This window comes from Bos indicus x Bos taurus, chromosome 16 (assembly GCF_003369695.1).
Source record: "Bos indicus x Bos taurus breed Angus x Brahman F1 hybrid chromosome 16, Bos_hybrid_MaternalHap_v2.0, whole genome shotgun sequence".
NCBI lineage: Eukaryota > Metazoa > Chordata > Mammalia > Artiodactyla > Bovidae > Bos > Bos indicus x Bos taurus.
Genome location: NC_040091.1, coordinates 53,427,102 through 53,499,190, shown reverse-complemented (window position 1 = coordinate 53,499,190; position 72,089 = coordinate 53,427,102). Strand labels below are relative to the sequence as shown.

Below are 72,089 nucleotides of genomic sequence, written 5' to 3'. Positions count from 1 at the left end.
TCTCCTTTTGCCAAAGGACTCAACTGCTCTTTTGGGAGGAAAGTGTACACCTTTCTAGCAGGGATGGTGAATTAGAACTAGCATTTACTCCAACTCCTGCAATTGGAGCCACATTCTAGCAAGAGGCTCTGCCATCTGGTGAGAGCAGAGAGGCGGGGAAGGATGGCCCTGCGGGTGCTGGATGGTTTCCTTGCTGCTGGCCCTGAGGCCTGCTCTTCTGGAAACAATCCACTCCACCCTGTTGGGTCAGAGCAGGTGTTCTGAGCGCTTTTCTTTCTTTCCACTTTCAGGGTGCTGACCTCCCTTTGAGAGTATGGACTCTGCTCCCAAAGTCAGGTGTGACAGTGAGGACAGAAATGCTGCAGTTGATAGGGACAGAATAAAGGAACAAAGTAGGTGATTAAATAGTTAATCTCACTGTGTGTGTGTGTGTGTGAGAGAGAGAGAGAGAGAGAGCTCAGTCGATCAGTTGTATCTGACTCCTTTGTTATCCCAGAAAATATAACCCACCACGATCCTCTGTCTATGGAATTTTCCAGGCAAGAATACTGGAGTAGGTTGCCACTTCCTTCTCCAGAGATCTTTCCAACCCAGTGATTCTTAACCACTGAGACACTTGGGAAGCCAGCTGGTGATAGGTACAGGTCATTAAACAGTTAATCCCTATAGGGGATTATAAGTAGGAAAAAAATATATAAGAGACCCTTGTAAGTTAATGATTACTTAAAAAAGCAAGTTTGCTTAACCACAAAACTAAGCAGGCTTAATCAGCAGCAAAACCATGCAGCTGAAGCACAAGACACGCCCCCAAACAATAAAACAATGGTAGCATGAGACCCACATCCTGCCCAGTGAGCTCAGTAAGTTAATGATTCCTATGACATGCTCTCAGCAAACTTAAAAAACAATGATTTGTGGACCTAGATTGGCCATGTAGGGACAAGAAGACTCCCCTCTCAACCTGGAGGAGGAGTTGAAGGTGGAAGTATAACGTCTACTCTAGAAAGACAAGGAAATACTTCTCCCCCGCCCCCACTGTTCTTTTGATTGCAAATCTGTAGTCCAGTAAATTCTCACAGCTTAGCACTTCTCACTGGCCTGCTTGTAAACCTCACAAGCATCTTATTCTAATAAATCACTTTTTATCTATCACTTTGCTCTCCCTGAATTCTGCTCTGCCTGAGACATAAGGAGCTATAATACACGAGCTTTTCAGAGCTCCTGAGATAAAGCCAGTTTCACTGGGAGATTCCCTAGTTGAACCTCATCAAGCATATTTTCTGGAAAAGAACCCAGGCTCCCAGCCTCACTCGAGGGATGGGGGCCACTCTGGGCTTTTTGACCCTGTGAAGGGTTTCCTCCAAGGTGACACAGAAAAGGGCAGGTTTACATCTGAGTCCTTGAGTTTGAAGCATTCTTACCTACCCCTGAGGGTTCCTTACCAGCCCCAGGAGGAACTAGAAGCGTGTTGGGTGCCACTCTGCAGGCAAAGCCAGAGTGAAGGAGGATGAGTGAAATGACAGACAAGAAGTCATGAGCCACTTCACACCCTGGAGAAGGACTCTAATTAAAAAGACAGACACATGGATGTAACTAGAGGTTATCATACTAAGTGAAGTAGGTCAGAGAAAGACAAATGCCAGATGAACCTATCTCTGAAGCAGAAATAGACTCACAGACATAGAGAACAGACTTGTGGTTGCCAAGGGGGAGGGCAGAGGAGGGAAAGACTGGGAGTTTGGGGTTAGCAAATGTAAACTATTAAATATAGGATGGATTAACAACAAGGTCCTACTGTATAGCCCGGGGGACTATATTCAATATCCTGTGATCAAGCATAATGGAAAAGAAAATAAAAAAGAATGTATAACTGAGTCACTTTGCTATACAGCAGAGACTGGCACAACACCATAAATCAACTATATTTCAAAAAAAAAAAAAAGACAGACAATAGCAGGTGTTGCTGAAGGTATGGAGCAGTTAGAACACTTGCCCATTGACTGTAGGGTGGAAAATGGTGTGGTTGCTTTGGAAAACAGTCTGGCAGTTCCTCGAAAAGTTAAGCTGAGTTACCAGGTGATCTAGCAATTCTACTTCCGTATCTATACCCCAAAGAATCGAAAATATATGTCCATAAAAAGCCATGGGTTTTCCGGGTGGCACTAATGGTAAAGAATCCACCTGCCAATCCAGGAGATAAGAAACTCAGGTTTGATCCCTGGGTTGTGAAGGTTCCCCGGAGGAGGGCATGGCACCCACTCCAGTATTCCTGCCTGGAGAATACCAAGGACAGAGGAGCCTAGTGGACTACGGTCCAAAGACCCTGGTGGATTAGGGTCACAAAGAGTTGAACACTAAAGCAACTTAGCACACATGCACATAAGAAGCCATACATATGTGAATGTTCATAGCAGCATTACTCACAGTAGCTACAAAGCAGAAACAGCCCAGATGTCCATCAACAGATGAATAGATAAACAAAATTTGGTATGCCCACACAATGGAATATTAGCCGTGAACAGGAAATACTGAAACTGATCCATGACACCACATGAATCAGGGCTCCCCAATCCCACACTGGTCCATGGCCTGTTAGGAACAAAACTGCACAGCAGGAGATGAGCAGTGGGTGAAACCAAAACCACCTCCCAATTCCAGTCCATGGAAAATGGTCTTCCATTAAACTGGCCCCAGGTGCCAGAAAATGTTGGAGACCAACAATACAGATGAAACTTGAAAGCATTTTGCTAAGCAAAAGAAGCCAGACACCAAAGGCCACATGTTGTATGATTTCACATATATGAAGTGTCAGACAAGGCAATTCCTCAGACCCAGAAAGCAGATTAAAGTTGCAGGGGCCGGGGGAAGGGGAAATGAGAAGTGATTGCTGACAGGTGTGGGGTTTCTCTTCCTGATGATGAAATGTTCTGCAGTTAGACAGTAGTGATGGTTGTGCGTCCATGCGCAGTCGCTTCAGTGGTGTCTGACTCTTTGCGACCCTGTGGACTGTAGCCCGCCAGGCTCCTAAGTCCATGGAGATTCTCCAGGCAAGAATACTGGAGTAGGTTGCCATGCCCTTCTCAAGGGGATCTTCCCAACCCAGGGATTGAACCTGAGTCTCTTGAATCTTCTGCATTGCAGGTGGATTCTTTACCGCTGAACCACCAGGGAAACCCCAGCTATGGTTGTACCATCTTGTAAATATACTAAAATCACTGTGCACTTTATAAAGCTAGACTTCATGATATGTGAATTATATCTTGATTTTTTTCGAAGTTTTTTTTTTTTTTTTTTTCAATATTTATTTGGCTGCACTGGGTCTTAGTTGCACTTGAGATCTTCTATCGTTCTGTGCCATGCAGCATCTTTTACCACAGTTGGGGCATGCGAACTCTGAGTTGCAACATGTGGGATTAAGTTCCCTGACCAGGGATCCAATGCGAGCCCCTGCTTTGGGAGCTGGAGTCTTAGCCACTGGACCACAAGAGAAGGCTCTCTTGATCTTTTTAATGGGGCGAGGGGGAAGAAGCCAGGAGGCAGCAGCATCCTCTTGGTCCCCAGAGAGGGCTGGGCAGCCCTGAACCAGCCCATCGGGGATTTGACAGAGCAGGCTGAGCACCACCTGGGAAGAGCTGGCTGGGCAGAGGAAGAAAGCTGGATGGATGTAGAAGGAACTTCAGCCAGTGTCTGAGTGTCTCACCATGGATGGATGGCTAGGGTGTGCCCACAAAGGGCTTGGGTGGCTGTGTGCTGGCAAGAACCAAAGACCTCATGTTGCTTTCCACCTCCAGTCTCTCAATGATCTTTTGGCTTCTCCCTTATTCTCTGCTTTATCCCTCCCCTACCCACTACCTACCTCCTGGTCCCAGACCCGCACACTTAGCCTGGCTAACTACTGCTCAACTTTCCGGCTTCAGATAAAATGTCCCTCCAACAGTGTCAGTGATAAACACATTGGCACTGGAAGTGGAAGTGAGTGAAAGTGGTGAAAACAGATTTTATTCAGTCACTACCAATAGTGAACAAAGGGAAGAGCTCCATTTCCATTGTGCAGAGGTGGTGGGGCATGTTACAAGTGAATTGAAGGAGCAGCTGGGGTGGGGTGGGTGGTGCAGTGGCTCAGTACAGTCAGAGAAGCCAAGAGTTGCAATGGGTCAGTGAGTTGGTCAGTGCCCATGCAGTTAGGGCAGCATGTGGAGGTCAGGGTTTCATCCTCCCACAGAGACTGGGAGAGAAGAGAAGGGAGAGCAGCCCTATCTTCCTGATGATGACTTCTCAAGGGGATGGTCCTCAGGCCCAAAGAAGGCACCTCTGAGATGTGGGAGATTTGTATATATCTCAAGGGGACGAGGAAGGATTCACAATGCTAAGTACTTTTTAATAGATCACTAAGAAACAGAAGTTTGGGTCAATGTCAGGTGTTGGCTAGAACAGCAGTGAATTCTCTTGGCAGCCTGGAGGTGTCCAGGCAGGCATTTGATGGGGATTGGAATCTTCCTAAGGACAAAGCCTTAAGCTCCTAGAAACCCTGCTAGGGTTTGGTCCTCTCCCAGTTGTAGGGGTTTGGACAGTCTTTAGTTCTCACTAGGGGCCTGTTGACTTCAAAAAAAAGTACAATGTGAAAGTTGCAAGATCAGCTTTATTTGGGGCAAAATGAGGACTGCAGCCCAGGAGACAACACCTCAGATAGCTCTGAGAAACTGCTCCAAAAGAGGTGCGGGGAGGTCAGTATATATGTGATTTTGATGAAAGGAGAATACATTAACTTGAGCACATACATATTTTTTGCAGAAGGTTTTTGCTAGTCACAAGAAGGAGTCATCACCATGAAGGATTTTAGTGCTTTTCTAGATATGAGGAGATACAAGAATTGGGCTCATAAAGTCAGCTCCTGAAAATATCTAACTATCTGAAGACCCAGTCAGACCCAACCAGCACAGAATTTCTGTTCTCCACTCTGAACTCCTTTCAGAGAGGTTGTGAGTCAGAAGCTGCAGCAGCACAAGATTTGATCTTTGCGAAGGCAGATAAAAAGTAAAAGTCATGTCTGACTCTTTGCAGACCCAGTCCATGGAATTCTCCAGGCCAGAACACTGGAGTGGGTAGCCATTCCCTTCTCCAGGGGATCTTCCCAACCCAGGGATCGAACCCGGGTCTCCCGCATTGTGGGCAGATTCTTTACCAGCTGAGCCACCAGGGAAGTCCATGGCAAGTGCCAGTTTGTGGCTGGCAGGACCTTTTCCTGACTGCTCACCCTGAACTGGCCCTGCTCTGGGGCTCCCAGGCACCAGCATTCCCCAGCATAAATCATCACATTATTGTCCATCACTTGTTTGACTTGTTTTCTCTGATGGAAAACTGCTGGTGATGAGAACCTGTTTGTCCTGTGTTATTATATGTCGAGTGCCTGGCCCAGGGAATATATTCAACAAATGTTGAATAAATGAATGAGTGAGTGAATCTTAAGTAAGAAGCATCTAAGACAAGGAGGATTTGAGCAGAACAAATGGAGGCAAATGAGGGGAAAGTACAAAGCCAGGCAACCTGGGAGCTTGTTACACTCTCCCTAGAACTAGAGAGGAGTGGGGGTTGACAATGAGTCAGATGGTGGCTTGAGGGGCTTGGAAGCTGCAGGCTTTTAATGCCCCACTTGGACTTCTGTCCCAACCTGGCCTTTCCTGGACATGGAAGCAAGAATGGGGACCAGAAATCACTGAGCCAGTTAATTGCACATTGCATCAGCTCTCCCCTCCCTTCACACTTGTTTCCCTTCAACAAGCAATCAAGCACTTTAGAAGATGCAGGATTAGTGAGAGAAAAAGCTCTTAGAGGGAACTCTGATCAGAGTGACAGACTGACCTCCATTGAGAGCAAATCTCCAGAAAATTAAATAACCTGAATGCCACATAGCCCTCTCCCTCCAGAGGCAGGTGGTGGACAAGGACAGGTGAAGAGCATCCCCTTCCCCCTCCACCCCTGGGTTTAAGGCTTTTTTGCAGGGGAATCTGTCCAAGTAATTAATGGAAGTAATTAGGGTCAGATGGTCATGAAAGGAAATCTTTCAATACCAAGCTGCCGATGCCAAGGCTAGCTATGCCAAGGAGAGGAGAACACGAGGGAGGAGGACCCAAAGTGAAAAAGAGTCAGTTGCTGCCCCCACCCACAGGACATGGTGATCCAAGGAGGGCTTGTTCTTCTGGCTCTCAGATGAAAGGCAGGGTGCAAGGTCTGGGGGTTTGCATCTGTAATCAGCAGCCCACAAAGAGCAGAGGGGAAGGCTCCAAGCTGCAACAAAGATGGGCAACTGCTAAAGAAGGAAACACCACAGGTGGCTCCTGACATTACTGCAGCCCAAGGCTCAGAACTGTGCCCTCTGCAAGGTGAAGAAACACTTTCTGTTAATGTAGTCAGTATATCTTATGAATCCTTCTTTGATTATATTCCTCACACGTTGTGTGGCTTTCAAGTCTTTGAAAGGGTGGAAATTTTTCCATCCACTCATCTATCCATCCATCCATTCATCAATCCATCCACTCCTCCATCCATCTGCTCACTTACTCACCCATCCATTCACCCACCCATTTATCTATCCATCCACCCACCCATCTTATGCATCTACTTCACAGATATTTATCAGATTTCTGCCAAGCCCTGGATCTACAAGGCAAGCAAGGACCTTGCTCTTGCCATTAACAATTCAGGGAGGAGGAAAGGGTACACAAGCAAGCAAACAAAACCCAAGGAGCCCACACATGATTGCTGTGAAGAGAATCAAACAGGGTGTAGCCTTAAAAAAATTCACAACCTCAAAGTTGAGAATTGTGTTTTATTTATGGGGATTGTTAGGACTTCCAGCCTGGGAAGCAGTCCATGTCCTATATGTAAAAAGTACTAAATTCCTTAACTTGAGATATCTGGTTTTCATTTACTTTTTACCTAGAACTAGAGAGGAGTGGGGGTTGACAATGAGTCAGATGGTGGCTTGAGGGGCTTGAAAGCTCTGCTATTTCAGTGCTCCAACAATACTTCTTCCAAATACTCTGTTAGGACCATAATCTTTTGATATTCAGACTACAGTTGTTGCAAAGCTTCTGTAGAGCCTGGCTGCTCCCCTTGCCTCTTTGGAGCAATTCTCTCAGGGTTACTTGAGATGCAGCTTCCCAGGCTGGAAGTCCTAAAAATCCCCATCAAATAAAACATAATTCTCAACTTTGAGGTTGTGAATATTTTTAAGGCTACACCCTGTTTCATTCTCTTCACAGCAGTCATGTGTGGGCTTCTCGGTTCTGTTTGTTTGCTTGTGTACCCTTTCCTCCTCCCTGAATTGTTAATGGCAAGAGCAAGGTCCTTGCTTGCCTTGTAGGCCCAGGGCTTGGCAGAAATCTGATAAATATCTGTGAAGAAGATGGATAAGAAGGATGGGTGCGAAGAACTGACTCATTGGAAAAGGCCCTGGTGCTGGGAAAGACTGAAGGCAGGAGGAGAAGGGGATGACAGAGAATGAGATAATTGGTTAGCATCACTGACTCGATGGACATGAGTTTGAGTAAGCTCTGGGAGTTGGTGATGAACAGGGAAGCCTGGCCTGCTGCAGTCCATGGGGTCGCAGAGAGTCGGACATGACTGAGCAACTGAACTGAACTATGTATAGGAAGATGCAAGAGTCTAAACTCACCGACTAACTGTTCCTTTGATACACCCCACAGTTATCTGGGACCAGTATCCTGCATTTTCACATCACAAGTTTCCTCAGGGCTCACCTTAGGCTGCAGGGAATGGCTGCAAGACACCAAGTATTCTTTTCCTCCCTGAGTGCCCTCAGGGCTCACTGGTTCAACTGATGATGATTTTGACATCCTTTATTTACTGATATGGCAGGAAATATTGCTTTTCTCAAGGGTGACAAGGCATTAGAGGGTGACAGATGAGGTTTTCTTCAGCTGGGATAGGCAGAAAGACCTTTGTGAGACAGTGACCTTTGAGATGAGGCTTAAATGCTAAGGAGAAGCAGAGGTCTAGAGGAAGAGCATTTTGGGCTGAGGGGAGAGCCCTTGATTGAAGGGGTGCCCAAGGGCTGAAAGGAGTGAGTGATGAGGACAGTGCTGGGTAGGGGAGCAGTCAGCAAACTCCAGGACCACTCACTGCAGCATCATACAATTTGAGGGCCTGGTTACCCTCCCAGAACTCGGGCGAAGTGTGAACACCCTGATACTCATAAACCAGTAAGTTTTATTACTCTGCTATTTCAATGCTCCAACAATACTTCTTCCAAATACTCTGTTAGGACCATATCAGTGGTTGTAGGTCAAGTGCAATAAGCTGGCATGAACCCCAGCCTGCTCCTGCCTACTCCCTCTCTTGGACTCCCTTAAGGTAGACTACATGGTGTGAACCTCTTCAGATGGGAGAGTGTGCGTTTTCCCCTGTTCGTGCTACAATTGAGGTCTCCCGTCTGCCAAACTGGTCAAAGATCGGTGCTTAGTGAAGGTGACCCACTGGCTCTGACTTTGTATGGAGCATCTCTGGGGACAGAGAATTCCATAGTGCCAACTCAGAGTCCCCTGGTAGGGATATCTTGTCTCTGCATTTCTTGCCTTCCCAAGTGGCTCTCAGGGTATGGAGAGTCCAGGGCTCCCCCTAGTCTCAGCAGAACCTGCAGCCTCCCCCATAAATTAGGAAGGATGTCTGTATCCATGTCCCACCCTAGCTACCTCTGGCTCAGAAGCTAGCTAATGGCCATGGCTGCAGGTAGGGGCAGCCCTGCCCAGGGAATCTATTTGTTCTTGTTGATAAACTGGAGTGAAAACCTGAGGGAGGAAGCCAGAGAGGTGGGGAAATTGGGAAGTTCTTAGGGGGTCTGGTTCTAAGCCTGGCCTAGGGTCTAATCTAACCTAATCCTATGGAGGGGGGTTGTCCCCACATCTGTGGGAAACACCCCACAGATGTAAATGAGGGAATGGCAGTCTGAGATCATACACCTGGACAGGGCAGAGATGGTGTGGGGAGGTGAAAAGTGAAGTATTTCCTGTGATATCAGTAAACAAAGGATGTCATAGTCACCATCAGCTATCGCAGCCCTTCGGTGTGAACCAGTGAGCCCTAGGGGCACTCAGAAAGGAGAATACCTGCACCCTAGCAGACATCAGATTACAGCCATTCCCTACTCTGAGCCCCAAGGAGCTAAGAATGTGAAAAACCAGGATACTGTCCCCTTAGCTGAGATGGATATGAAGGGAATGATTTCAGTGGGCCCAGACTCTTGCATCTTCCCATGCATAGAAACGCCCTAAATTCCTTAACTTGAGATATTTGGTTTTCTTTAATTAATAATCACCTTTTGACCTTCAACAGGTTTCCCTGATAGCTCAGTTGGTAAAGAATCTGCTTGCAATGCAGAAGACCCCAGTTCAATTCCTGGGTTGGGAAGATCCTCTGGAGAAGGAATAGGCTACCCACTCCAGTATCCTGGCCTGGAGAATTTCATAGACTGTGTAGTCCATGGGATCACAAAGAATCGGGCATGACTGAATGACTTTCCCTTTGATGTTCAGACTACCTCCCCTTTGTTGCGAAATTTCTATATAACCTGACTCCTCCCCTTGCATCTTTGGAGTAGTTCTCTCAGAGCTACTTGAGATGTTGCCTCCCAGACAAGAAGTCCTAAAATTCCTACCAAATAAAACATAACTCTCAAACTTTTAGATTGTGACTATTTTTTAAGTTGACAGAGGGGTCCCCAAGGAGCCACGGTATGGCTGGTGGAGGCCATGCTACCCAGGGCAAGCGTGAACCCTCAGCAGAAATGACGGATGCTTGCTGGAAGCAAGTTCATGCTGGATTTCAAGCCTGAGAGAGACTCCCCATTCCCATAAATATGTAGTGTCTATAGAGCGGGGGTGGGGTATCATTGCTGCCATCAGGCAGGCAGGATCTACCAGAACAACATAGTCTGAGTATTGATGTGGCCTCATTTGTATTCCTGATGAGTGGACCCCAGAGATATGCATGCAAAACTGGCCTCTGACATTTATGCAGACTCGAGCCCCAGATGCAGCTGGGTTTGATAGGCCACTGGCAGTGGGGCTGGGCACTGATTACAACATGTAGAAATGAGAACTGAGCTCCTATGATTACCCGCTGGGGTTGTCAGACTGCTGGCTCTTGGGGCCTGTTATCTGATGCTGGGATTCAAGCTCTGGTCTTGATCTCTGGTCTTGATCTCTTGAAATGGCACCCTTTTCTACGGATGCCCAAGGATTCTGGAGAAGGAGGGAAGGGACCAATCTTTGGTCGGGGTGGGGCATCCCTCCCATTGTTTCATTGTGTTCTTTCTCATCAATTCTGCCAACAAGTCAGTGTTTCTCTAGGACTTGAGGCTCCCAAAGGGTCCCTGGCACAGCCCAAGGCATGAGCTATGGGCACAGGCCTTCGCTCCACTGAAGGCTGACCCCCCACCCCTAAGGGCTCCTTTTGAGGCTGACTGATATCTGATTGCTTCATTCCAATTATGAATACATAATCAAAGGCTTGGATAGGGATGGTGGGTCTGTACTGGGAAAAACACTCCCAACTCAGGCACCAAAGGCTCCAGAGAACAGCTGAGCTCATAACTAACCGCCCTGTGCATGGGAGTGAGGTTTCACCAGAAAAGCACATTGTATTTTTCCCAAGGCCAAAATATAATGACTCATTTACTCCCTGGAAAGGTATGTTTTCAGAAAACAGATCACGTTTGCAAACAGCAGAGAACCCTGTTTATTTTTATTTCTAAAAATTATTTGATATGGAAAACAATGTAAAGTTTGGATGTGTGTTTATTAGCTTGGAGTCTTAAAGAATAAGGCTACCTTGTTGGTTGCCAAAAGATAAAGTGCACAGATGTCTGCTTTGGGGCAGTTTCAGTGAGAACAGACCATTTGCAAATAATAAATCACTAATCTTCAAGGCCACTAGAGATCACTTAAAAAAATTTAATGGCAGAGGCCCAAGGCTCAGGGTCTGAGGTTGGCCAGTTGGTGGTGGTGGGATGTTAAGGTAAGAGTCTTGATGTGTTCTGGGGTCCAGTTAAATGTAATAAAGGTGGAAAAACCATCTACCTCCAGCCACTGACATACCTAAAGTTTAGGCCTATAACACTGGTGTGGAGAAGAGAAAGAAGAGGAGGAGGGGAAGCAGAGGGGGAGGTTCAGGATGAAGAGGAAGAGGGGAAGCAATGGAGAAGGGAAGGGAAAACATGAATATTCAACGCAAACCTCTCCATCACTGGTGATAGCAATCAGTGTGTGTGCCCTTTTTAGCCTTTCTGTATAAAGGCTCCTGTGGACCAGCCGAATAAGGAAGAAACAGCATGTGTGCTCAGTCGCTCAGTTGTGTCCAACTCTTTGTGACCCCATGGACTCTAGCCTGCCAGGCTCCACTGTCCATGGAATTTTCCAGGCAAGAATACTGGTGTGGGTTGCCATTTCCTACTCCAGGGGATCTTCCCGACTCAGGGATAGAACCCACATCTCTTGCGTCTCCTGCATCGGCAGGCAGATTCTTTACCACTAATGCCACCTGGGAAGCCCTTGGGAAGAAGCAGTGTCCAGTCCTAGGGCCATGGCCAGGGTGAGTGTCTGCCCTTCTGTCTCTGCTGTGGTACCCAGGCTTACCTGTAACATCTGTGAAGCCTGGACAAGAATACAAATATGCTCCACACACCCATACCTACACATTCATAAGTCATAAAGAAAGATAAACTGCTAAGGCAACATTCCACCCAGCTATCTTGACAAAAATACCTTCTTAATGACTTGGAAGGTGTTTAAATGATGATTCTTGAATTCTTGGAAATTTGGTCAGAGCTGCTGCTGCTGCTGCTAAGTCGCTTCAGTCGTGTCTGACTCTGTGCGACCCCATAGACGGCAGCCCACTAGGCTCCTCTGTCCCTGGGATTCCCCAGGCAAGAGTGCTAGAGTGGGTTGCCATTGCCTTCTCTGTTGATCAGAGCACCTGCTGCCAAATCCTACTCCATCCGAATATGCGAATGTGGGGAGAGCTGAGCCATCTAAGACCTCTCCCTTTTTCTTCCCAGCCCCTGCTCCATCTTGACCTCCTAGGTCTTGTATACCTATACTGGATGCCCCAGCCTGAACATCCAGCCTCTGTTCATATGCCCTGCCAACATTCACTGCCTGGCCTTCAGTCCACCCTGTAGGAGGAATGCTTGGAAGGATCCACTGGCCCCCTTCCCCCCACCCCTGCCCTCAAGCTCAGAGTCATTTGTCCAGGGAATTTTGGTGTCTTGAGAATATGCTAGATGAGGGCACTGGTTCTGGGTGGATGTATGTATGCCCTGGCTCCTCTGTCCATGGAATTTACCAGGCAAGAATACTGGAGTGGTTGTCATTTCCTTCTCCAGGGAATCTTCCCAATGCAGGGATTGAAACTGCCTCTCCTGCATTGGCAGGTGGATTCTTTACTGCTGAGTCAGCAGGGAAGTCCTATACTTGTGGTATCCACTATCTTTACAATAAGATGAAATCATTTGTGATGTTGATGGAATCCTCTGGTCATTAGATCTTAAGGACAGCAAGGTGGTAAGACAAGATATTTTGGTGGTTTTGACTCTCACAAATGGGTCTGCGATGTTGAATTTGAAGCTCAAAATAAACTCATCCTGGGTGCACCCAGAAAATGCAGGCTGCTTTTCCTGAAGTACAGCATACAGCCTCTAGAAATGTGCCACTCTGTGCTGTCCCTGCCAGGCCAGCTCCTGCTGACCTGAGACAAGAATGCAGTTGGGTGTAGAGAGGGTACGCAGTGATCACAGCATCCTTTGACAAATCCTACTCCATCACTTATCAACTATGTCCAACCAGCTAATTTATTCACAGGACCAAATCCGATCTCTCAATGACCACATGGAGGCAATGAATCCACAAAGGAGAAATGACAATGGTACCTAACTATGATGATTTATTTTATGTGTCAAGTTGGCTGGGCCCTGGTTCCCAGATGTGAGGTCAAACATTATTCTGGATGTTTCTATGAGAGTGTTTTTAGATGAAATTAACATTTCAATCAGTGGACTTTGAGGAAAGCAGATTGCCCACCATAATGTGGGTGGGCCTCGTCATATAAGTTGAAGGCCTTAATAGAACAAAAGACTAACCACCCCCAAGGAAGAGGGGATGTGCAGCAGATGACACCAAACTTGAACTGATACACTAGCTCTTCCCTGGATCTCCAGCCTTCTGCAGATGTGAACTTCTTAGCCTCCACAATCACACAAGCCAATTCCTTAAAATAAATCTGTTCATATATATGTGTGTCTGTGTATGTGTGTATATATATATGTGTGTGTGTGTATATATATATATATATATATATATATATATATATATGCATTCTATTGATTCTGTTTCTTTGGAGAACCCTGATGAATATACTGCCTTACAGGGGTGACTTGCACAAAGGTCTTAGTCCAGCATCTAGCCCAGAGAATGCTCTCAATACACATAAACTTTTAACCAAGAGCATAGCTTTGGAGTCCAATAGCCACAAATCTGTCCTGGCTCTGTTGTGTCCTATAATCTACCACCTTCCCTGAGCCTCGGTTTCCTCATCTATGAAATTGAGAAATGGAATATTTCCTGCCGTATCAGTAAACAAAGGACATCACAGTCATCACTGATTGCAGCCACAGCCAATGGTGAGCTGGTGAACCCCAAGAGAACTCATATCAAAGGAATTATTTCAGTGAGCCCAGACTCTTGTATCTTCCCATAGATAGAACAGCGCTAAACTCCTTGAGATACCTGGCTTTCTTTAATTAAAATAATCATTTAACATTCAGACTACTTGCTCTTTGTTACAAAACTCACATATAATCTGGATCACCCCCTCGCTTCCTTGGAGCAGTTCTCAGGGTTACTTGAGATGCTGCCTACCAAGCTTGAAGTCCTAAAAATCCCCACTGAATAAAACATAACTCTCAACTTTTATAAGGCACATCCTTTTTCAATTAGTCTTGTACAGATGTGACAGTTGGACCATAAAGAAGGCTGAGTGCCAAAGAATTGATGCTTTTGGATTCTGGTGCTAGAGAAGACTTTTGAGAGTCCCTAGACTGTAAGGAGGTCAAAACAGTCAATCTGAAAGGAAATCAATCCTGAATATTCATTGGAAGGACTGATGCTATAGCTGAAGCTCCAATACTTTGGCCACCTGATGTGAAAAGCCAACTCATTGAAAAAGACCCTGAGGCTGGGAAAGATTGAAGGGAGGAGGAGAAGCGGGTGGCAGAGGATGAGATGGCTAGATTGTATCACCAACTCAGTGGACATGAATTTGAGCAAACTGTGGAAGCAGTGGAGGACAGAGGAGCCTGGCGTGCTGTAGTCCATGGGATTGCAAAGAGTCAGACATGACTTAGCAACTGAACAACCATAAGCAGCTCACTCCTGGAGTTGCAAGGTGTTTTGGTAGCACTCAAGTTTGTAAAGTTTATAGTTCATGGTGCCTGGAATTCATTTATTTGCACTTTCACCCCATATGCATATTGGTTCTGTTCAAATGCTGGAGACACAAAAGAGCTTGAGTTCCTGCCCTTGGGGACCTCATGCTTTAGTCCAGAAAGGTAGACAATAAACATGTACATAAATACGTGGGATAATTTCAGACCATAGTATGTGCTGTGCAAAAAACAATACAGGGTAATGTTGTCAACTTAAAAAAATGCACAACATGAGAATTGTGAGTCAAGTTTTACTTGGGAGCAAAACGAGGACTATAGCCCAGGAGACAGCATCCACATAGCCCTGAGAAACTGCTCCAAAAAGGTCAGTATATATGTGATTTTGGTGAAGAGGGAGTTCATGCAATGAAGCACATATTTTTTTTGCAGAAGTTTTCTTCCAGTCGTGAGGAGCAGTCATCACCATGAAGAATTTTAGTGCTTTTCTAGACATGAGGAGATACAATAACTGAGCTCATAGAATCAGGTCCTGGAAATATCTATCCAAAAAACTCTTCTGCTAGTTTTTCCCAGAGCAGAGTGCCTCATTTCTGCTCTCCATCCTGAGCTCCTTTCAGGAGGTATTGAAAATCAGCAGCTGTGGTAGCACGTGATTTAATCCTTGTAGAGGTAGATGGCAAGGGCCACTTTGTAGTTGACAGTGTGTTGAAAGTGACTCTGAGGAGGTAGCATTTGAGACCCAAATGACACTTGTGGAGACTTGGGAGAGGGACATTCCTGGTGCAGAGGAGGCCCTCAACTGGTATGCAGAATTATCACTATTGCTAATAATATCTTGAGACATAACAGCGAGTCAGGGAGCACTAAATCATCGCCTACCGTTTGTGCAATGTCACTTCTCAAAAGGTGTTTCCCTAGTTGCGCTAAGCTCCTGGTCAGTGTATTTCCCTGGGTTTGACCACAGACGTTCCTAGGTCCCCCATGGTGTCCCCAGTGCTTAAAGGGAACTTTATATCCAGGAAATGACTGCTTCAACAGGCATACTTTAAAATTCTTCTTCTTCTCTAGAATCATATTCTTGCCAAAACTCTGGGTTGCAGTTGGCAGAAATGATGGTTGATGGATACCCAGAAAGCCAGGGAGCTCTCCCCCACTCACCTGTTCATTCAGTATATGACCCCCGGCTTCTGTACTCTGCAGGGCTTTCGTATTTGAGCAAACAACTGAGTCTGCTGACCACAATGAACCACTGGAGGTGGAATGAAGGAATAAAGTAGACTCATTAAGAGGGAACTCATCTACCAGTACCTATTACAACGAGGGTGTAATTCTGTTTCCACAGCTTGGGAGCACCACCTCCCTAGGATTCTGGGAGAAAAACACTATGACTTTGGTAGAGGTCCAGTTGGATTGGGCTACCAAGATTGCACAGTGGTAAAGAATCCACCTGCCAATGCAGGAGGTGCAGGTTCAATCCCTGGGTCAGGAAGACCCCCTGGAGAAGGAAATGGCAACCCACTCCAGTATTCTTGCCTGGGGAAAAAGTCCCATGAACCAAGAAGCCTGGTGGGCTACCCCTCCTGGGGTTGCAAAGAGTTGGAAAAAACAACTAAACAACAACAAAAATAACAGTTGGATCCAGGGCCTTCAGTTATGTCCCTGGTAGGATACTCCCAGGAGTGGGGATTGGAGATTATGATGACAGCAAGTCTAAAACCACATAAGTCTCATCTGAGTCTGTGGCCAGGCTGGGGTGGTGCTGGTGATAAACTGTTTTGGGTCTCTAACTCCCATCCTCTGAGCCCTCAGCCCCCTCCTCCATGAACTTTTCTATCTTTCCTACAATGGCCAAACATCAGTGGAGTTCTCTCCCTTGATCAAAAACTATCTCCAGATACCTTCATTCACAGTAAGGTACAAGTGATGGCTGGAGCCTTTCAACAAGAATTCAAGCAGCATCTAATGGTTCAGGATGACCAGTGTGTTTGTCTATATTGTTTTCCCAATGGAAGCATTACCTGCACTGAGGGTGGAGCCCACAGATGTTGCTATTAACTCTAAGATGCTGGCACACTGCTCCACCTGTGCAGAGACTCTGAGAAGACAGCCCCTCAGAGCCAGGGGTCTCCTCCACTGGAGCCAACAATGCTGGTGGCTGAAAGGGTGCCCAGGAGTCTCCTGAAGCATGAAGGAGAGAAAGAAGAGTAGGGACGGAGAGTGAAAGAGAAGGAAAGAGGGGATGAAGGGAGAGAGGCAAGGAGGTGGGAAGAGGAGGCAGGATTTAGTGCTCAAAGCAACCCAATCTGAGGTCCCCGGGTGATGGCTGATTTTATGCATCAATTTGTCTAGGTCATAAGGGACCCAAATATTTGGTTAAACATTATTTCCCGATGTGTCTGTGAGGGTATTTCTGGATGCAATTAGTACTTTAATCTGCAGACTGAGTAAACAGATCACCCCCTCCAAAGTGGGTGGGTAGCATCCAATCCATCAAGGACCTGAATAGAACAAAAAGGTGGAGGAAAGAGGAATTTCTGTCTCTCTTTCTCTCCCTCTCTCTCTCTGCCTGTCTCCTTCTCCCTCGCCCTCTGCCTGACCACTTGATCTGAATGTTTTCCTGCCTTAAACTAGAACTTAACCTTTGGCTCTCCTGGTTCTCAGACCTTTGGATTCAGACTAGAATCACATCACAAGCATTTTTCATGTCTCCAGCTGACTGGCTGCAGACCATGGGCCTTCTTGGTTTCTATAACTGCCTGAGCCAATTCCTTATAATCCAGACAGATGGACAGACAGACAGATAGATTTCCTATTGGTGCTGTTTCCCTGGAGAGTCCTGGCTAATTCACCCAATCATCCACTCTCGACTGTCTCCAAGTAGTCACTCTGTCATAAGACCTCATTTATTTCCTTCACAGCACTTATCACTACCTGCAATTACTGTTTTGTTTACTTGTTTATTTTCTGTTTCACCCATAAGAGCATGAGGCCCAAGCCAGCAAGGGCTCTGTCTTCATCATGAAAGGCACACCCGCAGTGCCTGGGCCAGAACACTTAGCAAGCACTCAGTAATTCTCTGTGGAGGCAAAGATGCAAGGGAGCTTCCATATACATGCGTTAATACGTGGTATTTGTTTTTCTCTTTCTGACTTACTCCACTCTGTATGACAGAATCTGCGTTCATCTACATCACTACAGATGACCCAATGGTATTCCTTTTTATGGCTGAGTAATATTCCATCGTAGGTACTGATGAGCCTATTTGCAGGGCAGGAATAGAGATGCAGAAGTGGAGCATGGACTTGTGGACACTGGGGGAAGGAGAGGGTGGGCTGCATTGAGAGAGTAGCATCGACATATATACACTACCATGTGTGAAACAGACAGCTAGTGGGGAGCAGCTGGACAGCGCAGGGAGCCCAGCTCAGTGCTCTGTGATGACCTAGAGGGGGAGGATGGGGGTGCAGGTGGGAGGAAAGCTCAAGAGGGAGAGGCTGTATGTATCAGTCAGTCAGTTCGGCCGTTCAGTCGTGTCCGACTCTTTGCGACCCCATAGACTACAGCACACCAGCTGTCCCTGTGCATCACCAACTCCCAGAGCTCGCTCAAACTCATGTCCATCGAGTTGGTGATACGTATACACATAGCTGATTCATGTTGTTGTACAGCAGAAAACTACACAACATTGTAAAGCAATTACACTCCAATTTAAAAAAATAAATGTCAGTAAAATCTAAAAGTGAAAAAATAAACTCAAGGGGAGCAACAGAGAAAGAAACATAAGGAATATATTATGGGAAACAATGGAGAGATGATTCCCAGAAATATCCCAGGAGCTTCTCACCAGTCCCCTGTCTAAGTGTCAGTCCCCAGCAAGATCCGATGATGCTAACACCCATCACCTTGCATCAACCTGCTGGGTGTGTGACATCGTTTCATACCATCTCTGAATCAAAGCACTGCATTCCACATCCTGGAAAACACTGCCTGTCACAGCCTATGCTCCAAAGAAATGTCACACACACCCTAAGGCCACTGATGTAGGTTTTTCAGAAGCCAAGTCCCAGGGTTGGTTTTTTTGTTTTTTTTTTTTTAACATTTTGTTGGTCCAAGGTAACCTGCTTTTTGGAATCTTGGCCTCCAGGAAAGTTTATTGCAAGTTCTGGAGATGACAAGTCTGGAATGGTGCTGGCACAGAATGAACAGGTGATATTCAGTGGAGGTGGGACTCATGGTTGGGGGAGGTGTCAGGGCAAGTGGGAACCACCTGGCTGTACTTTAGAGGGAAGACTCTGAGCAGATCGCAAAGGTATGAATCAACTGTCCTTCCTTTATGAATTGCTACCTTTTAGGATCAGAGGAGGATATGACAACCCACTCCAGTATTCTTCCCTAGGAAATCCCATAGACAGTGGAGGCTGGTGGGCTACAGTCTACAGGGTCACAGAGTTGGACACGACCAAGTGTCTAAACAACAACAGCAATCTCAGGATAACCATCAGGGTTTGAGTTCTGTCAACAAAGTTTTCCTGACCCACTCACCAAAATAGAATGACAAACACCCTTTGTCCAGGTCTTAGCTTTTTCCTCAATGCCACTTTAACCAGACATGGGTTGTTCTCTGCAAAACATCTCAAGGTGGCCAAAGCCTATTTCAGGAACAGAAGTCCTGCTCCCAGGACTTGAATTCCAGTCCCCACCATCTGGGCTGCTGCCTCTGGGGATGAAGGAGAGGCTGCCTGGTCTCCCAGTCCAAGTAAGAGAAATGGATAGGACAAAGTCATCTTTGCAGGTCAGGCCTTCCAGTCTTCACATCCCCTACGCTGTTCTCAGCTGTCAGCTCCAAAGCCTGACTCAGCTGTCTTCGCCCAGCGCACACATCTCAAGCCACGAGGCAGGCTCTTCTCTGGGAATCCTTCCTTGGCTCCTCCACTCTGCGGATTCTAAACTCCAAGATCGGAGGTCTTACCAGATGCACCCAAGGGCCAGGCTTGAAGCATGCGCTCCTCTGGTCACTGATGGTCAGTTCTCCTCCCTTTCAGCATTTCCCTCTCTTCTCGGAGGGGAGCCACCGGCTGGGGTTCAGGAGAGTGAGGAAGGGTTGGGGGTGGCTCAGTCGTCCTCATCCTCATCTTCGTCCTCGGTGTCCTTGTTGGGGGCACACCTCTGGAAGCACTGCACCACGGTGGCCAGGAAGAAGCTGGAGATGATGGCAGCAATGGAGACGGCCACCCCGGAGAAGATGATGACAAACAGGTCTGTGAGTGAGAGGCTGAACTTGCACTCGCTGAAGCTGGCCTCCGACAGCTCGTGCAGGAATATCCTCCTGTTCTCCATGGGCAGGGAGCACTGGATTTCATCCAGGCCTGTGAAAAAGGCAGGAAGAATGAGAGAGAGGTTTAGACTGTGTCTCAGGATGGCCCAAAAGTCAGCAAGGTGAGTGCTGACCAAGTGCAAACCAGGCGCATCACCCAAACACAAAAGGGGGACAAAGCAGACTTGAATGCAATTTAGACTGTTTCAAAAGGCCTCACAGTAATCACATGGTAGAATCCAGAATGTGCTGGTCTCCCTTGACCCGCTTCAAGACACGGGTCCCCAACATCCAGGTCACGGACAGGTACCTCCTATCAGATCAGCAGCAATATAGGATTAGAAGTGAAGGGCACAATGAATATAATGCACTTGAATCACCCCCAAACCATCCATCCATCCCTTTGCCCACCCCCGCCCATCAGCCCATGGAAAAATTAGTCTTCCATGAAATCAGGCCCTATTGCCAAAAGGGTGGGAACCACCGCTTTAAGGCATGGCACTCTTGATTTTGAATCACTAAGAATGGTTGATGGAAGGGAATATCATCTTTTTAGGGTTTAGAAGCTCAGTAGACCCTAATCCAGATCTGATAATATCCAACCTTGCGGGTGGGGCAGAGGCCGTGGGATGTATAGGGCCAATGCCAACCAATGATGGCACACTTAGTTTGTAGGGTAGCTTCCCAAGAAGAATGCCAGCCTCCTTTTCACTGCTACCCAGGCGAAACTGAACAAAGAATCAGTGTAGCATCACAGAGACTGTACTCACTACCCTAGAAGAGTAGTGGGGAAAATAAGCCTACATCCAAATGTGACCTTCAGTATATAGTTAGAAGCTGGCATGAAGTTCCTGTGTGCTTCGGAAGCACCTGAAGACTATACTGAAATTCAGATTCTCAGGCTCCACCTCTTGGAAAATCCAATTCAGCAGCTTTGGAGTGGAACCCTGGGCTCTGCATTTTTAATAACCATGAGATTCTGATGTTGCTGGTCCCCAAGGCACACTTGAGAAACATTATCTTCTCGTTGATGAGGAAGAGTGTGAGGGGTTTTGAGAGAGAGTTCCTGGGACACCTACCCCACTACAACCAGAGAAGTCCTTGCAATCTCTGTCTCTTATATTGGGTCCCTTTAAGATCCCACTTGAAAAGTGAGATTAAAAAGAAGTTTTAATCTTGCTTGCTAATTTAAAAAGAAGTTTCAAACCCACAGGCCCCCCAAAATATTACACCTGGATATGTGCTAAGAAAGTGCTTCATCAGTTCAGTCACTCAGTCGTGTCTGACTCTTTGAGACCCCGTGGACTGCAACATGCCAGGCCTTCCTGTCCATCACCAACTCCTGGAGTTTACTCAAACTCATGTTCATTGAGTCAGTGTTGCCATCCAGCCATCTCATCCTCTCTCATCCCTTTCTCCTCCCACCTTCAATCTTTCCCAGCATCAGGTCTTTTCAAATGAGTCAGTTCTTCACATCAGGTGGCCAAAGTATTAGAGTTTCAGCTTCAAGATCAGTCCTTCCAATGAATATTCAGGACTGATTTCCTTTAGGATGGACTGCATAGCAGCAACAATAAATGCAATCTAGAGCTTACCAGGGGCTTCCCTGGTGGCTTAGACAGTAGAGAATCTGCCTGCAATGCGGGAGACCCAGGTTCTATCCTTGGGTTGGGAAGGTCCCCTGGAGAAGGAAATGGCAACCCATTCCAGTATTCTTGCCTAGAGGATTCCATGGACAGAGGAACCTGGTGAGTTACAGTCCATGGGGACACAGCCAGACATGACTGAGCGACTAACACACACACACACACACACACACACACACACACAGCTTACCATAGGCTAGGCACTGTTCTAAGCACCTCACATATAACAAATCATTTAATACTCACAACTCCATGAGACAGGTCCTGCTATCATCCCCATTTTAAAGATGAGGAAACAGGTTCAGAGAGGTAAAGTAACTTGTCCAAAGCAGGACAGCTGGTAAGCGGCCTAGCTTTAACTCAAATAATCTGCCTCAGTATACCTGGCCTATAGCCACTATGCCTCCAAAAGGAACAGAAAAGGGATGTGGGGCTGGAAAAGATAGACAAGAAGACACGGGCCAGGGGGCACAGGAAGCCGATGCTGCCTTCCCATGATTGCCACCAAGAGGAATGGTGGCGACAGAAGTTGTCGGTCACCTGGGGGTGAGGGACACGTTTAGTGTAATGGGTTTATGACATTTTAGATACCTCTGGAGGACTGCTCCCCTATCAGTAAACTGTTCCTCCTGGGGTACCCATCTGCCATCAAGCAAAGTGGGAGGACAGCTAGAGAACTGCAGGTTGGTGAATTTTACCCCTTCCACTTACTTGTAGGAGCCTAAAGCTGAGACTTGTCTGGGACAAAGGACCATCTTTAGAAGGGGTGGTCAGTTAAGGTCTAAAGGATGAGAAGGAACCAGCCATGGAAGAAGAGTCCAGACAGAGAAGAAGGAAGCTGGTAAAGAACTCAAGACATGGGGAAAAGTTCACCTGGGGCTGCAGAGTGAGCCAAGGGGAATTTAGCAAGAGCTGGGGTAGGGGAGATGGACATGGGCTGAGCCCCTGAGAACCCGGGTCTCCAAATAAATACTATGAACTGAGGCCCACCTCCACCAGCAATCCTGTTATGGACTGGACTAAACCTCCCCACACCCCAGATTTATGTGTTGAAGCCCTAACATGATTATATTGGGACACCAGGTCCTTTAAGGTCTTTATGAAGGTAATTAAGGCTAAATGGGGTCATAACGGTGGGGCTCTGATCAGGACTGGTGTCCTTATAAGAAGGGACAGTAGAGAGTGCTCTCTCTCTCTGCGCGTGAAAAGTCCATCTGCAAGTCAGGAAGAAAGACCTCAGCAGAAACCAACTCTACCCACACCTTGATCTGGACTCCTAGTCTCTGGAACTGTGATAAAATAAATCTCTATTGTTTAAGCCCCCCAGTCTGTGTTATTTTGTTATGGCAGCCCTAGTAGACTAATGACAATCCTCACTGTACACAAATAAAAGATATAGACTTGTGTTAGTATTAAACAGTTGTTCATTGTTCAATTAAAAATTAAATTAAACAATTAAAAATTGTTTTAATTAAATTGTTTTAATTAAACAATTAAAAAGTTAAATTAAACAATTAAAAATTTTTCATTACCAAGCATAATCTACACATCCTGATGTATATTTAATACGAACTATATATTAATACAAAGTCAAATTACTGCCGTATTTCACAAACTTCAAATATAAGAAAATGTATAATAGTAAAATGCATGATATTAAATGAATAAAAAGGTCAGCTGTGTCTCTGATCTGGAAGAGGAGAGAAAAATAAACTAGTAGTAACTAACATTCATACTGCCTTACTACATGCAAACACTATTTTAAGTACTATATGCATATTAACTCTGAATTCTCACAATTATTACTATGCCCATTTTATGGATGAGAAAACTGAACCACAGAGAATCCATATACCTTGCCTTCAGCAACACAGTTTCACAGAGATGTGAAGACACTGTTTTCACATTAAGCTCACCTGCCTGCAATTTCTGTTTACCTTTGACTTCCTCTCCGTTCTCAGGAAAACTTCAATTGTCCTCTTTTTCAGTGCTTCCTGGTTTCAGAAAGCTGCCTTCAATCCATCTCCATGGGGACTTCCTCACACCTCACTAATTAGCTGGTCTTTATTGTGTATCTTTCCTTCTATCTCAGAAATGGAAGATGGAGGCAGACTAGCTGAGCGTCACCTTCCTTCTGCCCTCACCCACCTTTTATGTAGTCTATAGCCAACCCATTGATGTTCTCCTTCCAATGGGAACCATTGCCTAGAGACCAGATTCATGTTCCCTCCTCTCCCTGAATCAGTGCCTACCTTAGATATCCAAGGAATTACCTGGACCAGAGCTCTGCAGGTTTCTCCAATTTACACTTGACAATGTTTCTGCCTATTTATTTTATTAAGCCAAGCTTTTGCTTACCTCTAAGCCTTTTAAAGGAGAAGGCAATGGCACCCCACTCCAGTACTCTTGCCTGGAAAATACCATAGATGGAGGAGCCTGGTAGGCTGCAGTCCATGAGATCGCTAAGAGTCAGACACGACTGAGTGACTTCACTTTCACTTTCACTTTCATGCATTGGAGAAGGAAATGGCAACCCACTCCAGTGTTCTTGCCTGGAGAATCCCAGGGATGGGGGAGCCTGGTGGGCTGCCGTCTATGGGGTCACACAGAGTCGGACACGACTGAAGCGACTTAACAGCAGCAACAGCAAGCCTTTTAAATGCAGTTAAACAAAACCAGAGAACTTTAAAAGAGAGTTTTAGTGAGGGTCCCTTGCAGACACTGTTTTCTTCAACGGAAAATTGAGAAAATCCATTGATTTGCCTCTTCTTAGCATCCACCCCACCCTTCAAGTAAACAAGATGGACACCAACGGACTGCATGAAGCCCAGGCAGCTTCTAAAACCAAGGTAATATTTGCAATTTTCAAAGCCATAATAGGTCATTATGACCCAGAGAAAAGGTCCAGAAGTCCTTTTTTCAATCAGCTGTATTAACTGGCCAACAACCACCCCCAAAAAACAACACAAGTCCACAAAGCCTGCCATTTAAATCCACCTTTGCCGATCACAACTCCTCAAGTCGATTCTGATTTCTGTAAGTTCTTTGTGCCTTGAGATTAGACTTGGCATTTTTACAAAGAGACACTTTTAGAAAATGTCATCTCCGATTTCTCTGTGGCTAGAGAAAACAGGCTTGTTTGAAAAACACCATACACAAGCCCACCAGGAGTGGGAGGCTGTGGACACACGCTTGATGAAGCCATTAGGATAAGACATACTGACTTAATGGGTTTTTTTTTACTTCACAAAGGGCAGAGAAATGAGAGTCAGCAGGGCCCAAAGGAGGGGGACAGGGCACTGCTGTCAGGCCGTCTAAGGACACATTCAAGGCTGGCTGCAGAACTCAGGAGCTGGAGTCATCTTTCTCTGGGGTCACCTCTTCTCTCCAGCAGGAGTTACTCGTCCAGGGTTTCTCAACCTCGGTACTACTGACATTCAGGCCTAGATAACTCTTTGGTGTAGGGGGCTGTCCTACACACTGCAGGATGTTATCATTGTCCCTGCCCTCTGCCCAGTAGATGCCAGCATCCTTACCCAGTGTGACAATCAATAATGTCTCCAGACAGTGCTACATGTCCCCATGAGGAGGGCAGGGAAGGAAACAGAATTTCCTGGTTGAGAACTGCTGCTTTCAACTGAAATGCTCAGCTAAATAGATAACTTTCTAAAGCAGGGCTACTGTTAGCTACTAGGCACACATTTAGTTGTTAAATGGCTTTTTAATTCATGCGTTAAACAAAACTGGTAAGGCTTTATGCTAGATACAAAAAAAAAATAAGAAAGGAGAAAAAGGCAGGAAGGAAGAAAAAGGAAGGAGTGCCATATTGCAAATGGCTGGTCCCAACTGAGTCAAAACTGGGTAGAAAGCAGAACTAAGAAAGCCCAGGGGAGACCCAGAGGCACCCTGGGAAGATTTCTAAAATCAAAGACACACACATCTCCCAATCCAGTGAGCCCTCACTCATTTCCCAGACTTCGAAGAATGCGTGTGCAGGGGGGAGATAGCACTTATTGAGCACCTTCTATGTTCTGATGCAGTGCACACCCCTTAACACATGACACTTATAACTGACCTCCCTTGGGGAGGTGAGTGGCATTATCATCAATTCATAGGTGAGGAAGCAGGCCTCAGAAATCTTGGCAATTCATGTACTATTGAATAAGGAAGGCCTGAATTAACTTACCTCTCAGCTCTGTTTTACTCCAAAGCCTGTGTTTTTCCTGTCACCTTGTATCTAGCATAAAGCCTTTCCTGTCACCTGTGTTGCCTGTAATGCTGAAGAAAGGGACACATTCAGCCTCAAGAAGCTTATAATCTGGCATGCCTGTGTGTTCAGTCATCCAGTCGTGTCCTACTCTTTGTGACCCCGTGGACTGTAGCCCACCAGGCTCCTCTGTCCATGGGATTCCCCAGGCAAGAATACTGGAGTAGGTTGCCATTTCCTCCTCCAGGGCTTCTTCCCAACCCAGGGATCAAGCCCACTCCTCCTTTGTCTCCTGCATTGATTGACAGGTGGATTCTTTACCACTAGGCCACCTGGAAAGCTATAGTCTGACAGAGGAGCCTAAACTTAAAAACAGCAAGCAATGGAGAAGATGATGCATGATTGAGAATTGAGTATGGGCTTTACAAATTCAGAGAATAAAGAGCTGAATGTCTGGAAGATAGGATAAGTATTCATCCATATTAATGGAATAAACGAGTTATCTTTGAGTTGGAGGATTATTGGAGAGGAATGAGAAATGTACTGCAGGTAAGAGGCCTGAGTAGAATCTGGACATGTGGGTGAGAAACAACATGAGATACATCCTCCTGGGCCACTGTGTGTGTGCTTAGCTGCCCAGTCGCATCCGACTCTTTGCAACCCCATGGACTGTAGCCCTCCAGGCTCCTCTGTCCATGGGGATTCTCCAGGCAAGAATACTGAAGTGGGTTGCCATGCCCTCCTCCAGGAGATCGTCCCAACCCAGGGATCAAACCTAGGTCTCTCACATTGCAGGCAGATTCTTTACCATCTGAGCCACGAGGAAGCCCAGTCCTGGAGGATCACACCTGTGTCTCTCAGGTTTCCTGCATTGGCAGGCAGGTTCTTTACCACTAGCACCACCTGGGACATTTGGGCTAGAACAGCTCCCCCTAAATACAACATCTTCCCAAGTGACTGTTACCGGTTGATGTCAAGTGGCTGCATGTGGAGTCACTGGAGCATCACTGCAAGGAATTGAGAATCTGGATTAAGAGATTAAAGGAAGGCAGCCCTGAGCCAGGATCAGGCTGCAATAGCTTTTTAAGCTTTTTTTTTTTTTTAATCAACTCAACAATTGTTGTTTAGTTGAAAAATCATGTTGGACTCTTTTATGACACTATGGACTGTAGCCCTCCAGGTTCCTCTGTCCATGGGATTTCCCAGGCAAGTGTATTGGGATGGGTTGCCATTCTCTTCTCCAGGTGATCTTTTCAACCCAGGGATCAAACCTGTGTCTCCTGCATTGGCAGGTAGATCCTTTACCACTGAGCCATGTGGGAAACTCCAACTCAACAACAGTGGTCTTTTATTTTAAGCATCTTAAGAAAACATTCAAATCAGGAGATAAGGCAATGCTGTCACATAGAGACAATTGTCAGGCTGCCCTAATGAGACAGGACACATGGCGTGAGCCTGCTCACTCATTCATGTCACCTGATGGCCCCTGTGCAGGCATGTGAGCTTGTAACCCCCTGGGCAGTGGGTTTCTACATGTCCTGCATCCCAGAGGCAGCCAGGAAGTGCAAGGCATGGGCAGAAGTTGAGGGTAAAACCATCAGCCCATGACTAAGATTGCTTAGAAGCCTAGACTCTAGAGCTATGGTCCTCAGGCTTTTGAATTTTACATAGTAGTAAAAAACTTTAAAGTAAGAAATAGATGAGATTGACAGAGGACTGCAGCTGATAATTCTGTTCAGTTAGGACACTGAGCACACACACACACACACACACACACACAATCATCATTTTATAAAAGATAAAATTTGTACCTCTGTACACCATTAAAGTAGAGACATCATTTTGCTGACAAAGGTCCATCTAGTTAAAGCTATGGTTTTTCCAGTAGTCAGGTATGGATGTAAGAGCTGGACCATAAGTAAGGCCGAGCACTGAAGAATTGATGCTTTTGAATTGCAGTGCTAGAGAGAAGACTCTTGAGGGTCCCTTGGACTGCACGGAGATCAAACCAGTCAATCCTAAAGGAAATCAACCTGAATATTCATCAGAAGGACTGATTCTAATGCTGAAGTTCCAATACCTTGGTTACGTGATGCGGAGAGCCAGCTCATTGGAAAAGACCCTGATGCTGGGAAAGATTGAAGGCAGGAGGAGAAGGGGGGTGACAGGCTGAGATGGTTGGATGATGGTGATGGATGGTCCATCACCGACTCGATGGACATGAGTTTGAGCAAACTCTGGGAGACAGTGAAGGTCAGGGAAGTCTGACATGTTGCAATCCATGGGGTTGCCAAGACAGGGAAGTCTGGTGTGCTGCAATCCATGGGGTTGCCAAGAATCGAGCATGACTTAGCAACTGAAAAACAACAACATGAATAAAGACAGGGTTGGAGAGCATGGCTCACCTGTGTGGCCATAGGAGTTCCTAAACCATCTCTCCAAAGGGACCAACTGTCCCACCTAATGGCCAATGGTGCTGGACAAGCACAGGGCCCTCCTTTGCAGTACAAAAGTCCTTTTCCCTAAATTCATCATCAGATACTTCGCAGCTGCCTGAAAAGAGGAAGTTTCTCCCATGCTTTTCCCTCTTGTGAGGTGGAAACATTCACTGCTCTTTGGAAACAGGTGGAACAGAACAGAGCACCCACAGAGAGTGAGGGCCAATCAGTTCACCCCTGCAGCCTTATAGAATAGTCTGTCAAGCACTGCATTGTCTGTAGGGGTATGTGTGAGTGCTCAGTCACTCAGTCATGTTCGACTCTCTGTGGCCCCATGGACCGCAGCCCTCCAGGCTTCTCTGTCCATGGGATTCTCCAGGCAAGAATACTGGAGTAGGTTGTCATTTCCTTCTCCAGGGGACCTTCCCAACCCAGGGATAGAACGTGTGTCTCCTTCCTCTCCTGCACTGGCAGGCGGATTCTTTACCACTGAGCCACCTGGGAAGCCTCTATTGCATTGTCTCTGCTTCTGTAATCTATAAAACTGGAGAAGGCAATGGCACCCCACTCCAGTACCCTTGCTTGGAGAATCCCATGGACGGAGGAGCCTGTTAGGCTGCAATCCATGGGGTCGCTAAGAGTTGGACACAACTGAGCGACTTCACTTTCACTTTTCACTTTCATGCATTGGAGAAGGAAATGGCAGCCCACTCCAGTGTTCTTGCCTGGAGAGTCCCAGGGATGGGGGAGCCTGGTGGGCTGCTGTCTATGGGGTCGAACAGAGTCAGACACGACTGAAGTGACTTAGCATAGCATAGCATAGCATAGCATAGCCACGCAAATGGGAGAAGGCAATGACACCCCACTCCAGTACTCTTGCCTGGAAAATCCCATGGACGGAGGAGCCTGGTAGGCTGCAGTCCATGGGGTCGCTAAGAGTCAGACATGACTGAGCGACTTCATGTTCACTTTTCACTTTCATGCATTGGAGAAGGAAATGGCAACCCACTCCAGTGTTCTTGCCTGGAGAATCCCAGGGATGGGGGAGCCTGGTGGGCTGCCGTCTATGGGATCGCACAGAGTTGGACACGACTGAAGTGACTTAGCAGCAGCAGCAGCAGCATCTATAAAACAAGCTCCATGGCTAGTACTGTAGTGACTCCGGTTTGCAGACAAATAAACAGAATACTATTTACGATACCTGCTTCTGATTCCCCAGAAGAGAAATGATGGAGCCTGGATTTGGAGTCATTACCCTCCCCTATAGCCTTAAAAATGCTTGAACAAGTTTTTGTGGAGATACTGAGACCCAGTAGGTCACAGACTTTAGCCAAAGCTGCACAGGAAACTTATAAACTCAATCTAGAACCCTCACTACCTCCAGTGGAGGCCCAAGGCCAGAGTCCTCAGTGGGGAGAGGTCATTTAAGGGTTTAGGTGTTGTCCTAACTTCCTAGGGCTGCCATAAAAATTATCACAAACTGGGTGGCTTAAAACAAATTCATCCTCTCATAGTTGAGGCCAGAAGTCCAAAATTAAAGTGCCAGTAGGGCCAGGCTTCCACTGAGGGTTCTAAGGGAAAATTCTTTCTGGCCTTTTCCAGCTTCTGGTGACTCTTGGCATTCCGTGGCTTGTGGCAGCATCACTCCAGTCTCCACTGCTGTTGTCACAAGACTTTCTGCTCTGTAACTCTTTCTGCCTCTCTGCTCTGTATTTGAGTGACCAAAACAGTCAATCCCAAAAGAAATTAACCCTGAATATTCATTGGAAGGACTGATGTTGAATCTGAAGCTCCAATACTTTGGCCACCTGATTCAAAGAACTGACTTACTGGATAAGATGCTGATACTGGGAAAGATTGAGGGCAGGAGAAGTGGGCAACAGAGGATGTGATGGTTGGATGGCATCACTGACTCAATGGACATAAGTGCGAACATAATTTATGAAGGACAGAGAAGCCTGGCTTGCTGTAGCCCACAGGGTTGCAAAGAGTCGGACATGACTTAGGGACTGAATAACAACAACAGTCTCTTTCACATCTCTCTCTTTCTCTTACAAGGATGCTTGTCATTGGATTTAGGGCCCATCCTAAATCCAAGATGATCTCATCTCAAGATCCTTAACTCAACTATATCTGCAAAGATTTTTTCCAAATAAGGTCACCTTCACAGGCTCCAGGTATTAGGGCTTAAACATATCCCTCTAGGGGATGCAATTCACCCAATCGAGATGTCTAGCATTTAACAGTCATCCTTCAGCTTTTTACACTCCATCTCTACTCATATGGAGTCTGCTTTCAGATTTCATTTTGGGCAATCACCTCTTACCTGCTGGATATGTCTTGTCCAACTTTCTTTCTTCATTTATTTTTTTGGCCATACTGCACAGCGTGTAGGATCTTAATACCCTGAACGGGGATTGAACATGCAACCCCTGCAGTGGTCGTGTGGAGTCTTATCAACCAGATTACCAGGACAGTCCCTTGATGTGACTTTCTTAAAATGCATGACCCCTCGCCCAAGTCTCTCTGACCCAGCACACTGAATCTTGTGTGGACTGACCAAAAGCAAGGCCGGAGCCCACTCAATCCAGCAGCCCCGCCCTGCAGAACTCATCAACTGATCTCTGCTTTCCAGACTCCCAGGGCTGCCCAATTCTCTCCCGAGTCTGCTTCCCAAGGCTTCTCTTCAGTTCTGTGAATTACCTGACTTCCTTGCACTTTCCTTGCTTACATTAGCCAGGGTTGGCTTTTGTTGTTTACACTCCAGAGGCCCAATTAACCAACAGATTATAGGAAAACTGAGTTCAAGGATGAGCCGGACACCTGTTACACTGTCACAAATCATCTCACTCTGCCCAACTGTCCCACCAAACCACATGCTGTGGCTCCAGGTTCTTGGGGGAGCAGGGATGACTCTGTGCAGCTCATCTCCTGGCCTAGGGAGACAACTCAGGGAACAGGCACAATTGATGGGAATCTGAGTTCCTACCTTCTGTCTCCTTCCTCCAACCCAGATCCACCTTCCACTGAAACAAGGTGGGTGCTGGCTCATCCAGGCTCAGGCAGAATGCAGCCCACTGCTCCTTCACTTCAGAACCACCTCCTCCTGCTCTGCCAGGCATGCTCCGAAGAGATGGCCAGTCCTCATGCAGGGTGGTTTGGCTCCCTGCCTGCTGCCACCCCTCCAGGCCCTCTCCTCTGACTGATGACTTCTCCCCAGCAGCTGACACCTGAGCCGGAGAGGGTGAAGAGCTGCCACACTCCTGAAATAGATGGTGACACAGCGGAAGGCAGATTGAGATTAATCTCTTGCCCCTTTGCCAACAAACAGGCCTGCAGCCAGCCAGAGGCTCACAAGGGGCCCCTCCCCTGATTTGGCCTGTCTTGGGACCTGGCTAATGCCAGGCTCTCCTACGTGCTTTTTGTCATTAAAAATATATTTTTGTCTTCCTAATTCCACTTATTATGCAAAGCCTGTGTATCCACCGAAACAACAGAACTAAAAAGAAGGTGGATAAAAGAACCCTTAAATACATGTTTAATACATTGGCTTACACCTGTCTAGAATTTTTTTCTTCTCTGTGTTCAGTTCAATTCAATCATTCAATCAGTCTGACTCTTTGCGACCCCATGGAATGCAGCACACCAGGCTTCCCTGTCCATCACCAACTCCCGGAGCTTGCTCAAACTCATGTTCATCGAGTTGGTGATGCCACCCAACCATCTCATCCTGTCATCCCCTTCTCCTCCTGCCTTCAATCTTTCCCAGCATCAGGGCCTTTTCCAATTAGTTGGCTCTTTGCATTAGGTGCCCAAAGTACTGGAGCTTCAGCTTCAGCATCACTCCTTCCAATGAATATTCAGGACTGATTTCCTTTAGGATGGACTGGTTGAATCACCTTGCAGTCCAAGGGACTCTCAAGAGTCTTCTCCAACACCACAGTTCAAAAGCACCAATTCTTTGGTGCTCAGCTTTCTTCACAGTCCAACTCTCACACCCATACATGATTACAAAAAACCATAGCTTTAGCTAGACAGACGTTTGTCGACAAAGTAGTATCTCTGCTTTTTAATATGCTGTCTAGGTTTGTCACAGCTTTTCTTCCATGGAGCAAGCACCTTTTAATTCCATGGCTGCAGTCACCATATGCAGTGATTTTAGAGCCCAAGAAAATAAAATCTGTTACTGTTTCAATTGTTTCCCCATCTATTTGCCATACAGTAATGGGCCAAGATGCCATGATCTTCATTTTTTGAATACTGAGTTTTAAGCCAGCTTTTTCACTCTCCTCTTTCAGTTTTATCAAAAAGCTCTTTAGTTCCTCTTCGCTTTCTGCAAAAAGAGTGGTGTTATCCGCATATCTGAGGTTATTGATATTTCTCCTGGCAATCTTGTTCCAATCTTTGCTTCATCCAGCCCAGCATTTCTCATGATGTACTCTCCTTTGTGCTTGGATGCTTTTTTTGGTGGGGTCCAACATTCTCCTGTCAATGGTTGTTCAGCAGCAAGTTGCAATTATGCAGTTCTCGCAAGAGAAGACGAGCTCACGTTCTTCTCTGTGTGCATGCACATAAATCCCCAGAGTAGATCCACATTCCACCACTCTGATAGATAAACATGCTGGGGACATCCTTCACTCCACCAACATAATCATCAAACACCACTTGAAATGGTTACATCCTTGGAATAAAAGCTATGACCAACCTAGACAGCATATTAAAAAGCAGAGACATCACCTTGCTGACAAAGGTCCATAGAGTCAAAGCTATGGCTTTTTCAGTAGTCAGATACGGATGTGAGAGTTGGACCAGAAAGAGGGCTGAATGCTAAAAAATTGATCCTTTTGAACTGGGTGCTGGAGAAAACTCCTGAGAGTCCCTTGGACAGCAAGGAGATAAAACCAATAAATACTAAAGGAAATCCATCCTGAATATTCATGGACGGACTGATGCTGAAGCTGAAGCTTCAATACTTTGACCACCTGACGTGAAGAATCAACTGATTGGAAAAGACCCTGATATTGGGAAAGATTGAAGGCAGGAGGAGAAGGTGAGGACAGAGGATGAGATGGTTGGATAGCACCACTGATTCAACGGACTGAGCAAACTCTGGGAGATAGTGCAGGACAGGGAAGCCTGGCGTGCGGCAGTCCATAGGGTCACAAAGAGGAAGATGCGACTTAGCAACTGAACAACTTGACTTATTTGCCCAATCCCAGAATGCTTCCAGTTATTTTCCTTCCTGAAGCAAAGCTGCTATGAACACAATGTTGTTGCTGTTGTTTAGTCACTCAATCATGTCTGACTCTTTGTGACCCCATGGACTGTAGCCTGCCAAGCTCTTCTGTCCATGGGATTTCCCAGGCAAGAACACTTGGAGTGGGTTGCCATTTCCTTTTCCAATGAGCACCATGTATCAGTTCAGTTCAGTCGCTCAGTCATGTCCGATTCTTTGTGACCCTATGGACTGGAGCACACCAGCCCTCCCTTTCCATCACCAACTCTCGGAGCTTACTCAAACTCATGTCCATCGAGTCGGTGATGCCATCCAGCCGTCTCATCCTCTGTCGTCCCCTTCTCCTCCCACCTTCAATCTTTCCCAGCACCATGTATATACATCCTTAACTATTTCCACAAGACACATCCCTCCCCAAACTGCAGATCGTGTGAGAGTCCCTGAATTAATGCCAACAATGGATTTTGTCACCTTTTCATCTTTGCCAACCTGACAGGCCATAAAAGTGCACACTGGTAACTGAATTTGCATTTCTCTGACGACCAACAGAGCTAAATAAGCAATGTATGGTGTGCTCACCGGCTACTGGGAGTTGTTTTTCTGTAAAGTGCCTGCCCAAGACCTATATGCTAAGACATCCACAGGTCCTACCCAGGATGAGAAGGACCTGTGACAAGGAGCAGTGGGGAGAGAGTCAGGCTGAACTCCTCCACCCAACCCACTCTGGAGCAACAACTCCCAAGGAAGGAAGTCCCCTGTCCCATACCCAGGAGGAAGGGCATTCTCCAGGACTGCCGGGTGTTGGTACCACTGCTCTTGGCCAGCAGTCACCACTGCTGTCACTCTCCTCTCCTGCTCATTGGAGAAAGAGGGCTGAGCCTGGGCCAGTCAAACACCCTCCCTACCAGCCTCCTGGCACCCCAACCCAAAAGGCCAGGAAGCAGAAGCAGCTGAGGTTCTTTCACACGCATGGCTAGACTTTCGGCCTCCTGATTTCACAGCATCATAGAAGGTTAAACCCAAAGGCCCCTTTGACCTCTAGTACCCCTCCCCAACCTCTCCCCTTTACTTTACAGCTGAGAGACCCAGAGAAGTTAGGCAACTTGCCTGAGGTCACACAGAGTCTGGATGGAACCCAGGTCTTCTGACTCCTCATCTGGTGCTCTTTTGGGGCATCAGGTTCTTAGTTCACCACCAGCACCTGGAGTTGCATGCTCGTGGCCCCTGCTGCAGCTACTTTGTGCTACAAAGGAAGACTACAGGATGGGGCATCGCAGATGGCAGGCAAGGCCTACTCCTTCTTCTGAGGAGTGGGCACTGGGGAACACCAGCTCTCATTTTTTATAGTGCTGACTTTGCTCCCCATCACCACTTTCATTAAATATCACCACATGGGGGAAGTTCCCAGTTGTCTTCACCATCTCATCCAGGAGACACTCCATCTGATTAAGTAATCAGCTGATTTCTCCCTGAGGAAGATGCATCGGCAGCATCAGGTCAAGGGCTCCTTCTTGGTCCTGGCTCCTCAGAGCACGTCCTATAGAAAGTGTGGATCCTGCACCAGGGCTGTGACTTGTGTCTGTGGCCCTCCACTCCAGCCTGACTCCCACCCCAAACCTCCGGACACCAACCTCAGTCACACACATAAGCATGGAAAACAGACAGCCTCCCAACGCAGTTTTCCTGGCCTGTCTTCCCCCTGGTAAGAAATGACAGAGATGATCACTGATAGCTTGCAATTTTATTCTCTGGGAAGCATGCAAGCATTTCCGCTACCACGACCACTGCCGTCATCTTGACCCATCACCACCATTGCTACACCCACCGTCTCCACCCTGAAGGCCATCTCGCCCATGTCCACCATGTCCACCCTCATATCCACCTCTCCCACGTCCACCTCCCCTATGACCACCATCTCCACCTTGATGCCCACTGCCACTGCTTCTACCACCACCACTGCTGCTGCCGCCTCCACGATCAATAACAGACTTTGCTACAAGTTGGACCCTGGGCTGAGTTCTGAGGTCACCAACCTGTGTCTACTTATGATAACTGATGAAATAGTTAGATCTTTCTTGCAAGACCAGCATGAGGAAATCTAAGACTGGCCCCAGGAGGCTGGTACCTCCTACCACCCACGGTGACGATGCTCCACGCTCCTCAGAGACACTAGCTGCAGCCCCCTTCCTGGACCCGCCCCTCTGAGCACCCAGTGTCCCCGGTTAGTATCTGCTGTTGGGCTCACTGGCCAGTTGGAAGAAGTGATGCATTGAGTGTTCTGAGGGTGATGAGAAGTGTGTGCATTAAGTGGGTACTTCAGATTACTTCTATGGGGAAGTAATATTTATTGAAACTCTTACCATTTACCAGGAATTATGATAAGTGCTGCACCACCATGTCCTTTAATCCTCTTCTCAACAGCCCTTTAGAAAAGTGGTTCTCATCTGGGGCTGAATTTGCCCCTTAGCAGGCATCTTACAATGGCTGGAGATGTCTTTGGTCCTCGAAACTGGGTGGGGTGCTATTGACATCTGGTGGGTAGACGGTAGGGCACTGCTAAACACTCAGTGCCCATGATGACCTCAGTAATGCCAGCATTGCATGCATGTGTACTAAGTTGCTTCAGTCGTGTCCAACTCTTTGCAGCCCCAAGGACTGCAGCTGGCCAGGCTCCTCTGCCCATGAGATTCTCCAGGCAAAAATAATGGAGTGGGTTGCCATGCCTTCCTCCAGGGGACCTTCCAGACCCAGGGATTGAACCACGTCTGTTACGTCTTCTGCATTGACAGGTGGGTTCTTTCCCATAATGCCAACAGGAGGGGCTTTCCTGATGGCTAAAGAATCCTGATGGTAAAGAATCCACTTGCAATGCAGGAGACACAGAAGACACAGGCTCAATCCCTGGATCAGAAAGATCCCCTGGAGGAGGAAATGGCAACACACTTCAGTATCTTTGCCTGGGAAATCCCAAGGACAGAGGAGCCTGGCCAGCTACGGTCCATGGGATCGCAAAAAGCTGGACATGACTGAGCACACATGGATGCTGTGCCAGTATGATCAAGGCTGCGATGCCCTGCTTTGGGGTAATGTTTTTCCAGTCCCATTTTTTAATTTAAATTTTGTGGTAAAATATACATAATATGAAATGTACCATCTTAACCATGTTTAAGTGTACAGTTCACTGGCATAAAGTACATTCACGATGTGTACAACCCTCCCCACCATTCACCTCCAGAGTGCTTTTCATCTTGCAAAACTAAATCCCTCTTCCTATTAAGCACGAGCCCTCCATCCCTCCCTCCTCTCAGCCCTTGGCAACCACCATTCTGTGTCTATGAAACTGACTATTCTAAGGTGCCTCAAGTAAGTGGATGATACAGTATTTGTCCTTTTATGACTGGCCCCTTCCAACGAGCATCATGTCCTCAAGGTTCATCCATGTTGTAGCATGTGGCAAAATTTCCTTCTGCTTTTTTAAAGAATTGTTTTAATGTGGACCATTTTTCATTGAGTTTATTACAATATTGCTTCTGTTGTGTTTTTGTTCTGGCTTTTAGGCCAGTAAGGTATGCAGGATCTTAGCTCCCTGACCAGGGATTGAACCTGCACCCCGTGAAGTCTTAACCACTGGACCACCAGGGAAGTCCCATGAATTTCCTTCTTTGTGGTCCACTGTATGGATGGACCACATCCTGTTTATCCATTCATCCATCAGTGGACACCTGTGTCACTCCCACCTTTCAGTCATTTGAATAATGCTGCTACGAACATGGGTACAAATATGGGGTAGGTTCTAGATGCAATGGCCAGGGCTCCAAGAAGCTGTATGATTTGCCTGAAGTCATACAACTCATCTGTGTGGGTCTGGACTTAAGGGCAGGCCTGGCCATCACCAAAGCCCATCTTCTTTCCATGACACCGCGGCAGACTCAGTCGTGACTGGCCTTGCTCACATACGCATCACTGGTTGGACTTCACTTGCCTGTATCTCTCTGGAGTGACATGGTGGCCATCCCCATCTATGCAGCTTGGGACGCCCACTCCAGAACATCTCCCCATGAGTGCTGGCACTTCCCTTTCAGGCCATAACATTCTTTCTACGCCCAAACGGCTCTGAAACAATTTACCAATTTTCTAGGAAGTCGTGAACCAGACTGTTTTTTTTTGTTGTTGTTGTTAGATTTATGTTTCCTCTGACAGCAGAGGAAGGCTTTTCAGGTGGCTCAGACGGTAAAGCATCTGCCTGCAATGTGGGAGACCGGGGTTCGATCCCTGTGTCAGGAAGATCCCCTGGAGAAGGAAATGACAACCCACTCCATTACTCTTGCCTGGAAAATTCCATGGATGGAGGAGCCTGGTGGCTACAGTCCATGGGGTTACAAAGAGTCGGACACGACTGAGCAACTTCTCTTTCACTTTCCTCTGACAGCAGGGGCCACAGGGAACCCCGGGATCCAGCACCTGCAGTGATAGCCATGTCTGTGGCTCAGGGTGAGCCTCTGGAACTGCACATTGTTATGGCGGTAACACAGGCCTTCATCTACAGCTAATAATAGTAACAGTCAGCATTTATGAACAGCTTTCTGTTTGCCAGGCACTGTGCTAAGCTTGTGACAGGGGTTATTTGACCCATACGCTTTGACCCATATGACAGACTTGTGAATACTAGCTCAGATGGTAAAGAAACCGCCTGCAATGCAGGAGACTCCGGTTCGATTCCTGGGTCGGGAAGATCCCATAGAAAAGGGATAGGCTACCCACTTCAGAGTTCTTGAGCTTCCCTGGTGACTCAGACAGTAAAGAATCCTCCTGCAATGCATGAGTCCTGGGTTCAATCCCTGGGTTGGGAAGGTCCCCTGGAGGATAGCATAGCAACCCACTCCAGTATTCTTGCCTGGAGAATCCCCATGGACAGTGGAGCCTGGCAGACTACAGTCCATGGGGTTGCAAAGAGTCAGACACGACTGAGTGACTAAGCACATATTTTACACATGAGAAAGCTGAAGCACAGAAAGGTTAAGCAATCTGCCCAGGCTCACACAGCTAGTAAATAAAGGGTCAGGGTTCCAGTCACAGTGGATCTAAATGCAGAACCCCCTCCAGTGCCTGCCCTACAAGGTGAGGGAATCACCCAGCCCAGGAGACAGGGGCTTTGGCACTTGTCCTGGCTTTTCACTAGTTTGCTGTGTGACTTTGGGCAAGTCACTCAGTGTCACTGAGCCACAGTTTCCTATCTGAAAGAAAAGTAGACAAGATAATCCTATTATCTAAGCTTTTCTGAGTATTCTGGAATGTTCACTCCAAGAGGTCAGGGCCCTTATCAGGTGCACTATCACGTCCTCGAGACTGGGAGCTGAATTTGTCCTCACAGGTGTCTAGCTTGCTTTGGTTTCCACTAAGCTGTTCAAGTCATCATTGGTTTACACCCTCCAAAACTAGGTTCTGGATCAGGGAAGCTCACTGACTAATTTAGAGACTCTGGACCCAAGAGGATAAGTTTGTAACTAAGAGCCCTTGGTTTCTGATACGAGATTTGGGAAGCCACGTGATGGTTAGTGACAGAGCCCCTGGAGCCGGGCTCTCTGGAGCATAGAGCAGAAGGATGACAAATATTCACAGGTGAGTGAAGGGACTAAGCTGGTGGCATATACAGGGGGCATTCCTGCTGTGTCTGGAAGCTTGGATTATGTGGGCTTAGGAGAGAGCCCCCAAAGACCAGTATCCTGGTTCAAAGGGAGCTGAACATGAACTGACATGGAGTTGTTGTTGCTGCTGCTATTTAGTCACTAATTCATGTCCAATTCTGTAACCCCATGGACTGTAGCCCTGCCAGGCTCCTCTGTCCATGGGATTTTCCAGGCAAGAATATTGCAGTGGGTTGCTATTTCCTTCTCCAGGAGATCTTCCTGACCCAGGGATTGAACTCATGTTTCCTGCATTGGCAGGTGGATTCTTTACCACTAAGCCAGCTGAACTGTACATACATGATACATTTTAGAAACCAGTTCTGATAGTTGGCAACTGATCTGGTTTCCTACAGTGACTGGCGTAAGCAGAGCCAGACCTGCAATAAGCAAGGGGCTAGGAGCTCTGACTTTCTCTCCAGCTGCACGACTTAAAAACTTTGTCTATTTAGGTTCAGAAAGAAGCATGGGCTTTCTATTTTGTTCCATTGATCTGTATTTCTGTCTTTGTGCCAGTACCATACTGTCTTGATGACTGTGGCTTTGTAGTAGAGGGCAAAACCAATACAATATTGTAAAGTTAAAAAATTAAATTAAATTAAAAAGAAAGAAAGAAAGAAAGAAGCATGGGCGAGGAAGGGAAATAAAGAAAGGTGGAGCAATTGCTCCAGGCATCAAGACAGACATAGTCACTGGACTTCCAGCATGCTGGAGCTTCCTTCAAGACATGCTTCTCTAGCCAGAGAACCAGGAGAAAAGGAAAACAACCTCAGAAAGCCAGATTCAGAGGACTGAAGCACCGTGGGCAGAACTCTCACCCATTCCTTAATGCTCCCTTTAGCACCACTGACAAGCGGTCATTTGGTCTCTGCTTGAATGCCTCTAAGGATGGCAATTTCACTCTGTACCCAGGCAGCCCATTTGCAGAGCCCTAACCGCTAGCTCTTCCTCCTTACAGTGCATCAAAATCAGTCTCCTTGTAGTTCGAAGCCACAGGTCCATCTTCTGAGGCCAAAACAAGTCTCCTACATTGCAGGACAGATCCTCAAACATCTGACAACAGGGATTATGTCCTTCCACATCTCTCCTTAGTTAAATATCCATTTTCCTATGTCAACATGGTCTTGCTGTCCAAATACAAAGAATATCTGGCATCTTTTAAGAGACAGGAAGCCCAGGTAACTGCTCAGAAGCTGTAATTTGATGAGGCCTGGGGTTCTGACCTTCCCATGAGGCCTCCTCCATCTGAGCATCCCCATGTCTGAAATTCTATGCAGACTATGTCTCCGTGGTAAGCAGAGGTCCCTTCCTTCTGCCTTTACTGTGTCTATTCCTGGTTAACTCACAAATCACTAACACGTTGATGCAAATCAGTTTACCAAACTAGTTCCTCTAAATAAGAGGGTGATCCTAGAGACTGCCTCCTCTCTGCTCTTCTCCCCTTTGCCTGGTGTTAGCACCCATCAATGAGCCATTCATTCATTCAACAAATACATACTGAAGGGAACTTTCCAAGTGATCCAGTGGTTATGACTCCACACTCCCAATGCAGAGGGCACGAGTTTGATCCCTGGTCAGGGAACTAAGATCCCACATGTCGCACAACACGGTCAAAAAAATAAAATACATATTGAGTACCTAATACATGCCAGCCCTGGAGTGAAAACAGTGGAAAAAATAATGTATGACTACAATTTAGTGAGGGGAAATGGACAGACCACAAGTCAATCAGTAGGATGTATTATGCAGCAGGAGGTGACAGATGTAATAAAGAAAAAGGAGAGTAGGGAGAGAAAGACAGCTGGAGGTGGCAGGTCTCAGAGCTCACTGGGGCTGGGAGGAAAGGCTCCATGAGCATTTGAGCAAGCAGCTAAAAGGAGCCGGGGGAACGTCATGTGGACATCAGGACAAGGGCGGTCCAGGTGGAGGGAACAGAAAGGCTTTGAGACAGGAATATGCCTGTGACGTCTGGGAAACAACACAGGGTCTGGGTGCCTGGACCGAGTGAATGAAAGGGGAGTAGTAGGAAATGAGGCCAGAAAGAAAGGAGGTCAGATTGCAGAGAGGGTGCGGAAGCCCTTGGAAGAACTTGGCTTCTAATCTCAGCAACATGGGAGTTACTGGAGAGTTCTGAGCAAAGCAAAGACACAACTTGATATCTGTCTGGCAAGCAGGGAGGGGTCACTGTTCCAGATAAAGTCTCAGAAGAGCCTAAAGTAGGAGGTGAACTTGCTTTCAACAGGTCTACTCTGACTTCCACTAATACATTCAAGTCACCTTTGATTCAGCCAAGTCAAGGTTCTGAGTTAGCAAGGCTCACTAAGTTTGGTTCTAAGCCTAAAGCAGGAGCTGTGGACAAAAGAGTGGGTTTGTGCCTAAGGGACCTGGTTCTGACATGAGATTTGAGAAGTCATGCAATGTTTAGTGACAAAGACCCCGGCTCATCTCTCCCTCTGTCACTTCTTGGCTGGTGACCTTGGCCAAGTTAGGTTAACCCATCTGTGCCTTGGCGTTCTCACCTGTAAAATGAGTAAGTCTGGCGCTGATTCCTTTGGAAGACACTAGTAGACTTAGAGCTATACTGTCCACTACAGTGGCCACCAGCCACATGTTGAGAAATTGATCGCAGCCAGTCTGGACTAAGATGTGCTGTAAGTATAAAACACACCCAGATTGTAAAGACTTTGTATGAAATAAAGAATGGGAAAATAGCTCATGAATAATTGAGTGTTCTTTTGATTACAAGTTGAAAATATAACATTTTGGATATGTTGGATTAAATAAAATACCACTCAATTATATCGGCAATGACCCTTATATTCATCATGATTCTTACATTCTATATTTTATTTAGCTTTGGCATCTTGGGGCCTTGCCACCTGGGGAAGGACTGCCCCCCCAGTGCTGTCCAGTTCCTAAATCCTTGGCAATGAGACACCCTTGATATGCAAAACTACCAACCACAGTTGATATCCCACCCACCTCTTTTGATCAGATTCTTGCAATCCCAGACTCTTATCTTCCTGCCCTAAAACACTGCAGGGCCAGGTACTAGATAGCTAGGGATCACCCTTTTAATGAGAGCTTCCTGAAATTACTCAAACTAGCCAACCTTAAACCTGCCTCCTCTGCTTACCCCGCCTCACCCATTCCTTCCTGCAAAAACCACAATAAAGACCCTCATCTGTTTTTCTTTTTACTTCATCTGCCTCCTGACCATCCCTGCTGCTTCCCCGTGTGGCCCTGCATGGCTTCCATTTCTCCTGTTTCTAGACATCTGTGAGTATAAAACTTCATCCTTAGAGATAGTCATTTCAGGGGTCTTTCATGGCAGTGCAGCGGTTAAGATACTGTTCTTCCAATGCCGGGAGAGCAGGCTCAATCCCTGGTTGGGGAAGTAAGATTCCACATGCCGCACAGACGAAATAAATAAATAGCACCTAATCTGGTTTTAAGACTCAAAAAAAAAAAAAAATCTAAATAGCTTTCCATGAGTAATTTTAAGACTATCAGGCTCCTCCGTCCATGGGATTTTCCAGGCAAGAGTGCTGGAGTGGATTGCCATTTCCTTCTCCAATATATAATATAACACATGGGAAAAAAGCAAAGTAAAAAAAATAAAAGACAATCATATCCATGTCTGCACACCCCCATTTTTTCTTAAAGCCCTTTTACATCAGGATTTCCCTGATGTTCCCGACATACCTCAGGGTTACAGATGAAGGAACCACATACCAGACAAGTCAGGTGACCTGCCCAGGTCAAGGACGTGGCAGCAGGTGTCCTGACCTTCAGCTCTAAGTCCTCAGGCCCTGAACAGGACCATGTGACATCTTCGTTTCTGATGCAGATAATCATTCATGATTCTCTGTGCTTAATCGCTCAGTTGTGTCCAGCTCTTTGCAACCCCACAGACTGTAGCCCACCAGGCTCCTCTGTCCATGGGGATTCTCCAGGCAAGAATACTGGAGTGGGTTGCCACACCCTTCTCCAGGAGATCTTCCCAACCCAGGGATCGAACCCAGGCCTCACTCACTGCAGGTAGACTCTTTACCATCTGAGCCACCAGGGAAGCTTATATTAAAAAGAGATATCATCTCCTTGCTGTTTTGTGAAAAAGCAATGCCATTCTTTCTAATAATGTGGCAGGGGCAGGAAAATAAAAGAACATACTCTTGTACCTGCTGATTTGAAAGAGAGCTGCCAGGGTGGTGGGGCCAGTGTCAAGGGAGCCCGCCCAGGAGACCTTTGCTGGACGCTGGGGACAAGGAGCTGTCGGACCTTTTTATTCCATGACCTGGAGGAGGCTGGCTGGAGAGGGTGCAAAGCCAGCCAGAATGAGAGCTAGAAGAGGCCTTCCAGGTCATCCAGCCCCCGGGTCTGCAGCTGACAGAGGAACTCAGACACCACTATATTCTGGGGAGTCTAGTCAGCCCAGAGCTCCAAGTTCTTTCTAATGTGCCTATGGTTCTCCTTCTGCCCCACCTCCTCTGAGGACTCCCACCTACAGCCCCCAGGGGCATCTGGGGTCACTGTTCACTATCAAGAGCAACTGAGAAAGAGGATGTGACTCAGGTCAACTGCTGGCCAACAAAGAATTAGGGACAGGAACCCAATTCCTAGATCTCTGGTTTGGGTTCATGTCTGGGAAGCTGCCCCTTAATCCTGAGTGGCCCGCAGCTCCTTTGAGGTCCTGACTCCTGCCTCTGGCATTTATCCCCATGGCCAGCCTGGAGGATGAAGGAGATGAGGCACTGGGGAGTCTTTGTTGGGCACCTTCTGAAGCAGAGGGGACAGGCTGAGAGCCCCTGGGAGGACGTGCTGTGAACACACGACTAATGTCCGTCTGCATGGATTTTGGACATCTGGGATTTAACAGGCAATGCTTAAATCCAGAGGGATTTATAAGCCTGTTTGTCCACATTTCTATGAATTGGATAAGGAAGAAAACAACAGTTTCTATGTCCAGTGCTGGAGGAAGCTGTACTCTGAGCATCTTCATATGATGTCACTCAAGGTCAAAGGGCAGATGCTATTACCTGTATTTGACAGAGGGGACACCAGGGCCCAGGATGAGCTCACAGGAAGCCCGGCCAGAGTTATGGATGCCAAGCTCGATGCCTAGTGGGTGGTCTGCCCAGCTCCCATCCTTAAGCTCCGCCCCCCAGAGCCTCCTCTCAGATCTGGAAATTGGAACCAGGACAGCACAGTCTCGCCTGGCCTCAGCTGGTCCCATGAATGGAGCAGCATATTATTTTGTCACATGGATGGAAAAAATTGAGAAAGCCTATTAATATATGAAGAGGAGAATAAAAGACGATGTGCACACAGGGACCTCTGCTCACTGTTACGTGCCAGTCTGGATGGGAGGGGAGTTTGGGGGAGAATGGATACACATATATATATGGCTGAGTCTCTTTGCTGTCCACCTGAAATTATCACAATATTGTTAACCGGCCATGTGTGCATGTGTGCTAAGTCATTTCAGTCATGTCCAACTCTTTGAGACCCTATGGACTGTATACAGCCCACCAGGCTCTTCTGTCCATAGGATTCTCCAGGCAAGAATACTGGAGTGGGTTGCCATGCCCTCCCCCAGAGGATCTTCCCAACCCAGGGATCAAACCTGCATCTCCTGCAACTCTTGCATTGCAGGCAGATTCATTACCTCTGAGCCACCAGGGAAGGCCTTAATCGGCGGCTGCTAAGTCACTTCAGTCATGTCCAACTCTTCGCGACCCCATAGACGGCAGCCCACCAGGCTCCCCCGTCCCTGGGATTCTCCAGGCAAGAGTACTGGAGTGGGGTGCCATTGCCTTTGGCTACACACCACTATAAAATAAAAAGTTAAAGAGAGATGGTGTGAGAAGCAGAGAGTGAAAGAGTGAGGTGCTGTGTTTCCTGCAGCCTCCTAGGTCTCACCCGTGAGCTCCCTGGACCTGACTGTTTAGGACTTTGGGCTCCTGGCGACACCCACATCTTTATAAGACACCTTTCTGTTTGCTTACGCCAGATGAAGCAGGTTTCTGATAAGCAGGGTAAACAGATCTGTGGTCTCGGTGTCCTGAACCCTCTCCCCCAGCCACTCACCCTGCACCTCGCCAGGGCAGAGGCTCACCGATTCCCGGGATGAAGGCGGCCCTGCTGTCTTGCCAGCACTGCTCTCACAGATGGGGTAGGTGCAGCTGGCCCCCTCCCTCCTTCACAGCAACCACCTGAGGGTTTGAGCAGAATCTGCTAATGGAGCCCAGAGAACCCCTACTGCAGGCCTCTGCCCCTGCTGAAAGGTAATCTGGGTGTCTCTAGCTGACCACAGGCGGGCAGGGGTTACTTGGTGGGGGTAAAAGCCAAGGGCGGTGATGTTGGCCTATCCCCTGATGGCCCTTGTGACAGAGGCCCCAGGAGTGTGCATTCATCCACTCACACATGCCTGCGGCCCCTCAGAGCCCTTTCCACGCCGGGCACGGCCCAGTTACTGGGGACACTGCAGGGAATGTGTGGCTCTGGAGCTCATGCTTCTGGAGCAACAAGACTTGTGACCAAGATAATGTGGACTCTGTGAGCACAATGCCACAGACACAACAAGGAGATACGACAAACAATGAGCAGGGTGGGGATGGTCCTGCTTGGGTGGGGTGGTCAGAGAAGGCCTCTCTGAGAAGGGGACACCTCATGGGGACCTGATGATGAGGGAGACACAGCCATGGGAAGGTGGGACCGCCTCAGCAGGAGAGAAAGCCATAATCTAGGAGGTCCTGGTTGGTCACCAGCCCCTGCTGTATTCCCAGGACAGAAGAAGGCTGGTGTGGCTGGGCTGTGAATGGACCCTCTCAGGACACAGGAAGGAGCTGGTTTGTTCCAAGTACAATGCAAGCCATCAGAAGGTTTCCAAACATGTCATTTAGTGCACCAACTGCTGGGGGTTCAAGGAGAAAAAGACACACTTTGTGCCCTCAAAACCAGCCAGACCTGCAAATTGGCAGGTCAAGCAGTGATCATAGAGGTAATACAGGATCCAATCAGGTTGCACAGGCCAGCCTCCCATGAAGCCTCGAGGCCCAGAGGGTTGGAGGCTGGAAGGTTAAGTAGGAACCAGAAAGGCAGAGAAGTAGAGATGAGGATGGGAAGGTGGGGGGTGGGGGGAGAATTGGGGAAGTGGCTGGCACAGCTTGGGCGAAGACCTGAGGGCAGGAGCCCAGGACAGTCCCAGGACTAGAGTGACACACTCTGCTGTGATCTTACAGTGACGATGTTCAGGATACGATTTGACTCAAGTAACCACGAATATGTCCGATTCAGGTCTTCATGACAACCAGCCTACATGGAGGTCCTTCTGAGCCACCATCACACCGCCAGCCCGGGAGTGACAAGGCCGGCCAAGCACCTCATTCTCAGCTACATCGGGGACCACAGGATTCTGGGACAGTGGGCAATGGACAGCCACTTGGCTGAAAGGCCTAAATCTTCCGGGATCTGAGACAGCTGGCAGCTGGTCAGCTTCAGGTAACAGTGCCACTGCCCTCTCCAGAGCAAACTGCCAACTGCTCCCCCAGGGCTGTCCAAGCCAGGCAGAGAGGCAGGTCCTCTGACCCACTGGCCCAGCAATGAGGTCGCCCTTTGAGTTAATTGGTAGAGCACCCCGACTTCCCAGGTGGCTCAGAGGTAAAGAATCAGCCTGTGATGCAGGAGGCACAAGGTCAATCCCTGGGGCGGGAATATTCCCCGGGGAAGGGATGGCAACCCATTCCAGTATTCTTGCCTGGAAAATCCCATGGACAGAGGAGCCAGGCGGGCTACAGTCCACGGGCTCACAAAGAGTCAGACACGACTTAGTAACTAAACAGCAACAGCAGCAGGATGAAGGTGTCGTTTCCAGAAAGATCCAGCATTTGGGACAGAGTAGCAGGACCGGGTGGGGCACTCCAGCAAGAAAAGAGACAAGCGGTTGTCTTGGGTCACGTCTGCAGCCGACTCTCCCCGAGACTCCAGAGCGCAATGCCCATAAAAGCTGACACCAAGCCAGGACACTGGGAATGCTGAAAAGTGACACTGAGGACTCAACTCTAATTAAGAGACAAGTTAGAAACACAAGCGCCTGTCGCACCAGGACACGCACAGACCTGTCGACAGCAGGAGGCAGGCCACTTGAAAGAGCGAGTGAGACCTCGATCTGCCTCTGCCAGGAACGTGGTTCTCTTAGGTGTGTAAGCATAAGGAAAATGTGCACTCTGGGCGTGTCTGCTAAGTCGCTTCAGTCACGTCCAACTCTTTGCCACCCCGTGGGCTGTAGCCCACCAGGCTCCTCTGTCCATGGGATTCTCCAGAGTGGGTTGCCGTGCCCTCCTCCAGGGGATCTTCCCAACCCAGGGATGGAACCTGCGTCTCTCATGTCTCCTGCATTGGCAGGCGTGTTCTTTACCACTAGGGTCACTTGGGAAGCCCCAGTAAGATGTGTGTACATGTGCTTAGTCTCTCGGTCGTGTCCTACTCTTCGACCCCATAGACAGTAGCCCAGCAGGCTCCTCTGTCCATGGGACTTCCCAGGTAAGATTATTGAAGTGGGTTGCTTTTCCTACTCCAGGGGATCTTCCCAACTCAGGGATCAAACCTCCATCTCCTGTATCTCCTGCATTGGCATACAGATTCTTTACCATTCATGATAAAGAATCACGATTCCTTATACCCAGTGGCCTTTCCTGCCCAAGGCTCCAGGAGCAAGGCTGGGTCACGTGGGATGAACTGTGAGCCCAGAACCCCAGGCTTCCTAGGTGCTCTTACCCCCTCCCTACCGCACAGAGGCTGCGGCCCCCGGATTCTAGCAGTGGGGTCTCTGGAGGGGCCTGATCTCCCCAGGCCTCAGCTTCCTAACCTTTAAGACACAAACTATCTTCCCTTCCCTTGAAACCATAGAATTTTAGAGTTGGAAAGAACCTTAAAATCCTCCCACTCACATGCCTTTGTTTATACAAGAAAAATCTGAGGCACAGAGAGACAGGAAAGTCCTACAACGTCACACAGCATTTCCACAGCTGCCGCACAAAGCCTGCCCCCTCCGGCAGCGGTTTTCAAGCTTAGAGAGTGTGCACTGCAAGCCCCTTTCAGGGAATGTTGTTGTTTAGTCACCAAGTCATGTCCAATTCTTCTGCAACCCCATGTGCTGTAGCCTGCCAAGCTTCTCTGTCCATGGGGATTATCCAGGCAAGAATACTGGAGTGGGTTGCCATTTCCTTCTCCAGGGGATCTTCCTGACCCTGTGATCAAACCCAGTTCTCCCACACTGCAGGCTGATTCTTTACCACTGAACCACCTGGGAAGCCCTCCAGGAGGTGGCAGGACCTAAAATGCAGATGCCCAGGCCTCATCCACCAGGCCAACATTCAGTGGGTCTGGGGGCCCAGGAATCTGCACGTCAAACAAACTCCCCAGGGATCAGCACACAGAGACTCCTCACCACCTGTGTGTTTTCATTTCTGACCACCTCGTTGGGCTGCTGTGAACAGAAGACAACGGGAGGGACTGGAGGGCTTTAAAGATCACCATCTTCCAAGAAGGGTGCTGTCCTGCCACTTCCCTGTCTTCCAGACCCTCCCCTTCTCTCCCTCTCTACCCCACTGTCACCTGAGCGAATTCCCATGTCTGTATCTTCCAGGTCTGGAGCTCCTTTGAGTCTGCAGGTGGACTCAAAGAAGGATGGTCACTGTTCCCTTGAGGGCACAGTGTCCTACCTGGCCCAGAAGCTACTGGCTCCTGGGAGAACCACCACAGCAGGAGCAGACTCTGGGGCTGGAAGGGCAGCCAGCTGTCCCCCAGGGGAGTCAGGGACGGTAGAACAGAGCAGGGGCTATTCCCGCCCTCCTGCTCTAGGCCATCACAAAGAATCAGGAGTGGAGTCAGACACCCCTGAGTGCATGCTCATCTCAGCCACTAACAACGTGAACTTGTGCAAACCACTTCTTTTCTTTGCACCTCACACCCAGTGGCCAGTTGTGGGTAAAGGTAACTTGCCAGGCATGGGTATTTTTATTAAAAAAGACAGCCCTGGTAAACCACAAACTGCCACCAGAAGGTAGTGAAAGTGAAAGTTGCTCAGCCGTGTCTGTCTCTTTGCCACCCCACGGACTATACAGTCCATAGGATTCTCCAGGCCAGAACACTGGAGTGGGTAGCCTATCCCTTCTCCAGCGGATCTTCCCAACCCAGGAATTGAACCGGGGTCTCCTGCACTGCTGGTGGATTCTTTACTAGCTGAGCTATCAGGGAAGCCACTTGATAAAACACAGGATGGCCAGTGATGTGAATTTCAAAAACAACAAATAATTCTATGTGTGTGAATATCCCAAACGTTGCACAGGACATACTTATACTAAAATGTTATGCATTTGTTTACCTGAAATTCAGAGTGAATTACCATCCTGGGATTTTGTTTGTTTTCTTGCTTGGGGTTTGTTTGCTTGCTTGTTGTTGCCAAGTTGGCTGGTGAGCCTTCCTTCAGATCCAGCCCTGGCAGGCTGGCTCCCCCAGACCCCTCTGCCCCCGAAAGCAGAGCCCTGCAGGAGTCTGCACAGAGGGGACCGGCCAACCCCGTGGTGTTCCACCAGTGACCAAGCGCTCCCATCCGCGCAGAGGCTCACCTGGCAGGCATCGTGTTTTTGTGCTGTCAGAGCTCGTCAAGGTCACTGGTTCAGCCTGGTTTGCTTTTCTGGAGGAGGAAGGGGCAGAGGAGGTGATGGCAAGGGCTTTGCTGGGAGGGTGGCAGGTCTCTGCTCTTTCCTCTGAATTCTCCTACTTAGGCCCTGCCTAGAAAGCCCTAGAGCCTGTGCCCCAAGGCGCCTAGTTTCCTTGGCAGGAAGTGGATGGCCTCCAACTTCCAGGAGGTCAGGAGCCAAGAGGTCCTGATGCACCCCTCCTTCAACTGTATTTAACTCTCTGTATGACCTTGGGCAAGTCACTCCCATCAGCTCTCCAGGCCTTCTGGACAAAACAGGGTAATAACAGCATTAATGCTTATTGGTAGTTCCCGTGTATCAGGCACTGTTCTAAGTACCTTGTAGATCCATGGTTCCCAATCTTTTTGACACCAGGGACTGGTTTCACGGAAGACAATTTATCAACAGACAGAGGGCAGGGGATAGGATGGTTTGGGGATGATTCAAGTGCATTTACATTTATTGTGCACTTTTTCTATTATTATGACATCAGTTCCACCTCAGATCATCAGGCATTAGATCCCAGAGGCTGGGGACCCTGTTATAGAGGCTACCCTTCTAATCCTCCCCACAGCCCTGTGAGGTGGGTACTAGCAGGATTCACATTTTACAGGAGAGGAAACTGGAAGGCAGAAGCACACACAACCAGTGAGAGGGGGAGACAGCATCTGAACCAAGCAGGTCTGGGCTGGAGCCTGCGCTCTCAGCCCCTTGCCAGACGCCTCTGTGAAACAGGACAGGCCCGAATGCACGAGGAGAAGGGAAAGGAGTGATTAATGCCTGCCCATCACCTACTCTGCTAAAATCACTGTGCCTTTGACAGAGAGGACCTCACATAACCCTGGCCACAAACCTGCTATCGGATTCTGTTCTTCAGTCTGAAGTTAGGGCAGGGAAACGGAGGCACAGAGAGGTCTGGGACTTGCCTAGGGTCACAATCTGAGTCTACATCAGAACCCAGCTCTCTAGCCTCAAGGCCTAGACTAGGTGATCCACACTCACCCACCCCACCCCACCCACTGCCCCGCTCTGGTTCACAGAGCTTAAGACCCTGCTCTGGCCACAGGCCATGGGCAGTGAGGTCACAGATGTTCTCAGTACTTCACCCCATGAGACGCCGGGAGCCCCCAAGCTGACCTCCTGCTGCCTCCATCTTCCCTTCCTGAATGAGACCAACCCTCTACCAGGGCCTGGACACTCTTCCTTGGTCTGGACCTGTCCATCCTTAACCCCCACGTCTCCATCTGGTGGCTCTTTGCTTTCCTATATTATGGACAAGAGGAAGAATAACGTTTGCTATTCTTGCGTGCTCATGGGTGCTTAGTTGCCTCGCCGCGTATGACTCTGTGCAACCCCATGGACTTCAGCCCTCCAGGCTCCTCTGTCCATGGAATTTTCCAGGCAAGAATAGTAGAGGGGGTTGCCATTTCCTACTCCAGGGGATCTTCCCTACCCAGGGATCGAACCCACCTCTCCCATATAGCCTGCATTGGCAAGCAGATTCTCTACCTCTGAGCCACCTGGAAAGCCCTTTCTATTTTTACTGCTCATTCATTTACCCACATTAAATGACTCTGATACTGACAATCACCAGTCGGACATATTGGTCAGCATTCCTGTGTCCCAATTTCACACAGAAGAAAGAGCGGGGAGGCTCAGAGAACTTAAGTGACCTGCCTAGAGTCACTCAGTTTTTAAGCCAGAACTCCAATCTATGCCTTCCAAATCCAGGGCTCTATAGAGACCTCAGAGGTCAATTAAAGTACTTTAGAAACAAAAAAACTGAGACCCAGACATGACACATGTCCTGGTCAAGGTCACAGCCATCCATGGCAGAACTGAGACTGAAATTCACAGCTCCTGACCCATAACACCAAGTCCTCATGTGAATAACAGTGGGAACCAATTATACTCCCTCAACTGACAATGGGGGTTCATGATGCCAACACCACCGAGAAGCAAAGGCAGAAGCTGTCAAACCCAGGGTGAACCCCCATTCCACAATGAGGTCTGCACCTGGACCTTCCTGTCTCCGGGACAGTCTTCTGGTGGGGAGGGTCTGGGGAGCCAGACAGCAAATGAAGGCAAAGTGTAAAGCTGGGGGACTCTGCACCCTGCACGTCAGGTCTTTTTAGAACTTGCTGGAGTGGGAGAGCCAGCCTGGGCTGAAAGTGCCAGCTCAGGAGAGAAATGATTGCCTGGGATGTGTGTTTAGTGACAGTTCAGAATGAATAAGTGAGCACAGGAATTCAGGACATAGATGAGCAGCATCCTTGAATTCTCAATAAATGGAAATACATATATATATATATATATACATATATATATATATATATTTCTCAAAGATAAATCCACATCAATGTCACCTTTTTTACTGTGGGTCTTACAGCTCTGCTTCCTATTCTGCCAAGCCCCAGGGGCAAGGTGGGAGACGGAGTCTGGCTCTGAGGGCTCACTGCTGGGACCACACTCATATGCTCACCAGTGGAAGCCTGGAATCCACTGAAGGTAAGGACAGTCCACCTGCTCAGGGCTCATCCTTATGGATGCTGGGGTCCCCTCTTTCCAGTTCTGCCTTTGCCTCCTTCCTCCTGGCCTTCACAGGGCCCCTTACCTACTGTGCCCTTATGTTCCTGTCTGCCAGCTGGGCACGTATGTCTATGTCACCAACAGAAAAAGTGCACCAGGCAAGCAAAAGGTGTCCCAGCCCAGGAGATTTTTGTTCAGCAATTTCACATCTGGACTGAAAAGCTACTGCAAATCTTTACTGCATCACTGGCTCTTTGCAGGCTGCTCTTATTCCTCACCAGGAATATTCCTTACCCCTTTTAGACAGAAGAGCAAATTGGCAGCTGAGAAATCAAAACCACTGAGCTCCAGAAGCTATTAGAGAGCTCTTAGAACTGGTGCACTCTCTCTCCATGTTCAGGGTACTGAGAACAGTGCTGAGTCGCTGCTCACACAGTAGGGAGTTTCCCACTTAGGAGGGGCCCAGAAATAAGGCACATCCATCATTGATATTGTTGTTTGGTCCCGTCCAACTCTTTTGCGACCCCACGGACTCCTCTGTTCATGGGATTTCCCAGAAAAGAATACTGGAGTGGGTTGCCATTTTCTTCTCCAGGGGATCTTTCCCACCCAGAGATCAAACTCGGATTCTTTACCACTGAGCCACCTAGAAATCTCTACCTCCACCAGTGCCAGGGGCCCAAGCCCCATGAGACGATCTGGGAAACCCAGGTTCCAAACATTGTTGGAGGTAAACAAAGGGAAAAGCATAGCAACAAGGCCCAGAAATTCCGGAGAATTCCAAATGTGTCCCTCCCCACTCTCCTTCCCTAGGAGAGTCCCAGGAAAAGTTCAGGCTGGGAACGTGCGAGGATTACACCTGGAGCAGCTCTCATTCAGGGCAGTGGCCATGAGCGACCAGGTCTCTGCCCCAGAGGGCTGCCCCGAGGCTATCCGGCTGTCGCAGCCTCTCCCTGGGCTGTCCCTCTGTCCCCCTCCCCCCGCCCCCCCGCCACCACTCCCCCGCGCAGACTCACCTTTGGGCAGCTTGGACACGTTCTCCTGGATCCAGGAGAAGAGGTGGGCGAAGTCGCAGTCGCAGAGCCAGGGGTTCCCGTCGAGGCGCAGGGTGCGCAGCGCGGGGAGCGCGGTTAGGGCGGCCACGTTGAGGCTGCGCAGGTTGTTGTCGTTGAGCTCCAGCACCTGCAGCGACTCCAGGGTCTCGAAGGCGGCCTCGTGCACACCAGCCAGGTTGTTGTTGGCCAGGCTTAGCTTGACCAGCCGCCCGGCCGAGCGGAAGGCGCCGGCGCCCAGCTGGGTCAGGTTGTTGTAGCTGAGGTCGAGGAAGGCGAGCTTGGCCGAGCCGCTGAACGTACCCTCCTCCAGCGAGCGCAGCGAGTTGTTCCTGAAGTCCAGGTAGACCAGGTCGCCGTAGAAGATGAAGAAGTCCTCGGGGATGTGCTGGATGCGGTTACCAGCCACCAGCAGTTTGCGCACGTCCAGGGGGAAGGGATCAGGCACGCTGGGCAGTCCGCGGTCGCGGCAGTCCACGGTGTGCGGGTCGGTGCAGGCGCAGCCCGCGGGGCACGCGTGTCCGGGCTGGAGCAGCAGCAGGAAGCTAAAGAGCCCCAGCGCCGCGGCGGCGGCGCCGGTGGGGGCGCGGGGGGCGGCGCGGGGGCGCATGGCCTGGGCCCGCGCGAACGGCGGCGACGCGGACGCGACTCGGGTTGAGCCCTGGCGCGGGGCGGCTCGCGGGACCCCAGAGGCCGGGCGCCGGGAGGGCGTGCGCCCGGGAGAGCGGGGGCGATGGAGCGCAGCGCGGACCTACCCCGGGAGCCCGAGCGGCCGGGGCGGAGGTGGGGGAACTGGGGACCACGGAGGGAGGGGCGACGGACTCGCGAAGGATTTACCCGAACAGGAAATTAACCCGCTGGAAAATCCCGGAGGAGAGGCGGGAGCGGTAAGGGTAGCGGAGTGGCCATCGCCAAACGCGGCCCCGCCCGGGCAGCTTCTTTCCGTCACCGGGCGATAAGACCTGTCGCGCAGACTTGGCGCGGGACACTCGACGACCAAGTTCAATTCCCACGAGCCCCCAACCCCAGTGGATTTCTGAGGGCGTGTCGGGGGCGTGCCCCCCCTGCCCCCCGCCCGCCAGGTGCCAAAGCTCGCTCCCCGCGCGCCACCCCTGCTGCAAACGGGAGCGCGACCTGTGTCCCTCTGGCTCTGCGCCCGGTGCAATTCTGGCAGGCTCTCGGGGGGAGGGGGGGGCGCCGTGCCCGAGTCTGCCGAGCCGGCATTGGGCGGGGCTCCAGCGGGCTCCAGGGAGCTTCAGGGTGGCTGACCTTCCTACCTCGTTTCCTCTGACACTTAACCCCTCTCACGGAGGCTGGCGGGGTCAACCAAGGCGGGCGCTGCCAGGGCTCCCGCCGTGGCCCGAAGGAAAGCCAGGACCAGTCAGCAGTTTCCACGCTGGCCCGAGTGTGTAGGGGACCTGGCAGCCACCGGGCGCGGATCCTCTGCTGGTCTAACCAAGGCCTAACCGAGAGGCCGCCTGGCCTGGGCTCAGAGGCCCGGGTTTCCAGTTGTGTGGCCCGGGTACCTGTGCTTCCTCCTCTCTGGACCCCGTGCACCCCGTCTGTCAAATGGGAGACAGTAATATGTATGACTTCAGCTTGTGGGGAGGAAGACAGAGTCAAGAGAAAGAGTTTAAGCATGAGCTCTTCCCTGCTAATTTCTACCCTCTCCCCAGCAAAACCCCAGCTTTGGTCCCCAAGGTAGGTGGTCAGAGAGGACAGCAAGTAGTATGTGAGTTTAGCCCTCATCACTTCACCCACCCCTCAAATCAAACTCCCTTCCCTCTCCAGCCCCATTTTAGAAACTCTTCTAAGGAGAAGTCCTCACAGAGCCACCAAGAGATGGTTCTGCTGTTGGCTATTTTGGTCCAAATGTCCTGTAATTGATAAGCTCCCACTGGACCAAAATAACCTAGCAACAGCTGTCGGGCAGCAGGCCCCCAATACCCTGCCCTGGGCCCTGGCCCCTGGCCCCAAGCAGATTGGTGGAGGCTTGAATTCTGAAGCCGCAAAGCTAAGCCCTCGGCCTTTTCCCAAAGGTATGTGAGGCCTGATGCTTTCCCATGGATCAAAACCCTGAGCCTCTGGGACTGAGCCAAGGGCTCAACAGAGAATGAGTGTTTGCAGGAACCCTGGGAGAGAAGGGGTACAGAGCCCTGGGGGAAGCTTTGAGGGACTTGGGGTCCTGTTTACACCCCCAGCCTCCATGCCAGACCTCCTGAGTTTCCTGTCTGTCCCCACTCTCTTGGGGTCTCTTGTCTTTGTCGTCCCCAGCTGCAAGAGCTCAGCCCCGACTCTGGTCTCTGGCGGTGTTAATGATGCGTTATTGCAGTGTCAAAGCAAAGGCCAGTGACAGAACAAACAGGTCCCCCCCATTGCAACAATCCAGGACCACTCTGGAAGCATCTGCTACACCCTCCACTCCTCGAACCTCAAGCTCAGCTCTGATTCCTCACTCCAGCATAGAGGGGAACCTATTTCTTACTGGTTTGAGCCCCTAACATCACTGCTACAGGGCACCTGCATTTGACTGGGCTGCCATTTTGCATGTGCCTGTGTGTCTGAGTGTGTATCAACCTTCCCTGCCAGTTGATCTGGTTGGCTGGAGCCCTGGCCTGAGTGTCAAGCTCCTGGACTTGGTCCTGGCCCCACTACTGGCTATAGAACTTTCCACAGGCTGCTCGATCTCTCTGGGGAAATACTACCCAGCCTGGGATGCCTGAAGATCAACTCTGCAGAATTTCAAAAACTCTGGTGAGAATTGAGGCTTTATGTATGAGGAGGTCACCCAGAGCAAATGCCACAGTTCTTGGCAATGAAGTCAGTGATAGCCCTAGTTCTTTTGCACTGAGCAGAAACTGGTGACTTTGATTAATGGAAACAGGTGAATTTCTACCTAATAAATGCAGAGCCTTTAGCAAGGGCCTGCAAAACGGGGATGTGCAGTGGTAAGATAATAAAAGGGTCCTCGGTAAGGAGAATGCTGAGAAATGACACTCTTGGCCTTGACTGCCTCCTCTTGAAACTAGAGAGAAAATACCTTCCCTCTCCCCTTTCACAGCTGATGTGAAGGCCACGTGGGGAAATATTGGTTTGGAACGGGAGCTGGAAAGTGTTTGGAGAGACAGTGCATATAAAAATGGCCATAAGTCTTGCTGTGGCAGGAACGCCTTGCTTCTTGCTTTGAGTGTCCCCCAAGGTGCCTTGAATTTAAATCAAAAGCCATTTTTCATGAATAAAAGCAGGAACAGACATGACTAGGGTTCGTGGGATGCAGGGAACCCCTCCCCATATTCCAGGACTCTCATTCCTTGGGAAAATGCAAGGTTTGCCACCTCTGATGCTCCCCCAGCAAGGAAAACATAGCTGTGACCTCAGCAAGGTCACACCGTGAGTCGGAGATAGCTGCTGGAAATAGAACACAGGCAACCGACTCCCCAGCTCCCTCCCCTTGAAGGGGGCCTCTTACAAGCCCAGGAAAAAACACTGCAAGTGATGTGGACAGATCTTCAGGGACTCGGTTTGTCAACTCCCTTTCTATATTTATGCCCAGAGTCAACACACTTTGTGATTCCTGATCAAGAGGTTCAAAACAGGGGGACAAATACCCAAGGTATCATGTTTTCAAAACCTGATGTCACATGTTCCCCAAGTCACCAAGCAGAAACCCTGGCTCCTCTTCTGAGCTCCCCAAGCTACGGAGCACTGCCTATAAGTGGCCCCTGGTCTGACTCCCCCTGAAATTGGGCCTTGGAAGCTATGTAAATGGGCTTTCTTGGTGGCTCAGGCAGTAAAGAATCTGCCTGCAATGCAGGAGACGTAGGTTCAGTCCCCGGGTTGGGAAGATACTGTGGAGAAGGGAATGGCAACCCACTCCAATATTCTTGCCTGGAGAATTCCATGGACAGAGGAGCCTGGCAAGCTACAGTTCGTGGGGTCACAAAAGAGTCAGACACTACTGAGCAACTATAATGTGGGTGGGGTCCCCAGGAAATCCCCCACATGGTATCTTGTCCCTAAGCAAAAACCATCTGGTTGTGAGATCAGCCCTCTTGGTTGCTAGACTGACCTCTACATTAGTCCACATCCTAGGCCCTAAATTGTAAACAAGATGATCCCAGTATGGTATGTGCTGGAGTCTGAATTTGGGTACAGGCGCTAGGTTTGAATGATAAGAGCGTGGCTGCTGTTTGGTGATGTCATTTGGGTTACTGGCACGTATCACCTCTGATGAACGCCTGGCTGACCTGGCACCCCGTGGACCCCAAGAACGGAGATGTGCCCTGGTCCTTTGCCTGGGGGCAGGCTGACTCCAGGGAACTGGCTTTCTGCCCCAGGACATTGCTGTGTATCTGTGCCCCCATTAACTGTCTAACACCAAGCTCTTTGTTCCCACCCACTGCCCTTCCCAGCTATCACCACCAGGGGGCTCCATCCACCGCTTGTATAGGTGAGAACTGAACCCTTCCTCTCTCAAGGCGCCAGCTGTGTCCTCGGTTAGTTTGGGGTGGTGAGAGGAACAGTTTTGTTTTGCTCCTCTCTGGCAAGTCTGGACCCACTTTTTGGAAGAAAAGCTCTTGCCCCTGTTTCACCCCTGGAACTGGGAAACGGATCCTTAACCAGCCGCAGTGGGAGGCAGATGGTGCTTGTGGTGGTTGTTATTTAGTCGCTAAGTCATGTCTGACTCTTTGCGATCCCGGGGACTGGAAGATGCCGAGGAGAAGGAAATGGCAACCCACCTCAGTCTTCTCGCCTGAGAAATCCCACGGACAGGGATGGTTGTGGTTAAGAACATGGATTTGGAGTCACACAATCGGGTCAAACTTGGCTCTCTTGTTCCCTGGCTCAGTCACCTCTAGCAAGTTGCTGGATTTCTCTAAGCCTCAGTTTTCCCATCAATGAAATGGGATAACACTAGTGCCTACTTCACTGGGTTGTTATGAGGATTAAACGGCGTATCTGTGGAGTGCTTAGCAGTGAGTTTGACATGATAAATGGCCACTTAGTTATCTATTTCTTTATTTTTTCACCGATAGCACATAAATATTTAATGGAGGTGGTATTCTTTAGTTAAAGAATAGTGTTTGTCTGAAATATATTTGCCTGTGTGTGTGTGTGTGTGTGTGCACATGCAGTTGTATCCAACTCTTGGCGACCCCATGGACTGTAGCCTGCCAGACTCCTCTGTCCATGAGATTCTCCAGGCAAGAATACTGGAGTGGGTTACCCTTTCCTACTCCAAGGGATCTTCCTGACCCAGAGATCAAACCTGCATCTCTTGAGTCTCCTGCATTGGCAGGCGAGTTCTTTACCACTGACCCACCTGGGAAACTCATATTTGCTGCAGGTACATATGTATATTTGTCCTAACATTCTAGAATCAGTTTTAATAACTCTCCCTGCCCTGAACCTTATTCCAAATGTAGCATCTCACACACACACACACACACACACACACTCCTTTAGACCTCTCCAGCTCTGGCTGACTTTGCGAGCCCAGTTGTAGGTGAGCAGCTTCCAGCATCCTGGCTTGGTTGGCCTGAGCGTGGGCAGACTAATGAGACCAAGGACACGGGGTCAGTCCCTCAGCCCGGCACAAGGAGACATCTGTTCTCTGCTCACGGCCGCTGCTCCTAGTGCTGGCCAGCCATCCAGCAAATGTGTGACCTTGGTTAAGGAGGATGGAGATGGTGCCACCCTGTCTCCCGCAGGAGAAAAACACGGAGCATACATCCCACGAGTCAAGGGCACCATCATCCCACAGGCAGGACGCTCAGGTCACAGCAAGCTCGGGACTCATTCAGGCTTCCTCTCCCCTCACACCCACCTCCTGTCCACTGACAAGGCCCCTTGGTGCTATGTCTCTGCTTCCGCTGGGACCTCCTTCGCCCAGACAGGCATCGTCTTTTACAGAAGCCCCCACTGGCCTTTCCTGCTTCCAGCCTTGCCCAATCCCCACTCATTCTCCAGAAAGTCAAAGTAAGCCTTTGAAAATATACACTGGACCACATCACCTTCCTGTCCAGACACCCCCATGGCTTCCTGCGAGTGGTAAACAGACTTCTAAGGAAACCCCCAGTGATCCCCACTAATCCCTGAATGAGGGCATGACTTGTAACTTGCTTCTTTTTTTAACTTTTTATTTTATATTGGAGTATAGCCGATTAAGGGCTTCCCTTGTGGCTCAGCTGGTAAAGAATCCACCTGCAATGCGGGAGGCCTGGGTTCGATCCCTGGGTTGGGAAGATCCCCAGGAGAAGGGAAAGGCTACCCACTCCAGTATTCTGGCCTGGAAAATTCCATGAACTGTATAGTCCATGGGGTCGCAAAGAGTCGGACAGGACTGAGCGACTTGCACTTTCACATAGCCGATTAACAATGTTGTGATAGTCTCAGATGGACAGCAGAGGGACTCAGCCATACACATACGTGTATCCATTCTCCCCCAAGCTCCTCTCCCACCCAGGCTGCCACATAACATTGAGCAGAATTCCCTGTGCTCTACAGTAGGGCCTTGTTTGTTATCCATTTTAAATAGAGCAGTGTGTGCATGTCCGTCCCGAACTCCCTAACTCTCCCCCCACCCGTATAACTTGCTCCTGACATGTTTGGCCAAGGTGAGGGATGCCATTTCTGTGACTCAATCATGAGAGACAGTGACTTCCACCTTGCTGTCAGATCCTCTCTGCCGTCACTTTGGCTCATGTGCTCTGATGAAGCGAGCTGCCATGTTGGAGAGTCCTCCATAGCAAGGAGCTAAAGATGGCTCAGGTCTACCAGCCCACAAGGAACTGAGTCCTACCAACAACCACATAAGCCCAGTAAACATTTTCGCTGCAGCCTGTCAACAAGACTAAGCAGAAGACCCACCGAAGGCCTGTCAGACTCCTGACCCACAGAAACCATCAGATTAAAATGTTTGAGGGATCTTTTTGTTTTGGCCACATCATGCAGTGTGTGTGATCTTAGTTCCCCAAGCAGGGATCGAACCCACACACTCTATGTTGGAATCATGGAGTCTTAACCACTGGATTGTCAGGGAAGTCCTTGGTTTTTGTTTTATTTTTATTTTTTAATTTTATTTGTCTTTGGCTGTGCTGGGTCTTTGTTGCTGGACAGACTTTTTTCTCTAGTTGTGGAGTTGGGGGGCTAGTCTCCAGTTGCAGTGCTTGGGCTTCTCATTGCAGTGGCTTCTCTCGTTGGGGAGCATGGGCTCTAGGGTGCTAAGGCTTCAGTAGTTGCAACTCCCGGGCTCTAGAGCACAGGCTCAATAGTTGTGGCTCATGGGCTTAGTTGGAGAAGGCAGTGGCAACCCACTCCAGTACTCTCGCCTGGAAAATCCCATGGACGGAGGAACCTGATAGGCTTGTCCTGATAGCCTGATAGTCGCTTGTTCAAGACTGAGCGACTTCACTTTCACTTTTCACTTTCATGCATTGGAGAAGGAAATGGCAATGCACTCAAGGGTTCTTGCCTGGAGAATCCCAGGGACAGAGGAGCCTGGTGGGCTGCCGTCTATGGGGTCGCACAGAGTCAGGTATGACTTAATAGCAGCAGCAGCAGCAGCAGCATGAGCTTACTTGCTTCACAGCATGTGGGATCTTCCCACATCAGGGATGGAACCCATGTCTCCTGCATTGGCAGACACACTCTTTATGACTGAGCCACCAAGGAAGCCTGTTTTTATGTTTTGTTTTGTTTTAAATCGCTAAATTTCTGGGGCATTTGTTACACAGCAAGAGCTAGCTAATACACCTTGGCACTTGGAATAAAACTCTACCAGACCCTGCATGCTCTGCCCCACGTGCCTCTCTCGCCCATTTTGGACCCCTCTCCCCCTGGCTCACCACCCTCCAGCCACTCTGGTCTTTTTGTACATCTAATTTATCATGTTTGTTCCAACCCCAGGACCTCTGAATGTGCTGTGCCCTCGGGCTGGAACACTTCCTGCCCCACTCCACGCCCAGCTTTTGGCATGGTTGGTGCCATTTGGTCATTCAGATATTCTCAGCCCAAATGTCACCTCCTCTGACTGGCCTCCGCTGAGCTCCTTCTCCCCCTGCATCACTTCTGTGCTACCACCTAGTTTTGTTTTCTTCAGAGCATTCCTTACCACCTGATATTACCTAGCCTGCTAGATAATTTACTTATTCACTTTACCTCCTGCCACTGAAATAGAACTTCTAAGAGGACATTTTGTCGTTGTTGTTCAGGTGCTAAGTCATGCCCAACTCTTTGTGACTCCATGGACTGTAGTATACCAGGCTCCTCTGTCCTCCACTATCTTCCAGAGTTTACTCAAATTCATGTCCACTGAGTTTGTGATACCATCCAACCATCTCATCCTCTGCCTCCCCCTTCTCCTCCTGACCTCAGTCTTTCCCAGCATCAGGGTCTTTTCCAGAGCCAGCTTTTCCCATCAGGTGGCCAAAATATTGGAGCTTCTGCTTTAGTAGTCTTGCCTGGAGAACCCCATGGACAGTATGAGGACACTACATTGCCCCAGTTCCTAGAATCAGCCCCAAAATATAATAGGCATTTGGAAAATGCTTGATTAATTTCCATCTACAAATGATATTTTTCCACTAGGCCACCAGTTTCTCCATAGCTCCCAGTGGTGTTTCACCTGGAGATGCCCACCCACCTCCTAGAGGGAGCAAGGACCTTCATCCCTTCATAGGTGACCTCAGCTCTGGTCTCATGGAGGGAGAGGGATTCATATGTGGAACACAAAGTGCCAGCTGTATGCTTGAAGTAGCCTGGGAGTTTGGGCTCCCCCAAACACATTTTTAGCTACACTCCACCCCATCAAAGCCCACAGCACTTTATTGCATTTACCTTCAAGTCTTCACACACATTCTCTTTCCTGCTTGCCTCTTACTCTGTTTGCAGTTTGGCTCAAGGAAAGTTAGCCTCCTCCAGGGAGCCTTCAAGAATTGTTCTGAACAATTCCCTGTTCCCTTATGATCCATCCCAGGAGAATAGGTGCTGTGTTAGGTATGGGGGGGTAAGGATGAAGCAAGGATGGCCCCATGCTCAAGGAGCCCCTAACTTAGGAGGCAGCCATTGGAAGAGATAACCACAATTTGGTTACAGTTCAGGACTTACCTGTCTGTCTGAAAACTCCAACACATGCTGCTTTGTTAACCCACTGAAATGGGCAATAAATTGGATAGAGTTGGAGCTAAAAGCATCGGCCTGTGGGCCGGTCAGGATGCTTTCCAATCCTACTTCCATCACTTCTAGACTGCATCTTTTCTGCAGGTTATCTCTCAAAGCTCCAGTGACTTCATCTGTAAAATGGAGACTAATTGTATCCACCTCGTAGGGTCACCATGAGGATGAAATGAGATAATGTACAAATTAGCAAGTTAACACATCAACCGGGTGTTCAGAGTAGCAACACCTGACCTGTCCTCTGTTTAGATGCCTCCTGCAACAAACGTCTGTTGCCTGCTTAATATTCACAAGAAAGGCATTGACCTGGGTTCTGAGGAGCTAAAGATAGAGTAGACTGCCTCCGCTCTCAGGTGACTCACAATCTCTTTGAAGAGACAGGACACACAGCAGCAGCAGAGAGCAGACAACTCAAGGACTCACTGTGTGATAACTGCCAACAAGCCTCATGAGTTCATAAATGTCACGAGCATCAGGAGGAACCAAGGAAGCTCGGGTTGGTATGATTGGGGAAATGTACATCTGACACCATTAACAGTATTTTCTAAATCAGATTTTGGAGCATATTTGGCTTCATGCTCTGTACTCTGGCATGTGGCATTCCCTCTGCCAGTCCACCTGGCAGGTGCCTGCTCGCCCTTCAAGACACTGTGCATTTCTTTAGGTGGCCTTGCCCTTCCCAGGTGCAGCCTCCTTCACCTCTCTTGCTCTCCAGGCTTCTATCACTGTCCCTTGCATGTGCTGGGGCATTTATTGATGACATGTCTGTCTCCCCTGCTGGATATTAGTGAATTCTGGTGTGAGAAGAAAGGTCCTTAGAAACAAGGACTACAGGAAAAGGTCCTTGTGAACAAAGTGGGTGTCTTTTACATCTTTAAATCTTGGAACCCAGCACAGGTCAGCTGCTCCATATCTTTGCCTGATGAATAAATGAGTGTAGGCCTATATAAATGAATGATTCTGCCATTTCGAATGATACTCAGGCAAAGAATACTTGAAGTCTGAATTGCTTTGGAAAGCTCAAGTGGTATGAGATATCTGTAATTATACCACAGAACGGTCATTCAACCCTACAAGTACTACATGCCTGTTCTGTGGCCCTGTGGCTGCTGCTCCCTGCTCACTGCCACCACCCCACCCCAGTAATAATGACAATGACCCCAAGCCTTCTCATTAACCATTTACAGGACTGCAAAGCCCTTTACACCCATGATCTCAAAGCAGTTGTCAGAGATGCAGACCAGATGTCATTGTATCCATTTTACAGAAACCTAGCCTCGGAGGGCTCACTGAACAGTCAGCTTGCACAGCTGGGGAGCTCCAAGGATGTTTGACACTCCCACTCCAGGAACAAGTTCCCTGTGCTCTTTTTGCAACTCTTGTGGCCAAATGGGAGCTGTTAATTACTAATAATGATGGGAGGTGGTTAGATGGCTGCTGATTAGGTGGACTGATTGGCTATAGCCTCAGAGTCTGAAATTGTTTATTTTCGTAAAGTCACATATATCTGATTGCAGAGCAGTATTAAGCCACCCTCACTAGCCACCTCTGCCCTCGGGGCCTCCATCCTGCCAATATGTGCAGACCCCCACCTGCACACACACCCCCTCCTTCCAGCCAGGTGTGTCTTTCTGAGAGTGTAAATGAGGAACAGAACGTGACATAACCCGAACAGGGTATAAAGCCACTAGAATTCTTTCTAGTAAATGTGGAGGTACAAGGGAGCTATTTTTGTGTGCGTTTGCATGTCATTTGCATATATTTGCATGTATTTTCTCAAAGCCATCACACCAAGTTCATGAAACAAACAATTAATAGGTGAATCCACTTCATCTGTGCCAGCCAGTGGCAGAAGTGGACACGTTAATGATTTGTAAAGCAAATAATAATTAAACTGTGTACAAAATACAGTGGTATTGAGAAAGAAGGGAATGATAATTCTACCTAGATGGGAAGGATCAGACAAGATGTCACAGAATAAGTGACAGCTGACTCAGGTTTTGGTTTTTCTGTCTTTTTTTTTTTTTTTAATTGAAGTATAGTTGACTTACAGTGTTTCAGGTGTATAGCAAAGTAATTCAGTTACTATACATATAGCTGACTAAGGTTTTGAAGGATGAACAGAAGTTCTCCAAACAGTTGGGGATTCTGTTCCAGGTAAGGAATATTATTCCAACAAGAAAGAGCTGTGTGCATAAAAGCACAGAGGTCTTATGAAATAATTTAGAGTTTGGCCATAAATGTTTGAGAAAGGCTACTAAAGATTGAAAGAAAAAGAAGTCAGCAGAGGATGAGAGAGTTGGATAGCATCACCAACTCAATGGACATGAACTTGGGCAAAGTCCAGGAGATACTGAAGGACAGGGAGATTGGTGTGCTGCAGTCTAAGGGATTGAAAAGAGTCAGACACAGCTTAGTGACTAAACAATGACAGCAACAACTAAACCTCTAAAATCACTGCTGGGAGGTAACCCAGGCCTCCTGATTCCTAGTTTACTAGTTTGGGACCTTCTTTTGCAGTTGTCCCAGGGTCTGACTGTCAATCTTGGAGTTTTATACAAGGATTTTTAAAGCTCTGATTACTGAGCTTCTATTCCCGTGCATTCACCCAGCAATGGGAATGACTGAACGCATTCATCCTAAAGGGACTCAAACACTGGGGACACAGTGACACCCTGAGGCCTGATCCCCAACATGAGAAAGGGGCTGGAGAGAAGAGAGCTGGCTGCAGCAGGAAGGCCACAGTACATTTTGAGGCCAAGAGTCTGGACTTTGTTCTGAGCCTTTGAAAAGTTTTATACTGGGAAGAAATATAATTGGGTGTACCTTCTAGAGAGAAGACCGTGAGGACAGCATAGAGATTGAGGTGGGGGGGATGGCAAGACTCTTTCACAGCAATTCAAGGGGGTGATTATATCACCAGGACTCCGAGGACTCTACCTACCCAAGAGAAGGAACAAGGTGAATCTACCCCAAAACATCTAAGCTAATGCTCCCAGCAGCATTGCTCATCATTGCCCCAAAACGAAACAACCCAAATGTTCACCCACTGGTGAACAGATAAACAAAGTGTGGTATGTCCATACAATGGAATAGTATTTAGTAATTACAAAAATAATGAACTACTGGTCCGTGGTACAACATGGATTAATCTTGCATTACACTAAGTGAGGGTTTCCTAGGTGGCTCAGTGGTAAATCATCCACCGCCAAAGCAGGAGATGCAAGAGACAAAGACTGGGTCCCCAGGTTGGGAAGTTCCCCTGCAGGGGGGAATGGCAACCCCCTCCAGTATTCTTGCCTGGAAAATGCCATGGACAGAGAAGCCTGGTAGGCCACAGTCCACGGGTCTCAAAAAGTCAGACACGACTGAGCAGCTGACCGAGCACTTGCAATGCTAAGTGAAGGAAGTCAATGAGAAAGACCACGTATTGTAAGATTGCATACACATGAATTGTCCAGAATACACAAATCCTTACACAGAAAGCAGAACTGCCCACAGACAACAGTGGAAGTGGGGATTAACACACACAAGCATAAGGAAACTTTTTGGGGTGGTGGAAATATTCTGAAACTGAATCACGGTGATGGTCGCAGAACTTATAAATTTACTAAAAATCATTGAGTTGGACACTTACAATGAACAAATTTGGTGGTATGTAAGTTATATTTCAGTAAAGTGTTTTAAAACAAGAGTGATGATGGGGTCCTGAACTAGGATCTTGACCATGGGAGATGAGAGGCCAGAAGGAGGCTATGGGGAGGGTGGAAGGAGGTCTTGTCCACCACAGTCCCACTGACCTGCCCTCTGAACCCCAGATGCCCCAACCCTTCCTTTCCTGATGCACACTGGACAAGTTAGGCATATCACAGATCTTACTGCCTACCACAAAGCTGAAGTCAGTAATCAGGTTGAAAAGTTGAGTTTATGGATTTCCCTGATGGTCCAGTGGTGAAGAACCTGACTGCCAATGCAGGAGACACAGGCTCAGTCCCTGGTCTGGGGAGATTCCACGTGTCGTGGAGCAACTAAGCCCACGAGCTGCAACTACTGAAGCCCATGTGCCCTAGAGTCCGTGCTCTGCAAAAAGAGTGTAGCCCCACTCGCTGCAACTAGGGAAAGCCTGCTAGCAGCAATGGAGACCTAGCTCAGCCAGAAAGAAATGAGCAAATAAATAATTTTTAAAAATAAATAAATCATTTTAAAAATAAATAAATCATACAATGCCCACCTAAATAAATAGTATGCAGCTCTTAGAAATGTTATTGTTAGAAGACTGTTCAATGATATGGAAAATATCAAGTGAAAAGAAACTGTTTACAAAATGTTATGTGTAGGATAGTCCCAATTTTGTTTCACAGCCATGCATACAGAGAAAAAAAAATAGAACAGTTTAATTGGCATTTTATAATGAGGAAAAGTGTGCTCTCTGCTCAGTTGCTAAGTCGTGTCTGACTCTTTGTGACTCCAAGGACTGTAGCCCACCAGGCTCAGACTCTGTCCATGGGATTTCCTAGGCAAGAATACTGGAGTGGGTTGCCATTTCCTTCTCCAATACAGAACAGTTTAATTAGCATTTTATAAAGATTGAGGGCAGGAGGAGAAGGGGACAACAGAGGATGAGATGGTTGGATGGCATCACTGACTCAATGGACATGGGTTTGGGTGGACTCCGGGAGTTAATAATGGACAGGGAAGCCTGGCGTGCTGCAGTTCATGGGGTCGCAAAGAGTTGGACACGACTGAGTGACTGGACTGAACTGAACTGAATGAGGAAAAGGGTATTAAAATCAAAACAAAAACCTTCAGTGGCTTACCTTTGTCCTTACAGAAAGTCTGAACACACATCAAGGTTTTCAGTGTTCCAAAGCCACCTCATCCTGGGTCTCAGTCTCCGGCCAGCCTCCCTCCTGCTTCTGAATGCAGTGGTCATTGGTCCTCTGTGCCTCTATCCTGCTGTTATCTCCCTGCTGAATGCTCTTCCCTGCTCTGTATCACCTCCGCACCAGGGCCCCCTTCCGCCTGCTCTGCTCCCCAGGATAGAATGGCCCCTACACGCACCTGTGTCCTTCTGGTCCTTGGCACATCCTCTGATGCAACTCTAGCCTCACTGAGTTATGATTCTTTGCTAACCTGTCTGTCTCTCACATGAAACCATGAGCTCCGAAAAGAGAGATTCCAAGACTCACCCTGTCAGCTCCCGTCCCATTTCAGGTGTAGAAGCCTGTCATTTTAATACCTAGGGCGTCCCAACCCTAAGTCAGGAATACATATTAAGAGTCTCTGTAGTGTCAAATTCAAAGAAGTGCCATCCTGTACCTGAAAGTAATTACAATACAATTTAAACCCTTGCTGCCATTTCTCAAGTAACAAGCCAGGGAAACTTTTTTAGATATCTCTGCTGTCTCATTCTCTTCTCAACTCTCTCTCTCTCTTTTGGTTAATTAATTTTTATAGAAGTATAGTTTATTAACAATGTTCTGTTAGTTTCTGCTGTAGAGCAAAGTGAATCAGTTATACATATTGACATATCCACTCTTTTTTTAGATTCTATTCTTCCGATATAGGTCATTACAGAGTTTTGAGTAGAGTTCTCTGTGCTGTTCAGTAGGTTCTTTTGGTTCGCTGTTTTATATCTAGTAGTGTGTATATATCAATCCCAATCTCCCAATTTATCCCTCTCCCCACCCCCGCCACTTTCCCTCTTGGCAACTATAAGTTTGTTTTCTACATCTGTGACACTATTTCTGATTTATAAATAGGTTCATTTGTACCATTTCTTTTAGATTTCACATGTAAGCAAAAATTCACACAGCTGTCCCAGAACCCTCCAAATCCCTCACTCTCCACTCTCTCTATAGCCTCAGCCCGCTTGCCTTTCCCATCCTGTCTCCTGCTCTTCCCCACTCATGGTCCCAATTTGGTATCGCAAAAGCCCAGGAAAGATAGAAAGGACAGAACCCTCCCAAGAAGATGGAGAGGAAGTGCTGTGAAGGCAGATACGCCATCATTCCTTAGCTGCTGGGCTGTGCAGGTGGGAAAGAAATTTCCAGTTCCTGGCGCTGGAATGCCCATTGTCACGTGATAGGTGAGCTGAAGATTCAAGGCTAAGAAAGGCGCCATGCAACACAGAGACCTTCCAAGGCCATGGCAGCCACAGCTCCCAGCACCGGATGGTGGGCCATGTCTCCTGCAACCTGGACGGAGCTGTCCTCAGTCGGTTCTCCCATCCCTCACAGGGAAAGAAGAGCAGCTCAGAGAAACTGAGCCTGGCTGACTCAGCCCCTCTCATCTCTCTCTCCTGGGAGCCATGTGCCTCCAAGCTGGGGGTTCACAGAGGTGGCACCACGCTGGCCCAGCTCTGCATTCACCTGGCACCTTCATCTGCCCGTCCGCTGTGGGCTGTCCACTTGCTGTCAGATTTAAGCCACCTTCTCCAAAGTCTTAGTAATAAAGATTAATGTTCCAGACCTCTATCCACTGACAGTTCTCTTGTTTCTCAGTTGATCCGGAACTCAGGTGGGGACAAGGATGGTACTTACCAGGCCACTTGGAATCCCACCACGTCCCTGCTTAGCCTCTTCCAGGCAAGCCTAATCCGTGCAGATGACGTTTTACTTTTCTAAGCCGCCCAGATACTAGTTTTAACCATTCCTCCCCAAAGCAACCCTCTTCATTTCTGAAAATCAATAGAAAATCCACAGTGCTATTTCCCTCCCTTTTTTATTTAATCTGTTGGCCCTTGCTTGTCTCCTAGCTGAGTTCAAATCTGATTTTCCTAAAGTCATAAGACGTTAGACCATTTTCTCTCTCCGGGTCCCAGTTCCTCTCTCTGGACCCTAGTTTCCTTGCCTCACGTACTATGTCAACAACACGACTCCCTTCAAATTTGCCATGAGGATTAGATGGGATGCATCTGTGAAGCTCCTGATTTATTCTAAAAAGCTTCACAAATATCTGGCCCTCAGTTTCCTGAACCCCTGGAAACTGCGATCTATCCATTCTTCATTCAAATATGAAAGAGCTGAGAAGTCCGACACACCCGTTTTTCACTGAGAATGCTCCCCTCCTGGGATGGTGTGATAAATCAGATGAGTTCTGAGTCCTTTGGGGGGACTTTGGTCCTTTGGTGGGAATCCTATAAGCTTACATCCCTAGAAGATTTTGTATTTCTCTTGACAAGCACATAAGTAACCAATAGGTTTGGGGGTGCCAAAACACTTTTTCCTGAACTTTATGCAACATGCTCTAAATAAATGTCCTTTTTCTCGTTCACTGAAACAAACAACTTGGTTTCCCAGTTGAATTCTTGGAGGCAAGTTTGAAAGAATATACTGCAGACTGGTTCTCTGAGTGGGGAAAACATTCTTATTTCAGCTCACAGGTGGGAATAAACTGAACTAATTCTGAGCAAGAAGTCTCTGAATTTATCCTACTTTTCCCAAAAAATACCAGTTCCCCTTATTCTCCATACTGCCAACATTCTGTTTCTGGGTCTTGATGGTAATTTATGATAGCCCTAGTGGGACTGTCACGTTTGGGGGAATCTTTGAAGTGCTTTACCCATTTAAATCAGGCCCTATCAATCACATTGTAGCCAGTGATGTGCTGTGTTTAACCATCTGCCTCTACCAAAAAAAACAAAACAAAAACACATATTCCAAATATATATATGCATAAACAAATTAAAATTTTCACTGACATAAAAGATACATAGCACACAGTTTATGACTAATAATAGGTTATGCAATACCAGGACTTCCCTAAGCATCCAGTGGTTAAGGATCTAACTGCCAATGAAGGGGACACGGGTTCAATCCCTAGTCCAGGACGATCCCACATACCATGGAGCAATTAAGCCCACACACCGCAGCTGCTGAGCCCACTGCACTCTAGAGCCTGCGAGCCCCAACTACTGAAGCCCGGGCACCCTAGAGGCCAGGCTCCACAGCAAGAGAAGCAACCACAGCGAGAAGCCCACCACTAGAGACTAGTCCATGTGCAGCAACGAAGATCCAGGGCAGCCAAAAATTAATAAATTAATTAATTTAAAAAATTTCTAAAATTATGCAATACCTTTTCTTTTGAATTCCATAAGCCCAAGTCATTCTCACAGAATGTTTTCACTGATTTTTGTAGAATTCTTGAGCTTGTAGCAAACCTCTGGTCACAATTCAACCATGATTTGGCAAAATCAAACTACAAATAACTTCTCAATCACTGTCTGATTCAGCTAATTGGTTACTCATGTCACTGGCTACTGAGTGTAGTTCTAATGTGAATACTAATTGATCTCTTCATTTGCCTTAATAACTAAGGCAAAAGTAAAGCAATGAAGGAGTATGTGATATTTCATTAATTATGTGAGCAACCGTTTTGCTGAATCAGGTAACAGTTTTCCAATAGAATATTTCCTTACTTTTTTGACTGGTCTCAATGTCATAACCACAGACACAATGCACTTTGCATTATTAGTGTTTTCCCATCACTTTCTTAAGTCTATGCAAATTTTTAAAAAGCCCAGCCAAGTAAGCCCTGATTTGCAAAGGTTTTCCAGCTTCTGTGGTGCAAACTCCCATCACGATAACCTCTTGCTACCAGCGTGATGATACTGAGTGTGGTTTGTTGTTGTTGTTCAGCCGCTAAGTCATGCCCAGCTCTTTGCAACCCCATGGACTGCAGCTTGCCAGGCTCCTCTGTCCACCATCTCCCAGAGTTTGCTCAAATTCATGTCTTTTGAGCTAGTGATGCTATCTAACCCTCTCGTCCTCTGCTGCCCCCTTCTGCTTTTGCCTTCAATCTTTCCCAGAATCAGGGTTTTTTCCAATGAATCAGCTCTTCGCATCAGGTGGCCAAAGTATCAAAGCTTCAGTTTCAGTGTTAGTCCTTCCAATGAATATTCAGGGTCGATTTCCTTTAGGATTGACTGGTTTGGTCTTCTTGCAGTCCAAGGGACTTTCAAGTGTTTTCTCCAGCACCACAATTCAAAAGCATCAATTCTTTGGCCCTTAGCCTTTCTTATGGTCCAACTCTCACATCTATACATGATGACTGGGAAAAAACTATAACTTTGACTATACAGAACTTTGTCGGCAAAGTGATATCTCTGTTTTTTAATATGCTCTCTAGGCTTGCCACAGCTTTCCTTCCAAGGAACAAGAGTCTTTTAATATCATGTCTGCAGTCATCGTCTACAGTGATTTTGGAGCCCAAGAGAAGAAAATCTGTTACTGTTTCCACTTTTTCCTTTTCTATTTGCCAGGAAGTGATGGAACCGGATGTCATGATCTTAGTTTTTTTAATGTTGAGTTTCAAGCCAGCTTTTTCACTCTCCTCTTTCACCCTTGCCAAGAGACTCTTTAGTTCCTCTTCACTTACTGCCATTACAGTGGTATCATCTGCATATCTGAGGTTGTTATTTCTCATGGTAATCTTGAATATGGACCTGAGGATAAATATACAGTAGGAGAACATTGTTTAATAGACTTTCTACCATGCAGACATCTTAGATGTAAATAAACTCTTGAGCATAGATATTAATAATTAAATGTAGTTAAAAATTAGAAGATGATGAGCTTTGAGTATTTATTGCCTTTTTTTGCCATTTTAATATACTCAATTCAGTAGCAGTAAGTACATTCC

At 48.0% G+C, this 72,089-nt stretch overlaps 1 protein-coding gene across 1 annotated transcript; it reads right to left on the bottom strand.

Annotated features, from left to right (window-relative positions):
- Positions 1 to 18,228: 18,228 nt before the first annotated feature.
- LRRC38 (leucine rich repeat containing 38) lies at positions 18,229 to 54,296 on the bottom strand. The gene is made up of 2 exons (XM_027565352.1): positions 53,235 to 54,296; positions 18,229 to 19,824 (listed from the first exon to the last, which is right to left on the bottom strand). Exons 1-2 carry the CDS (start codon positions 53,878 to 53,880, stop codon positions 19,571 to 19,573), a joined length of 900 nt encoding a protein of 299 aa, XP_027421153.1. The 5' UTR covers positions 53,881 to 54,296; the 3' UTR covers positions 18,229 to 19,570.
- Positions 54,297 to 72,089: the final 17,793 nt, after the last annotated feature.

Excerpts from the sequence above, each read along its gene's own strand:
- LRRC38 (XM_027565352.1), bottom strand. The coding sequence starts at position 53,880 with ATGCGCCCCCGCGCCGCCCCCCGCGCCCCCACCGGCGCCGCCGCCGCG. Across the intron at positions 19,825-53,234 it reads CGTGTCCAAGCTGCCCAAAG|GCCTGGATGAAATCCAGTGC; the intron begins GTGAGTCTGCGC and ends CCTTTTTCACAG.